At 36.0% G+C, this 63,993-nt stretch overlaps 2 protein-coding genes across 2 annotated transcripts; one reads left to right on the forward strand and one right to left on the reverse strand.

Annotated features, from left to right (window-relative positions):
* Nucleotides 1-12: 12 nt before the first annotated feature.
* On the reverse strand, nucleotides 13-2,251 carry LOC128552123 (zinc finger protein Xfin-like; the record flags this gene model as incomplete). The annotated part of the gene is made up of 1 exon (XM_053533143.1): nucleotides 13-2,251. A coding segment is annotated over exon 1 (2,239 nt), but the record flags the coding sequence as incomplete, so codon positions are not given.
* Nucleotides 2,252-17,057: 14,806 nt separating this feature from the next.
* Nucleotides 17,058-32,932, forward strand: LOC128552124 (mdm2-binding protein-like). The gene is made up of 16 exons (XM_053533144.1): nucleotides 17,058-17,131; nucleotides 17,921-18,125; nucleotides 18,856-18,948; nucleotides 19,828-19,911; nucleotides 21,177-21,300; nucleotides 22,859-23,152; nucleotides 24,093-24,266; nucleotides 25,086-25,217; nucleotides 26,357-26,448; nucleotides 28,514-28,614; nucleotides 28,923-29,159; nucleotides 29,844-29,970; nucleotides 30,618-30,779; nucleotides 31,328-31,441; nucleotides 32,370-32,435; nucleotides 32,873-32,932. The coding sequence occupies exons 1-16, from the start codon at nucleotides 17,058-17,060 to the stop codon at nucleotides 32,930-32,932; spliced, it is 2,139 nt and encodes a 712-aa protein (XP_053389119.1).
* The last annotated feature ends 31,061 nt before the right edge of the window (nucleotides 32,933-63,993 follow it).

Here is a 63,993-nt window from a genome sequence, read left to right on the forward strand (position 1 = left end):
CATTATCAATACTTTCTTGTAAGCTTTCATTTGCATCATTCTTAACAGGTGTGCTAGTTTGAGGAACTGAGACTATTTTATTTGTTGTGTTAGAGTCTTTAGTGTAATCAGCTCTTATCATGTATTCTCTGGCTTCTTCTGGTGAAAATTTGTGAGTTCTCTTTAAATGACGTCGAACACTCGATTTTTCGACAAATCGTGTTCCGCACATACTGCAACTGTATGGTTTAAATTGAGAATCATTTTTTGCGCCAGCTGGGGTGCCGACTGGTACTTCAGGCATTACTTTAATAACTTTCTGCACCCCTTCTTTATCCTTTTCAACAGTCACACTCAAAGGAGTGTCAAAAATGGTTGAACGCATTTCATTTTTCTCACTTATACCACTTCTAGTATCTGTCAGACTAGACTCATTAAGCTGTCCATGTTCTCCAGTTTCCAACTGTATACAAGTTACTGCTTCCTCATTACTTAACCCATGGAGATCACAAAGATGTTTTTTCCACTCTGTTTTTTCTAGAAATATTTGCTGACATAAACTGCAGGTATAATGATCTGGTCTGTCTGCCTTATTTTCATTATCATTAATTCTCAAACCTGAGCTTACTAGAGCCTCTTCCTCACTTAGTTTATGAACAGTTAGCAAATGCATTGTCAACTTCGCATTCTCCAAAAAGATCTGTTCACAAACACTACACGTAAAATGTTCAAATTCTTCTACTTCATTCACTTCCTTTTTATCATCAACAACTGTTTTTGGTTTCGCAATCTCTGGTTTTATTTCAGTATCCGGTTTTATTTCTTCATCTATCGAGTCTTCATGGCCTGTTTCCGATTCCGACTTTACAGTTTCAGATACATCAAGGGAGGCTAGATGCTGGTTCAATAAATCTCTAGCTGCCTGATTTGAATATTTGTGTGTTTTTCTAATATGACGTAAAACGCTTGATCTTCGAGCAATTTTTGCACCACACAACGGACAAATGTAAGTTTTTGTGGAAGAGTGCAATGTAAAATGAATCTGAAAATCTTCTTCATTCACGCAGACCTTTTTGCAAATATAACAAGTTACAAACTTGGAAGAATCGTGTTTTTTCATGTGTTTGTTAAGAGAACTTGAGTGATGGTATGATTTGTCACATAACTTACAGTTATACACTTTGAAGTAGTCTCCCTGATGTGTACTATTATCTAAATCCTCCTCATCACTTTCAACAACATCATTTTCATAAGCCCCATACATGTCACCTTCCACTTTCACTTTATCATTACACTCCCCTGAATTCTTTATGCTTTCTTCAACCTTTTTACCAAGAATACTTTCAGATTCTAACATTTTCACCATAGGCTGTTCAAGAAGAGATTTCAATGATGGTGAAGAGCTCTTCACATCTTTTGCTGGTTTTTCTGAATTGTTCAGCAGGCTTTGAGAGAAATCATTTCTTGTTCCCCCGAGTAACTTTACATTAATTTTGTTCGCTAACTCTACTGGGTTAGCAGGCTGTAAGGTATTTTCTATATATGAATTGTAGTTAATTTCTGTATGTTGTTTCTTAACATGACGAATAGCAGTGGACTTTTCTGTAAAAGTTGTGTGACAGGCATTACATTTGTAAGGCTTAGTCACATCATGAGTCCTCATGTGAAATTCAAGACTACTTTTCAATCCAAATGATTTTGAACACAAATGACAGGAAAAGTTACCCGAATTTGAATGCAGTCGTAAATGCCTGTTTAAAATCTTTTTGGTACTCATGATCTTATGGCAAATATGGCACTCAAGTCCTGACGATTCTTTTTTGCGCCCACATTCAAGCTGAAGATGAGCTTCTAAGCTGGATGGCAAACTAAATCGCCGCCCACAGTGGGTACAGACAGACGGATGATGAGCCAGCCTGTGGTTACTGAATGAACTTGACTTCAGGTAACATTGTCCACAATCTTCACATCTGTACACCTTCTGTTTAGAACTAGATTGCTGACTTTTATCAAAAGAAACATCATTTTCCTCCTTTTTGACTTCAGTAACAGACTCACTAAAATTTAAATTTCTAAAGTCAGTGCGGGGGCTTGACTCCATTGCTGTATCTTCATCTTCTGCATTTTCTAATTTTATCTCATAATTACCAGTGTCAGAACTTTCACCATTATATGCCTTCAAATCCGACTCCATCAATGACTGGCCAAACTGTACAGCCAGTGAGTCAAGGTCCTTCACGACTGCTACCTCACTCTCACCCGCAGCAGCCATTCTTGTGAGCAGCTAAGTCATCTAGCCAGGTAATTCAGGTATCTATAGATAGTAGTGAAGAGGTTGCGTCACATTCTCCTTGCTACATGTACATGACCTGAAAATAAACAGGTATGGTTATGATTTTTGACAAAATACGCAAACTCAAATGAATTTTCATATAATTGTTAATTCAAAATAATGCACAATACAGGCATGTTATGAAAATGCAGAGTGATAATAATCTGAACCTTGAGATGCAGTGGGGGTTTTTCTAGGTAAAATTTAGAGTCAAACTTCTGCCAAAATTCCAACGGCAAATGGTATGTATTTTTTCCAAATTTCAAAGATGAAATTCAAAAAGTGCAAAAATATTTTCTAACTGTTTCAGTCAAGGCTGTACCTGATAAACCTTAAATTTGAAACACAAGGCAATACGCTACCATAATGCATTTATAACCATTTTTTCTGAAAAGGTAGAATTTTAACAACAAATATCACTTTTTTAAAGATTCCCAATTTAGACATTTTATTACATTTATCACAAATTGTAAAGCCCATTTCCCAGATCAGTAGAAAAAGCACTGAGATGCTGAGATCTTATCCAGGCTAATGTTTAAACAAGCAATTCAGTGTTTCAGTGAATGATGTCTACTACCATTATTCAATAGTATTTAAGTTATGTACAGTACTGGCAGTCAGTTAACATAAGTATTCCTGGATTACTGTCTTGTTTTCTGAATGAAACTGTCAGCTTCTCTATATGAATCAGAGGTTTAAGATGAATGGCTTCAAGTAAATGCCTTATGCTAAATAGACAACCAAAACATACACTGTGCTTCATGGCTGAACTTGCCACTTCTCAGTTCATCGTTACATGCTCAACCTATGGAGCTACCTATGCAGCCCATCAACTAGCAAATATGGTGAATTTATGTACCATATAGTTCAGGCCCTTATACAAAAATAATACAACCAATAAAGGTTACCCAAGAGTCTTATTTATTACTAAATGTCTTATTAAGTCATTACAATGTGTAAATCCACGGCTCAACAAATCTACTCTTCCACTAGTATATATGTGTAGAGATCTGCTAGTGAGTTTAACATGCTGTACTACTTGTCCTGCAGGACAAGTAAGATTTTTGACCAAAAATATAATAAATCCAATTTTAAAAACAGAGTTGTGCGGAAGCCAGATGGCCAAAAGATCTAAAATGGAAGTACAGCGTAGATCTGTTGTCTGCCACTCTGAAATTTGTCGCACACAATTACAGTACCGCACTATGATTGCATTAATTAGATCTGATGGGTAGGACAAGTACAAGTTGTGGCAAAATGAGTGAAAATTCTAGGAAGTTCATCCTGCAGGACGAGTTTTTTTCAAAATGAATTTGTTGAGCTCTGAAATCTGTTATCATTTTCAATGGTTATCAGTTTTTAATTAACGATTTGGACTAGTTTGTCTAAAACTGAAACATTAAGACTCTTAGACCAAAGAAAGTCAGTTTACCCCCAGCATCTTCAACATGAGCTTAGTTGGAAAGATATACTTCATGAATGACTTTAAAACATGATTGTGGTTGTTCTACAGTGGCACAATGACTCCTCTATTTTTTGGTATAATCCACCTCAAATGATTAAACTGAGCTGCAAAAACTGTATCATAGACAAGAATAAAACAAGAGATGTGTAACAGACAATACGAGACCTGACATTGAACTGAGTAGTTGCACTAAATATACACTTATAAAACACATGGCATAGTTTTGACAAATGAAGTATCCATAGTTTTAAATTAATTCCACTTCAAAACCTCCTTTCTGCTAACTTACAAAAATTAGCTTGGACGCAGTGGTCCAGGCCTGAGGGGTAACACTGTTTGACTATGAAACCAGGGGTTCTGAGTTTGAGCCTCTGCTTCTCCAACTAAAAGTTACTAACATTGGGATAAAAGTCCTGTGTATGGGTGCTTTACACCTGGCACGTTAAAAACCAGGGAAGCTTCTGGAATTGCAGTGTCTTCTGTATCTTGCACTATCCTCTTACTAAGACTACTAACAGTCTTCTGCAGGAGTCGCCCATATGGGTTACCGATGGCGACTATAAATAAACTTATATACAAACAAACTTCTAAATATTTGTCTACAAAACTGGAAAAAACCCTCTAAGGTAGGTGTGTTTTTGTTTGTCAGGACCGGCAGGTTAAGAACAGCTTTATTAGGCCTATAATCCATACATCATTACATGTGATAAGTTCAGAATCCCAAAACTGGAGGTTTGCCATTTTTCAGCTGGAGTTGGGGTCTTAAAACTGGAGGGTTTTTATCAACATAAATTAAGCGCGCAGACACAAAACTAAATATAGAGACAAAACCCAACATTTTAGGCCACACAATAATGCAGAAGTCTACACCAGAAGAAACAATCCTCAACTCTTGATTTGAATTTTGACAGAGTTATGCAACTTTTTAACATACATGTTTTGGTTAAAGTTTATATAATGTCCAGTATCTCTGTTACATTCAAAGCTATTGACTATTATGCCCCTTTTACTGGCAAAGCTTTAATTGCCCCTTTTACTGGCAAAGCTTTAATTCAGAGTCAATCACTGAGAAAAGTCGAGCATGCTGTCTTACAGAAGCTCCCTCTTGTTCTAACTTTAAACTTTCTTAACAGATTAAATTTGTTGAAACAAAGTCTCAATTTAGGTCTGAAATGGTGGTGAACATGCATAACATTATTCTACTTGAGGACTGAAAAAAAAAACGAAGCTCTAAATTGGTCTGAACACAACTCATAAATCATGTAAATTCCCATTTGCATTTACCCTTACTAAAATAATGTAGACTGATGTTATCAAATAAATGAGTGTGTGTTTTCATCCAATTTTCAATGAAATAAGTCCAATTTTAGTAGCAAATTAATTTGGTAAACATTGGAAGAAAATGGCGTAACTGCATAAGGGGAAATAACATTCATGTTCTAGAAATAGTAATGGGTTGGTTTATCCAACAATTATTTATGTGATTTTATTACCAAACAAAACTTTTCTTTGAATAATCAAAAATTCATTTCAGCTGGGAATTATTTTTTATGACTGGGAGTTTTTTGCTTCAAATTGGTAAAAAATGGAGCCTAATTGGCATTGAGAAATTATGGGCCGATATTCGGCCCTGTGAGACAGGTGGAAAAGGCCCTGCTTGTCTAATCCCTTATCAAAACAAACAATTAATCATGTTATCAAAATTCACCTGTGAAAAACAACTCTTTCCTCCAGCTACATGTGTGTCAAACATGTATAATACACAACAGTCGGTGACACTTTGGTTTACTGTATAAACATGTTTGGCACTCCTTGGCAATTATCATAATACTGATTTTTTTTTTTTGAAAAGCAGGAGAATTATGGCTTTGGTCGGGAGGCGGGAGTCAAGGTGAAAAAATCAGGATTTTGACCCTCCCGCACGGGAGATCACATGTATGTATAATCTTCCCCTAAGCCTCTTTCCCATCTTCATAAGAAAAATTCCTGCTAAGATGTACCACCATTTCACATGACTTTTTTTAAATTTCATTCTTAAAAAATATTCAGATGTCGGATAAAGACTGAATAAATTAAAGGCAAAATGCAAATTTCACTTTTAAAAGTGAATCTAGCATATTTTTTTTTTACTTTCTTGTGCCTCACACTAATTGTCAAGCAAACTTTAAAATATATCTAATGAAACCTAAAGGAACCCTGTCCTGTATCAAAATAAGTGTTTTTTTCTGGATTTTTTTTTTTTAATTATTAAAAACTAACAAGGTGAATGAGACATTTTTTTCTTTCACATTAAGGAAAATAATGCTAATTTTAAATAAAAACATTTCACCCCTAGCTTTCAATTACTATCAAAAACAAAAATATGTCACAGCTAAGCTGATATGTTAATTAGTTATGACTGCCAGGTCTGAACTTACAAGTACCAGCAATGACCTACTTTTTCCTGCAGTGAACCTTCAGGCACAGCTCTCCCTGATATTCAAACACAGGTCACTTTATCTTAATTTTCATTGAAAAACAACCCAAACCAACATAAAATGTCTCAAAGTAATAAGCAAAGTTATCCTAAAATCAAATCGAGCCAGTGAAGTATTGAACAAAGGAGTGTGCGGCGCAGTTAGCGTCCTGCAGCGACCGGTCAGTACACTGGCAATGATGCGTGACAGGTCTCGGTCTCGCAACACAAAAGTCTGCATATATTAGCATCAAATATGATAATTTTAAGCCCAAACCGACAAATAAATATACGTCTGTCAAACCTAAATACATTCCTCTATCTATGTAGATACTCACTATTTAAATGGAATGTTTACTTTTTTAGATATTTGTATTTATTGGATTCAATTTACACTTCTCTGTTGAATTCCCCTTTCAGATCCTCCTTCGTGAAGAGTACGTCCTAATTGGACGATGAGAGTTGTCGCCCTTCGAAGCGGAAAATACAAAATTTGTAAAAAACAAAAACTTGATTAAGCATAAAATGATGGTGCTGCCATACTCTGTGTTTATAAGTACTGAAAGTGAGTTTCTTCAGAATAAATTACTTCTTTAATTGACGTGTTTTGTTTCAAAGCATTTGACATCAGAATGCTTTTGTCATCAGATTTCGCGATGTCTGTATTCACTTGATATCTTGATTGTCATTGATACATTGATCTTCGGGCCGTAATGTAAGCTGCGCTATCCTGGCCCCTCTTGTGAAGTATCTTCTGAGTAAGTCCCAAAACTAGTTATTACTAAAGTCTCTATTATGAACTGCTTGAGTGCACACTTATTAAAAAACTTGGCACAAATTTCTTGGTATTCCAATTTTTATTGTTCAGCAGCGATTTAAACTTATTTACTGACTGCATTTACAGTTCATGCACTTAAAGCATTCCAGTAAAGAATGGATCTTTGGCAGAATGAGTTTAGCCTGATGTTATGGCAGCACTTTTTCTTTGTGAATTTTAAATGATGTCCTCGAAGAGCACCCAGAGATAAATTGAACATTTTGTCCCATTTCAGATCATCAGATTTATGAACTGATTTGAATATCTGTATAACGTCAGCTTGATCTCTTCTGTAGTCTAATGTTACAAGTCCCAGATTCCTCAACCTTTGTTCGTACAACAAAATAAATTTATTTGTGAAATATCATAAACCAACTTCGTTGCTCTTCATTGTACATCTTCAATTTTTCTAATATCCTTCTTCAAAAATGGTGACCACACACTAGATCCATATTCTAAAACTGGTCTGACTATTTCTTATGACAGTTTCACATAGTTTACAAACTACGCAAGTCAGACTAACTGGTTGATAATTTGAAGGGTCCTTTTTCAGGGTTTTTTTTTATTCTATAGCAGCAGCCGAATATCGGCCTCGTCCCCCAGTTGAGGGTTTCCCCCACAGCCAAGGATTTCCCCTACCGCAGTCCGAAATTCCCCTACGTCCGAAATTCCCCCCTCCGAAATCGTAAACAAAGCAAGGGAGATTACTCCGTTAGTTCATATTGACGCTTTACGATACTGTTTTACAACATCATCGGTTCCGATACCAAGTGTAAAAAAAAACTAAAATATCAGAGTCATTGTTAAAAAAAACCTTCTTTTTTCATCGGCTAAGTGACAGTGTGTATAGTTGCTAAAAGTTGCAGGAATATGTAATAAAAACATAGTTTAAAGTGTTTATTATGCATAATTGTAAATTCCCCCCTGAGTGAAAAATATCCCCCAAAATTGCTCGTCGCGCGCTATTTTTTCCCCTAATGACAGGCTGGGGCCCCTTCCCCCAGTAGTAAAAAAAACCCCAGTTTTTACTACCTTTCTTGAAGATGGGCACAACTATAGACTTTTTCCAGTCATCAGGAATAGTTCCTTCATTTAAAGATTTATTAAATATCCTGTATAGCGCATAATAAATCACTTCTTTAGTTTCATACAAAACTTTTGGTTGAATACCGTCAGGTTCAGATTTTTTTGGGTTTAATAATTTCAAAGCTTTACATGTATACAGCCTGTGGAGTAATGGTAAACTCACTGATTATTATCAATAGGCAAATCCATGACCAATGGCTCAGTTCTAACAAAGACACTCACAAACTGTTTTCCTGTTGGTACTTTATTGGTTTTCTTGTATTTTCTTTAGTTCTGATAGCTCGACTTCTACGTCAGTTTATGATTTCTTCTCTTTTAGGTTACCTTTCCAGTATAGGTAACTAAAGATAAATGGTATTTCAAATTATAGGAATTATGTACTGTACTGTAGTGCAGGTGTTTAAGAATCTGATCCCAGTACATGTATATTCATTTGGAGTTCCTCGGTTATTTATGTTTCAGAAGAAAATGTAGACAATTTGGTGAAAGCTGATATTTGTAAACCAAGTTTTAGGTGAATATTGATTAAGTCTTATTTGATATTTCATTTGTCAGAGGCTATTCGCATGATGGTCATGCATTGATAATTTTCTTTGGAAGTGGCTAGGGGTCCAGTAACTGGACCTCTAGACTCCGGGTCTAGAGATAAACAAGAAAAATAATAAAAACTTCCCATTACAGCGCACAAATTGCTATTAATTATTTGTTGAATTTGCAATCGCATTTCCCCCAGGATTAAAGAATTCTAAATACTTCTGTTTCCTGTGACTTACCATGTATTTAAAACGACAAGAAACTTTAAAAACCATCTCTGTTTTTAAAGGTAAAATGTAGTCTAATACAATTCTCAGTATTCATATTGATTACCTGACCTCTAGCCTGCCCTACGGGTCTAGAGGTCCAGTTACTGGACCCCTAGCCACTGCCATTTTCTTTATCTGCATGACTGTCTTGCCGATTATTTTCATTATTCGCATGATGGTCGTGTCAATTATTTTCATTAATAATGCCCTCGACGATCATTCCAGGGAACTTCCGATTATTTTTGATAACCATATGACTAAACATACAGAAAAATTATTGAATTAAAACATTATATGAAAAGTAAGAAACGCAACATTTAAGCATAGTAATTAACTCATGCAGGTATAAGTTTTCTGTGCATATTTTTATGCCCCCAAAGATGGGCATATTAAAATCACACTGTCCGTCCATCCGTGTGTGTGTGTGTCCATGTAAATTCTTGTCCGGGCTGTAACTGTTATCCATAAAGGGGTTTTGAAATAACTTGGCATAAATGTTCACCATAATGAGACGGCATGTCAAGCGCAAGACCCAGACCCCTAGCTCCAAGGTCAAGGTCACACTTAGAGGTCAAAGGTTAACAGGGTCTGTTTCATGTCCAGTCCATAACTCTGCCATCCATGAAGGGATTTTGAAATAACTTGGCATAAATCTTGGCATAAATGTTCACCATAATGAAATGACGTGTCATGCGCAAGACCCAGACCACTAGCTCCAAGGTCAAGGTCACACTTAAAGGTCAAAAGTTAACAGGGTCTGTTTCGTGTCCGGTCCATAACTCTGCCATCCATGAAGGGATTTTGAAATAACTCAGCATAAATGTTAACCATAATGAGACGACCTGTCGTGCACAAGACCCAGACGTCTAGCTCCAAGGTCAAGGTCACACTTAGAAGTCAAAGGTTATCAGGATCTGTTTTGTGTCCGGTCCATAACATAACATAACATTTTTGCCACAGTGAGACGACGTGTCATGCGTAAGATCCAGACCCCTAAGGTCAAGGTCACACTTAGAGGTTAAAGGTTAATATGGTCTGTTTCTTGTCCGGTCCATAACTCTGCCATTGATGAAGGGATTTTAAAATTACTTGGCATAAATGTTCCCTATATTGAAATGATGTGTCATGCGCAAGACCCAGACTCCCTGGCTCCAAGGTCAAGGTCACACTTAGAAGTCAAAGGTGTCTCTTGTCTGGTCAATAACTCTGCCATTTATCAAGGGATTTGAAAATAATTGGACACAAATGTTAACCATATTGAGAAGGTGTGTCATGCTTTTGACCCGGGTCTCTTGGATCGAGGTCAAGGTCACAAAATGATGTGTGCTTTTTTGCGCAGACAAATGTGGCATTCTTGGGCATGCTTTGGGGGCATTTATCACCAATAGTGACAGCTCTTGTTTATTTATTTGTTTTGCAATTGATGAATTAATTAATCAATTTAAGTAATAAAAAGGTATGTGATACTATCATTTGTTTGGAACTTTGTTTTAATATCTTACTAATTTCTACTGATTTAATACCTTAAATAACATGATATAATAGTCTTTTAACTATGATATAGATATCTACCTTGCACTAAAAATAGAAACACTGCCAAAACACCCCTCGTGTGGATAAGGATACTAATCGACATGACCGTCATACCGATAGACACTTTGATTTCATTTTCAACAAAATTTAAGACGTAAATAACCCTAACTATCAGGGAAAATGAATTCTATATCCCTAAACAACCCCTAATCAGATGTGCAAGCTGATCTTGGTCTTCACTGGTCGCAAAGGCAGAATCACCTGCCGACAGCAAGCTAAAGGTATATGAAACCTACAAGCCTATTTGCACGACTGGCAGCAATGCTAAAGTCTATTTTAAATTTCAGCGCATTTTCAAGATAGATTCCCAAGTCATTTTCACAATCAGCAACAGTTAAGTTTCTAACATGGCCATCTTTGTCTGACATTTCATAATCAAACATGGCTTGCTTTATTTCAGTGACAGCAGAATTGGTAACTGTGGCTGAGAACCTTAAACAGCGCAATCAGCAATTAGCAATAAAGTGTTTATGGATATGCTACAGTCAAAAGGTATTTCTAAACAATAGTTTTAGTCTGTTAAAATGTGTTATATATTTTAGTGAAATATTCTCTGAAAATTGCCTTGTAGTCCATTAAAAATGCAGTGCTGTTTTGGATTCCAAGAGCAATGCACAAAAGAGGAGTAACTGGTATACTGGTAGAATATAACTATTTTATAAGAATATGCAATGTTAATACAGTTGTAACCTACAATGTTAAGGCTGAAGCTTCAGCTGGTATTGCTGACACATCAAAGTTTTTCACTTTTTTACATTTAAAAAAATGGTTACTGTACTACAAAACTTAGTATAGGTTTGATATGCATCATTTAATGACATAATGAAATTAAGTTTTGCAGTAACAGAGTGCAGTGAAGGGAAACAATAACTATTCATTAGAAGGTCAGTAAGTGATCTATAACCTATTTATAGTTTCACAAGTGAAACTGTAGGTTACCATTAGCAACCCCCCATATTTACAACTAAAATGATCTACTTAATCGATTCACTTAACCCTTGTGCTGCTAAATTTCTATAATGAACTTGTCCATCTTTCAATTTGGACAGTACCATTAACTGTTAAAAGGGGTACTTACTAAGAAGTTACTGACTGAATGACGAACAGTGCAGATCAGTGCACAGCCGTGCAGTCTGATCATGATTTACACTGGTCACAAAGGCAGAATCAATGTGTCCAGCATGATAAGGGTTAATAGGTATTGTGTAACCTAGCATAGTAAGCCAATAAGTGAGTCAACATTTGAATTTCTCTTGTTGCTGATTGGAAGTTTAGGCTAGTTAAACTGTAAATTTCATTAGGAGGTTAATAAATGAACCTATGCTTATTCATTTTCAGTTTGAAACATGTGAATAGTGAGTGAAATTGGATAATCTAAAAACCTGGAGATAACTATTATGTAGATAATGGAACCCTTTTCAGCTCGACTTTTCGAACAAAGTTTTTGATCAAGTCAGATATCTTTGTTACTATCAAAACTGTTGACTTAAAACTTAAAAGGTTATTTACTATCAAAATCTACACCAGGAGAGACAATCCCCATAACTGTGGTTGAATTTTGACAGGGTTATGTCCCTTTTTAACTTGGAATTTTTTGGTTAAAGTTTTTTGACAAAGTCAAATATTTCTGTTACTATCAAAGCTTTTGACTTGAAACTTAAAGTAGTTATTTACTATCAAAGTCTACACCAGGAGAACAATTCCCATAACTCTGATTTGAATTTTGACAGAGTTATGCCCCTTTTTAACTTAGAATTTCTTGGTTAAAGTTTTATAAATTTTTTCCTGGCAAAGCTCTAATTCAGAGTCAAGCACTGAGAAAAGTCGAACGTGCTGTCTTACGGACAGCTCTTGTTAAGTGTTGTAGTAAACTTTGCTCAATAAAATCAGAGCTGAAACTACATTCATTCTTTATTCTGTCTATATATAACAGTACTGAACATTGACTTTGAAATGTTTTCTTCCGCAGCAAAATTTTGAAGATGCCAAAAATGTGAACTGGATAGCTTTTGATCAATTCCTGAAAGGAACAGACATCCAGCAAAGAAAAGAAAGGTTTTTTGAATTTTTAGACCAAATCTGTCTGGCCGTCGGTCTTTAAAAATGAAAAGACTGCATCTTTTCATATGTGTGCAAGTTGTATGCTTTTGTTTTACTGTGCATATTTTTTTAAAAAAAATATAATTTTGTACCTTTTTAGTCAGCATTGCTAGTTTATATTTTTAACACAAAAGTTGAAGCAGATCAAAATATATAATCAAAAAGTTTTGTTACAATAAATTAGCAGCTTTTAAAGTTGAATCCAGTGCTTTCTTACTGGCAAATGCTCGGTAGAACCCAGTAAGTAGTTGTTTAGGATGAAAAATTGTAAAGAAATTATCAACAGTTATTGTAAATAATGTATGTTAAGATTTAGGCCCTATGTATAATCCTGTAGGAAAAATAATATCTTTGAATAAAAGTCAGATACTGTTTCAGTTGGGATGGTTGTGACTTGAGACTAACGGCAGAAGGTCTTCATGTGGTTGCTGATAGTTTGCCTTCTTCAGGTAACACTGCATATTTGTGTATTTAAAGTAGTTGTTTTTGATTGTTTTGGGTAAAGCACTGTTTTTGTGCCCCCCCCCTCCCATGAGTGGTGGGGGGCATATAGATTTGGTCTTGTCCGTGCATCCGTCCATCCGTCTGAAGTTCATGACGCGCCTAGCTTGAAAAGTATTTGATATAAATTGATGAAACCTTGCAGGAGTCTTTATCATGATATGAACTTGCGCACCTCCTATTTTTCGTCTGGCTCCGCCCCCTATTTTCAGAGTTATGGCCCCTGAAATAGTCAAAAATGCACATTTTTACCTTGTGACATGCCTAGCTCAAAAAGTATTTGATACAGATTCATGAAACCATGCATGAGTCTTAATCATGATATGAACTTGCGCACCTCCTATTTTTCATCTGGCTCCGCCCCCTATTTTCAGAGTTATGGCCCCTGAAATAGTCAAAAATGCACATTTTCACCTTGTGACATGCCTGGCTCAAAATGTATTTGATATAGATTCATGAAACCTTACATGAGTCTTAATCATGATATGAACTTGCGCACCTCCTATTTTTCGTTTGGCTCTGCCCCCTATTTTCAGAGTTATGGCCCCTGAAATACATGTAGTCAAAAATGCACATTTTCACCTTGTGACATGCCTAGCTCAAAAAGTGTTTGATATAGATTCATGAAACCTTGCATGAGTCTTAATCATGATATGAACCTGTGCACCTCCTATTTTTCATTTGGGTCCGCCCCCTATTTTTAGAGTTATGGCCCCTGAAATAGTCAAAAATGTACATTGTCACCTTGTGACGCACCTAGCTCATAAAGTATTTAATATAAATGGTTGAAAACTTGCATAAGTCTTTATCATGGTATAAACTTGCACACCTCAAATTTTTTGGCTGGCTCCACCCCCTATTTTTAAAGTTATGGCCCCTGAAATAGTAAAAAATGTACTTTTTCACCTAATTATGTGCCTAGCTGAAAAAGTATTAGATGTAAATTCAGGAAACCTTGCTGGAGTCTTTAACATGATGTGACCTGGCACACTTGGCATTCTTCTTGAGAATCTAAGCTCTTATTACAGAGTTATGGCCCTTGAAATAGCCAAAATAGTGGATTTTTTTTGTGATGCTCATAGCTCAAAAAGTATAGGGCCTAGAATAATGAATCCTTTTCATAAAATGTTTGTTGAGGCTATACCCCATTAAGATTGCAAACATTTGAATTATTGCCCCTTATTTGTGACACATGTACTAGTGGGGGGCACACCCTGTGTCCTACAGACACATTCTAGTTCAACTGTATTTCAGTTATGTAGTGGAAGGCCGTTAAAATAAAACTATTGTTCCTGGATTCTGTACCAGTCCAGACCTGTTCTTCATGAGTTATAAACTGCCAACTTCTTCACATGAATCAGTGACAAGGGACGAAAGATTTCAGACACTGTCCTATATCAAATTGTCAGGAAGAACATTACACCTCGCCCAGGGATGAAACTCAGAATATCATGATCTACAGATTAGCCATTTATAGTTTGTCTTGCATGTAGTAAAATTTTGTTCAGGTAGTCACTTACTAGAATAGTAAGTAAACAGTTTTTTAGCTCAACTTTTCAAAGAAAAAGTAGAGCTATTGCACTCGCCCCGGTGTTGGGGTCGCCGTTGGTTAAAGTTTTTGATAAAGTCAAATATATCTGTTACTATCAAACCTATTGACTTGAAACTTAAAATAATTATTTACTATCAAAGTCTACACCAGGAGAAACAATCCCCATAACTCTGATTGAATTTTGACAGAATTATTCCCCCTTTTAACTTAGAATTTTTGGTTAAAGTTTTTGATAAAGTCAAATATCTCTGTTGCCATCAAAGCTATTGACTTGAAACTTAAAGTACTTATTTGCCATCAAAGTCTACACCAGGAGAAACAGTCCCCATAACTCTGATTTGAATTTTGACAGAATTATGCCCCTTTTTAAATTAGAATTTTTAGCTCACCTGAGCACAAAGTGCTCAAGTCAGAATGTTACCCTCATAAAAATCTTGGACGAGTTCGATATTGGGTCATCTGGGGTCAAAAACTAGGTCACCAGGTCAAATCAAAGGAAAAGCTTGTTAACACTCTAGAGGTCACAATTTTGGCCCAATTTTAATTAAACTTGGTCAGAATGTTACCCTTAATAAAATCTTGGACGAGTTTGATATTGGGTCATCTGGGGTCAAAAACTAGGTCACCAGGTCGAATCAAAGGAAAAGCTTGTTAACACTCTAAGAGGTCACAATTTTGACCCAATCTTATTGAAACTTGGTCAGAATGTTACCCTCAATAAAATCTTGGACGAGTTCGATATTGGGTCATCTGGGGTTAAAAACTAGGTCACCAGGTCAAATCAAAAGAAAAGCTTGTTAACACTCTAGAGGTTACAATTTTGGCCTAATCTTAATGATACTTGGTCAGAATGTTACCCTCAATAAAATCTTGAATGATTTCGATATTGGGTCATCTAGGGTCAAAAACTAGGTCACCAGGTCAAATCAAAGGAAAAGCTTGTTAACACTGTAGAGGCCACATTTATGACTGTATCTTCATGAAACTTGGTCAGAATGTTACTCATGATGATCTCAAAGTCCAGTTAGAATCTGGTTCATGTAGGGTCAAAAATTAGGTCACTAGGTCAAATCAAAGGAAAAGCTAGTTAACACTGTAGAGGCCACATTTATGACCATATCTTAATGAAACTTGGTCAGAATGTTAATCTTGATGATCTATAGGTCATGTTCAAATCTGGGTAAGGTTGGGTCAAAAACTAGGTCACTGGGTCAAATCAAAGGAAAAGCTTGTTAACACTCTAGAGGCCACATTTTTTACTGTATCTTCATGAAACTTAGTCAGAATGTTGATCTTGATGATCTTTAGATCAAGTTTGAATCTGGGTCATGTGGGATCAAAAACTAGGTCACCGGGTCAAATCAAAGGAAAAGCTTGTTAACACTCTAGAGGCCACATTTATGACTGTATCTTCATGAAACTTAGTCAGAATGTTAATCTTGATGATCTTTAGGTCAAGTTCGAATCTGAGTCATATGGTTTAAAAAAACTAGGTCACCAGGTCAAATCAAAGGAAAAGTTAGTTAACACTTTAGAGGCCACATTTATGGCCATATCTTATTGAAACTATCTTGATGATCTTTAGGTCAATAGGTCAGGTGAGCGAGACAGGGCCTTCATGGCCCTCTTGTTTGTTAAAATATTTGATAAAGTCAAATATGTCTGTTACTATTAAAGCTTTTGGCTTGAAATTCAAAATGGTTATTTACTATCAAAGTCTACACCAGGAGACACAATTCCCATAACTCTGATTTGAATTTTGACAGAATTATGCCCCTTTTTAACTTAGAATTTTTTGTTAAAATGTTTGATAAAGACAAATATCTCTAATACTATCAAAGCTTTTGACTTGAAACTTAAAATACTTATTTACCATCAAAGTCTACACCAAGAGAAACAGTCCCCATAACTCTGGTTTGAATTTTGACAGAATTTTGTCTCTTTTTAACTTAGAATTTTTTGTTAAAATTTTTGATAAAGTCAGATATCTGTTACTATTAAAGCTTTTGACTTGAAACTCAAAATGGTTATTTACTATCAAAGTCTGCACCAGGAGACACAATTTCCATAACTCTGATTTGAATTTTGACAGAGTTATGTTCCTTTTTAAATTGGAATTTTTTTTACTGGCAAAGCTGTAATTCAGAGTCAAGCACTGAGAAAAGTCGAGCGAGCTGTCTTACGGAGAGCTCTTGTTTCACATCCAGTTACTATTTCCAAGGAAGAACTATAGAAGCATGTGTCAAGAAAATGGATAAAAAATAACAGATAACTTAAAGAAGGTTAGGTAGATTAACATATTTCTTGTGAAAGTGTTTGAAAAGTAAACTACTGGGTATTTAGATCTGTTACTTACTTGATAGAATTTGAATTTATGACATTTTTGTCAACATTTTCAGGGATTGTTGTGGATGTATATCTTTGGCCACCAAAAGTCTCCGACAAAAGGTATGTATCTTTCATTGGAAGAGTGGATAAGGCATTGCTACATAATAAGACATGCTGCTTAAATTAAAGAAAACAGTAATTTCTACTGATGTAGGCTGAAAAAGACATTAGGTTTGAGACAGTTGTTTATTCTATTTATTCATTATTAACAACAAAAGGCTCTTAGTTTCTACGCAATATTTTTAGCTCATTCTGATTTTTAGCTCTGGTTTGCATCTACGGGGTGTTGTCACTTGATCGTCGGCGTCGGCATTGGTTAAAATTTTTGTTCAGGTCCACCTTTTCTCAAAAACTGTAAGAGGTACAGCTTTGAAAATTTACAAACTTGTTTATCATCATTAGGGGACTATGTAGGCCAAGAACCGTAACTCTGATATGCATTTTCTTAGAATTATGGCCTTTTTTGTACTTAGAAAATTTTAGTTTCTTGTTTAAAATTTTTGTGTAGGTCCACCTTTTCTCAAAAACTATAAGAGCTACAGCTTTGAAGCTTTGCACAATTGTTTATCATCATTAAGGGACTATGTAGGCCAAGAACAATAACTGTTGCTGTAACTGTTGTGTAACATCATCATCCTCATCACAGGTATTAATCAGTGTGCCCTAATTTACTATCAGGCATCAAAATAGTGGAGCGCTCCATCTCATTTGACGGCACTTTTGTTGATTGACACAACTTATAAATTCATCAAAAGCAGTCCTGACGTATAGTAGTGATGTATAGTAATGACTTTACAGTATATATCAGACAGATAATGAACTTAAGGATACATATATTTTTTATTTCAGCGACTATATACTCTTCCTTGGTGCTCTTAGAAGATTGAAAGATTGGCACAATGCTCATGTTGTCGTCTTTGAACCTGATCCTAGCCCTGATACAGAGTTCCTACAAAAGTTTCTTTCAGCTGATGTGTATGTGGATATTGAGGGCTTTCATGTCAAGGGAGACAACTTAATGTGGCGAGGGAAAGTTTCAGTCTGTGATAAAATAGTAAGTAGTGTCCTTACTGTGACTTGTAGTTTCGCTTGTTTCAGATTATTTGTCTCTCAGTGCTGTGATTCGGAAATCCTGGTTTTATAGAATTCACACATTAAGAATCTATCCACCTGGCTTACAAAAAGTTGACCCTTGACTGAAATACTGTGTGATGGGCCACATGCAGTCCGCCTCCACTACTGTTGACGGAAATTCACCTTCTAGCCCGAACTGTATTAGTATTAATGAAGAATAAGAAAAGAAATCTGATGTTTGTTCATGCTTTCATTTGTATCAGAATAGTAATGATATTGTTACAAGTTAAAATACCGTATCCTGTGTTTATAGCTGATATGAAACATGTTTTCTTAGAGCCAGGTAATCACTGTCCACATCTAGTCTTTAGAACAGGTTTATCTGTACTTCAGACCGAGTAAAATGATAACAAATTATATACATTTACCGGAAGTATATATATCTGAAAGTGTGGTAAATGCAAAAAGCAAAAGCTGAAATTCTTAAAATATACAGTTAAATCTGTATAAAACCTTGTTTTGGATAGACAGAAATGGGATGTAGTTAAAAAGTACTTCTCATTCACAGGTAAATAGATTTCAAAATGTTAAAATTGAGAATGAAATTCTTGATCTTTAAAATTGGATGGTTTTATTTCATAGATGGTCTTTCTTTGCCCAATGTTTTACAGTATGTTGGTATATATATATTTGTTTTGTGTGTATTTAAGGAGAACAAAGGACTAACAGTGCCAGGTGTTAGCATGCATAAGATAAGAGAAGAGACACCGGATTTACAGTTTCCTATCATAGAACAAAACAGGGTAATTATGTTTACCTGTAAGCTTGCTATATTGGGAAAAGTGATGATTGGAAAAAATAATGATGTGTTGCTCATACCCTACTTCTGATTCACGTAGAGAATTTGATAGCAATACTGTATATTCCCAAATTCTTGCCCTTCCCCTAGTTAACTTCTCCTCCATGGCCGAGTGGTTAAGGTAGCAGACTTTGAATCACTTGCTCCTCACTGATGTGGGTTCAAGCCTCACTCAGGGCATAGAATTCTACATGTTCGGAAGCCATCGAGCTGGCTTATGAAAGGTTGTTGGTTCTACCCAGGTGCCCGCCCATGATGAAATAATGCACAGAGGGGCACCAGAGTTCAAATTTAGACAAGCATACAAGCTAAATGCTAGTGGAATTTTAAAATAGCTAGTGGGTTTGAAATGTACTAGCTAATTTCAGCTAGTCAATAATATAACAAGCAAATGTCTTAAGAGCTTTAATAAAGTTTAATTGTTTTGAAGGTACACATTTTTTCTTCATGAAAGGAATGTTATCATTTATGTTTATGATATTTTATTGTTCAACAAAAATGGCACAAGCTATTTTAAGCTAATAGAAAATATTTTTGTTTGTGACTGGCTACTAACAGAGATCAATCAGTAAGTTTTGGCCAGTAAAATATTAATAGAGTAATTAAATATTATTAACTTTAGCCGGTAGCTTTTCATTTTAGCTAGTGATCAAAAAGGGCACTAGCTAATTTCAGCTAGTACAAACTATTGTTAAATTTGACCCCTGGGCACATGGGATATTCCTCCACCATCAAAGCTGGAACTTCGACATATGACCTAAATCGTGTCTGTGCGATGTTAAACCCAACAAAACATGTTTTGAAAATCTTTTATACATTTCAGGATGGATGTTGCATGGGACGTATGTTGGAAGTTCTTGATGAAGTCGCTCTAAGTTCAGTACCATCATTAATGAAAACCCCACATGTATACAAACTGTATCCTTACTGTGATAATTATTATATATATATTGGTGACAGATCACACTTCACTTATCTGTGGTCTGTAGATGACACATTATGTTTTTGGGAGTCAAGGTCAAGGTCAGGGTCACCGTGACCTTGAGATTGAAAATAGTTTCCAGTCAACTGGAGAACTCTTGGGCATACTGTATTCAAATTTCATGTCTTGATTTATATGACCCCTATTACTTTTGAGATTAATAGGTCAAAGGTACTAGTCACAGTGGCTTTAAGATGGAAAATGATTTTCAACCAATAACTTGTGAATACTTTTGTCTAGGAATGTCAAATTTCATATCCAGTAGATAATGACCCTTTTATTTTGGGTGTCAGTAGGTCAGAAGTCAAGTTCACCGATTCCTTAAGACTGGAAACAGTTTTCCTCAGTACTTTACACAGCATCAAGTGTTTTTTCCTTCCTCTGTTTAGTCTACAAACTTAGCTCAATATGGAGAGTTCAGATCAGCAGATCATAAGGTCAGGAGTTTGATCCAAGGTGTATGTTCTCCATAACAGTTTGATAAAAGACATTTGTCTGAAGGAGTTAGCAGTTAGTTTAGAAGGACAGGTACTGGTACGAAATATAGGAACACTAAATGTTAGGTTAACTGTCCAATGTTACGTTACTGAAATACTGCTGAAAAACTGTGCTTAATCCAAAACAAAACAACTTTCTCTATAATTCTGTTGTCAGTGTTGTGACTTATACCTGTTCAGATATGACATATTAAAGTTTAACCTATATTTTGTACACAAAAAAAGATGAAATAGTTTTCCTTCACCAGAAATTAGTTGTCTGTACCAAAAGCATCCCTACTCACAGGTACTGATGAACTACATACAGGAGAATTGTCAGGTAATTTACATACTTTCCAAGTTGTTTATAGATTTGATAAGTTGTATGCTTGGCAAGTTGTATCATGAAAACTAAAACAAAGTTGATTTGGTCTGTATCAAATGTTGTTGTTTCGTTCAAAGGGCTATTACCTGTGGACATGAGTTTGTGTTTTTTTTTTGAAGGTATGAATTTATATTTGCATGAAACATTTGAAAAATTTGTGCCCAACAAACACAATGATTTTACAACACTATCTTATTACCAAACTTTTACTTGGCAGTAAGCATTATTTTAGTGATTCTATAATTCCTGATAAAGAAAATTACTAATAAAATTACTTGTTTCATATTTTTAATTTGATAGGAAATATAGATTGTGTAAATATTTTACAGACTGGTATGCTGGCAAGGTTAGCGGTGTATCCAGAACAGGAAGAGCAGCCATCTTGTGGAGAAGTTGGACTGTCTACTGAAGCATGGAAGGAAAATATCATGGCTGATATACAGTTTGTACAAGGTACAGCGAAAAGCTTTTTGTACCCCCCGACGACAAAGTTGTAGGTGGGGGATTACTGGTTTCAGGTTTGTCTGTCTGTCTGTCTGTCTGTCCGCCTGTCCGTCCGTAGACACAATCTTGTGCGCACCATCTCTCCTCATCCCCTTGAGACAATTTAATGAAACTTCACACAAGTGATCAGTAACAACAGTAGTAGTGTATGGACATGTTAGGTTCTTTCAGAAAAAAAAATTGCAGAGTTATGGGACTGTTTTTTGTTACTATACTATATACATAGACACAATCTTGTGCGCACCATCTCTCCTCATCCCCTTGAGACAATTTAATGGAACTTCACACAAGTGATCAGTAACAACAGTAGTTGTGCATGGGGCATGTTAGGCTCTTTCAGAAAAAAAAATTGCAGAGTTACGGGACTTTGTTTTTTGTTACTATACTATATACATAGACACAATATTGTGCGCACCATCTCTCCTCATCCCCTTGAGACAATTTAATGAAACTTCACACAAGTGATCAGTAACAACAGTAGTTGTGCATGGGGCATGTTAGATTCTTTCAACAACAAAAATTGCAGAGTTATGGGACTTTGTTTCTTGTTAACATACTATGTACATACAGTCTGCATATGCAATCTTGTGCGTGCCTAATCTTCCGAACCCTTGCACACAATTTAATGAAACTTCACACAAGTGATCAGTACCAACCCTAGTTGTGCATGGTGCATGTTACGTTCTTTTAGATAAATATTCTGCATAGTTATGGGACTTCGTTTTTTGTTACTATACTGTATACATACAGTCTATATACATACAGTCCACATAATTATGCAATCTTGTGTGTGTCAAATTACAATGTAATGTGTCAGTGCATGCGGGGGGTACATTCATCACCTTTAGTGATAGCTCTAGTTAATTTTGTGAATTATTACATGATTATTATAATACTTGTCACTCCTGCCCACTTAGCTCAGTGGGGAGAGTGCAGACCCAAGGATCATAGGGCACGAGTTCGATCCCCAGGAGAGGCATATGTTTTATTTATCCTCCATCTCTGATTCATGTGGAGAAGTTGGCAGTTACTTGCTGAGAACTGCTTAGTACATATCCAGAATCCAGGAACAATTGTTGGGTCAACTACTTGCTGTTACATAACTTAGAGACTGTTGAAAATAGGTGCTATCCCCCCAGGTAGCTTAGTAAGACAGAAAGGTTTGAGGGTTGTTTTTTGTGGTCATTATGGTCAAGGTCACTGTTAAGGTTAGTGGTACTAAAAATAGAAAACTTCTGAAAAACCTACTTTTCAGGGAATTTCAAGGTCTTCTGAATAATTGTAATACTTTCAGTAATTCTTATTTCTGGCATAAAATAGATATAGCTTTCCCTAGTATCTAATACTGACATGTGTAGATTATTTTGTGTGATGGCACAAGTTTGATTTTGATAAGCTGTTGAGACTATTATTTCCTGTTTATAAGTGGGTTGATATTGTTACTTATTGAAAGAGAAAAAGAAGTTATTGTATTATCAACCAGAAGTATCTTTTTATAAATTTACAGAACCCGAGGAGGACCTTCAAGACAACTATGAATTTTTATACTTCATAATTACCTCCCCTGATGAACATCAAACTCTGGAGAGTTTTGTGGCATTTGCCTATCTTCTGCAGCACCCTTACCATCTAAATGGTGAATTAGTCAACACCATGTATAGCAGTTCAACTAATCCAGTAAAGGGAGATAATAATACAGAAGTTGATTTGAGTGATCTGCCCTTGATGAGTTGGGAAACCTTGAGAAACGTTGAGGCTGATATTGTATCATTACAACGAACTATGCTACACAAATGGGCAGGTAAAATTTATAGAGATTATTAGGTTGTTTCAGTGTAAGATGGAAATATTTTTAACTGATTGAACATGAGATACAATATTTTCACTTGTGGCTTAACTGTATTGTGTTAAAAACAAATAGTTCAAGTTGTCTGCTGTTCCAAGACAATATGCAAGTCTGCCTGGTCAACTGAGTAGATATAGCGCAAGATTATATACAGAGAATTTGGAAGTTTGATCCTCAAATGAGCTATACTACAGCATTAATTTGACAGAAGCCTGTGTGTCTGAAGTCACTCTTTGTCCACCTCTGACTTACATAATCTGAAGAATAACCAGGAGATTTTGATTAAAAATCCAAGAGATCTTAAGAATATCTGGGAAATTTTGTTTAAAAATCTATGAGATGTAAAGAATATCCAGGAGATCTTAAGAATGTCCAGGAGATTTCACAGATTAATATTTTATGGCTTTTATATTCTGAAACAAGTTAATACTATTACACAGTGTTGGCTTTGCTCGATAATTTGTATAACATACTTAGCATGTGTAACTTTATTTTGATGGCACAGCCAAATTTTTAAATGTTCTTTTAAAAAACTAAAATTTGGCATGGTCTGCCTTCTTAGCTCAGTAGGAAGAGAACAGATTAACATATCTTGAGGTGGTAATGTTGGTCTTTGGGCAAGGCATGTTTTCTGTGATGATTGATAAAAGACCATTTTTATCTGAAATCATTCTTTCTCACCTCTTGTTAATGTGGGGAAGTTGGCAGTTAAAATTATGAAGAACAAGTTAGTTCTGGTACAAGAGCTAAGAACACTGGCTAGGCTAATCTCCTGACATTACATGACTGAAATACTGTTGAAAAACAGCACTAAACCCAAATCTTACATACAATCAAAAGTTTGGACAGATATCTGCTACATGTATCTTTCAAAATAATATTATTATTATCACAGAAACAAAACAAGGTAGAAATGAAGGAACAGAAGTACAGTCAGAAGTGCTGGCTGCTATGCTGGCTGAAATACGATTGAAATATTTCAATAAATTGAAGGAAAAACTGAAAGATTGTGAAACTTTTAAGGATATTCCAGCAAAATGGAGAATAAATGTGAAGAAAGAAATCTATGGTATGTATAAATTTTGATAATTGTTTTAGAAGTTATTAGATAACAGTATTTTTGAATATGTAGAATTCTGGAAGATGTGTGTTTAAATACTTGCATCTGTGAGGCCTTCTTTGCTGGGTGGTTTAAATAACTGACTGAATCATGTGCCCCTAACTGCTGTGGGTTCAGTACCATCTGAGGCTCACATGAAAGAGTGGGAAACCAAATGTGTAGCCTCATTAAATAAAGTCTTTACTTAATTACTTACTTACCTTACTTGGTAAGTAGAATTCTTTATTTGTGAGGATGCTGTACAGCTCCCCATCTGTCTGGCTTGCAAAAGTTCTGGATTGTATCTAAATGCCCTTTCTTGCCAGAAAATAATTGTTCCAGCTTCTTCAGTTGACATATATATTTATGTATATATACAATATTATATTCTATATAACCAGAATTTGTTATAACAGTTTTCGTTGTGAGTGAAGTTTACTGTAGATAAATGCACAGGAGGGAAAATACCTGCCTTAATGGAGGCTCCTATTTATTGTTAAACCAACAGCTTGGTATCATTAGTGCAGCAAGTAGCCTCCATGACAGAATTCTTACAGTTGCTGGCAAAGGAAACTCTCCTGTTGACTTACAGAATCTTGCTGATACTTCTCTGGTGGGGAGGTAAAATCTAAGCACCTGTAGTCTTTCTCCAAAGCTGAAAATTTGTCTTATTATCTAGCAAAACAGTGGACAAAATTTTATAACAGCATAAAACTATGATAATTATGTACATGTCAGTTGAAATTACTTGCCTTTATGCAGTAGTATGATAGTATATTGATATTTCAGATGGCACAGAGAATACGGCTGAGTGGCCAGAGAGACTTGGATTGCAGTATATGGAATCACAGAAACGTTCGTTATCCAGGGTGCAGTCATCGGAGAGTATGCCAATGTCATCTCCTATACAACCATCAGAAGGTATTTGTTAGTAACATCTCTAAAGTATACAAATTCCTTGTGTTGTTAATGTATGGATATACCTCTGACAGTAACCAGGGTTTTAAAAAAGATCTGATTTTTGAAATGGGGAATACCATTTTGTGTGAGATGATAGAAGGGTGGCACCAAACAGATTATTCCTGCTCTGTAATTTCAGTTTGGATTGAAATCTCATGGCAATGGATTCCATCAGGAATGAGGTGTCGAGAGTGATTAATATAAGTTGTAAAACTTGCTTCACTGTCGACCTAAAATAAATTATGTATAAACAAATCTTGAAACGATCATTGCGATCCTTTGGATACAACTTAATAAAGAGCCATTTCAGTTCTGTAGGGTCAAGACCACAGTTTTAAAAGGTTACTTGGATCATCAAAAAGATGGTTTTCTAGTAAAAACTTTAGTTAGGAGTGATATACTACCATCAAACTTGGTATATAGTAAATGAAGAACTGGCCTTTTATTGTATTAATATGGCCCATACCATTGTTAATTACATCCTATTGCTGTATATCCAGCATTGCAGATTTCATTCTAGTGTACTGTAAAATCATTTAATTTTGTGGTCACATAAATTTTGTGGTTTTGGCCCAAACAGCTAGAGTATGAGTCAATGAATTTCAACTTTTTCACATAAAGTGGATCAGAATTTTACTTGTTTGTTGGATTTTATTTAGTGGATTGATCCAACAATGAAATCCATGCAATTTAGTCCCTTATGAATATTAATCTCTTACCCTGCCAAATTTCTATAATGAACTTGTCCGTCTTTTAATTTGGACAGTACCATTAACTGTTAAAAAGGCTGCATACCAAAACAATACTGTCTGAATGGTGAACAGTGCAGATCATGATCAGACTGCATGGATGTGCAGGTTGATCGTTATCTACCCTGGTTGCAAGGGCAGAATCAATCGTGTCCAGCATGACAAGGGTTAATGATTTCACCGTATCACAGATCTACCTTTTTACCTGATGTTGATTTTTTTAGATTTATTTACATTACAGGTTAGATTTTTTAGCCAATCAGTGGCTCTTCACAGCACTTTTTCCAAAAAATGCATTAGCCAATCAAAATTTTTCTCTTACTATTGGGATGGTACACTGTTCTCTTACAGTAACTACAAGTATAGACATACAGAGCTTCCTGAAATTCTTCCAGCCAGATGGTTCAGCTTCTAATACCAATATGTCTCCTGTACACAGAAGGGTAGGTTTTATATATTGAAGATATTAAATGTATTTAGTTACAGCACTTGGCTTGAATTTGATTTTATGTTAGTGCTGAAACTACAATTGTTTGGTTTTCTATTTATCATATGCTCAATAAAAAAAGACTATTTGGACTCCAAAGTGATGCGGTGGTCTAGTGGTAACGTGCTTGACTGTCAACACTGAGGTCCATGATTTGAATCCTTGTCCAGGCACTGAAAATTGCTGAGATCTCCTGCCTAACTAAGAGGCCAGTACTGGGCTTGGCATGTATGGGTGCTGTTCATTGGGCTCATTAAGAACCAGGCAGTCAATACAAATATACTTGTATCTAAAAGATTTCTCTCTCTCTCTTCCTCCCTGTTCTAGTGCTTTCTCTGTGTCCCTCTGGTAATATTCCTCTCTGTCTGTACTGGTAGAGGATAGATTTGGCACCTTTGAACATGTTTATCATAAAAAGGATGCTATATAAATCTGGTATGATATAATTTGACACTTTAAGCAAAAAGACACTAAAGAGTAATTTGACTACTGAATCTTGTGCTTAAAAGAGTCTTTGAACCTGAGGGAAAAAAAAGAAATCTTGAAAACTGAAAGAAATTTTACATCGTATAATCCTGTTAAACACATATTTATGCCCCCAAAGGTGGGCATAAATTATTAAAATCGCACTGTCTGTGTGTGCGTCTGTCCATGTCAGAGTATTCTTGTCAGGGCTGTAACTCTGCCATCCATAAGGGGATTTTAAAATAACTTGGCATAAATGTTCCCCATAATGAGACGACATGTCTTGCGCTATACCAAGACCCCTAGCTCCAAGGTCAAGGTCACACTTAGAGGTCAGATGTTAACAGGGTCTGTTTCATGTCCGGTTCATAACTCTGCCATCCATGAAGGGATTTTGAAATAATATGGCATAAATTGTTTATCGTAATGAGACGATGTGTCGTGCGTAAGACCCAGACCCCTAGCTCCATGGTCAAGGTCACACTAAGATGTCAAAGGTTAACATGGTCTGTTTCTTGTCCAGTCCATATCTCTGCCATTCATCAAGGGATTTTGAAATGACTGTGACTCAATGCAGACTTGGAGCGCCGGTATAAATTACAGTCTCCGGTACATACCGGATTAACTAAATTTGAACGAAAATATCTTAAATTTATATATTTTGTAACCATGGTGATACTAACCCTAACCTTTAGTCAGTATTTTATGCATATTGTACACCAAATGCATGCGGACATGCAAAAATACGCATATTTTTGCCGTGCGCTACAACTGATAATCACTTTCGGGCATGCGCAGAAGACCGCTCCAAGTCTGCAATGAGTTACATCGTTTTGAAATTACTTGGCATAAATTTTCCCTATAATGAGGTGGCATGTCATGCGCAAGACCCAGACCCTAGCTTCAAGGTCTAGGTCACACTTAGATGTCAAAGGTTAACATGGTCTATTTCTTGTCTTGTCCATAACTCTGCCATTCATCAAGGGATTTTGAAATTACTTGGCATAAATTTCCCCATAATGAGTTGATTTATCATGCGCAGACAACTGTAGCATTTTTGGCCACTTCGGGGGCATTTGTCACTGATAGTGACAGCTGTTGTTTTCCCTTACAATGAAAGCTTTGTGTTGGATTTAACATCTCTCAGTAATTGATATTTTTCCTTTGTTGGGTAGTGAGAGTGCCATTTGCTGCTGTGGGTTCAAAACTTGCTGCTCATGATGTAAAATTTATTCATATGAGGATGCTTCCTAATTGGCTGTCTGGTTTGCGTTTGTGCCTGAATTATAACTTAAAGGAACACATTTGGTTGCCATATGACCTAAATTGTGTTGGTGCCACTTCAAATTTATAAAAGGAAATTGCAAGCAAATGAAGTTAGACTGTTTATCGCTTCTTGAGACTGAAAAAGTTCTTACCTAGTTCCATCATGTGTGTTTTACAAAGTGTTCTTGTTATTAGTAATACTACAAACTTTAGTTGGTAATAATTCTTTTACATAAAATGGAAGATGTATAGAAAAGGTTCTATGAAAAATGTTTCATGATGAATTACAGCATCCCTGTAGAACAAAAAGTAAACTGTCAACCCCTGACACAGCAAGTCCTCATCAACCATCCTGGCCTGAGAGTAAAGATATCACATCTCATGATGTGTAGTAAGTACACTTACACCTAACTGCTACTGGTTCAGCCATTTTGTTTTATATAAAAGCTGTAATGCTCTTCTTTGGTTTCAGAAAAAGATTTGTCACTTTCCTTGAAAAATAAAATAGCAGCTATATTTCAGTTCTGTTAGTTAATGACATACTTTTTTATTTCCCATCATTTGAATAAATCTCTTTTGTTAGATGTATCAGTCAGGTTGAAATTTTTTGCCAGACCAGTATTGCAAATATTATTTAAATTAAATTCTAATTGTTTTGGGGCATGTAAACATTATAACTTTTTCCAAATGTTATTACAGTTACAACGTAGACAAAAAGGCGGAGAAGGTGAACAAACACCTTAACAAGCTACAGGAAAAATATGTGAAGGAAGAAACGTACAGTTCCTGTCTGTCACCTGTTTGTCTTTTTCCAAGGGCAACGAAGAAACAGCATGTCAAACAAGAAATGGAACTGAGGCGGTCACCAAGGAAAAAGAATCCAAGATCAGTGTTTGATGAGAATTTACCTGGATTTAATTCAAGTTTGAAGAACAGGTAAATCCTATTTCATCTTGAGTCCGCTTATTTATTTACCTGGATGTTATGACACTTGTGTCCAAAAGGGTACTCAGTTTATAAATAACTACACTTATATGACTGTACAAACTCGCTATCCAGGTCCAGGGTCAAGGTAACATTTGGATTTCGAAGGTCAAATACCTTTATTTGTATCTTGAGGTCATTGTTGTGGCTAAGTGATAAATGTCACTAACTTAGAATCACTTGTCTTCACCGTTTTGGATTTGAAACCGCTGAAATATTTCATGTGAGGAAGCGCATCCATCTGGGTTGAGGAACTTGGGTGGTTCTACATAGCTCCTGCCTGAAATAATGCTCAAGGTGCCCCTGGGGTCTTCTTTCACCAAGATAAGGTGGAAAGTTGCTATAAGACATATAATTGTGACACCATGAGGTTAATCCCAACAAAGAAAAACACATTGTGTCTGCTACATACCTTCTAAACTACTCGCAGGATTTTCATAAAACAAGCATCAATTATTTATGGTAAGTTACCAAGTGGGCATGCAAAGTGCATAGCCCCGGTCACTAGGTCCAAGGTCAAGGTCACACTTGGAGGTCTAAGTCAATTTATCCATCAATTAGTCCTTGCTTATATTAAAGTGCCATCTGTGTATTAGTCATTTTCTAGCTCTAGTAGTCTTATTTTGTGTTTTACAGTGGAAGGTTGTCAGATTCTCATACACCATTAGGAACTCTACACGACAATGAGTCACGACGTAGATTTTCAACTCCTCAGGGACTTCCACTGCAAAATGTCCGCAGATTGAGCAGTTCATTGTCTAAGGTTATAGTTTCCTTTAATAAATTACAAATGTTCCCATTTCATACTGTTATTCATGAGTCCATTGAATTAAAGTACTATTTTTAAGAAGAGATTTATTTTTACATTAAATGTCATTTTATATTTTGACTTGAATCTATTGATAGAAATTTCACCAAATTTTTCATGTATCTTTCATGTACATGATTTTAATAGTGTCGTTTGTCCTCCAACTCTGTTTAATAAAAAAAAATGAGGTAGTATAGTGTGAACTGAAATTAAAAGAGTACATAAATGAAAGGTTGATTAAATTCTGATTTTCAGTGCAAGCAGTTTAGTTGTTTCATTTACATTTTTGGTCATATGAACCAATGAGTTTGCTTTCTGAAAGATGAACAAATTTGAAGCCAAACTGTGTTTATACTGGTGCTTTGTTTATACAGAATGCTAAGAAAGATTGAGCAAAATGATGTTTAATGCAAAGTATGGCAAAATGGGAACTTGCTGGCCTTTTGGGAAAAGGGAATCTGATTTATCTAGTACAATTACACTCTAAGATTGAACATGAGGCACACTTGAAATTATGCTTAAGGCTTCAGATTTTCTAGTACGAGACCATATTAAATATGTTAACAATGTTACTCAACTTTTACAATTTTTTTATCATTCAGGAGTTTAGCTCACAGCGTAGAAGTTCAGATGTAGGTTTAAGCCAGGTACCAGTGCCCAAACAGTTAGATAAGTTACGTAGACAGTCAGATGCTGGTTCCTCCTTCACCACACCTCAGGGAGAGGGAATGAAGAAAGAATCGAGATCAGAGAGGCATAAAAGGGTCAGATACCTTTGAAAATTATTTATTAAAGGGGCATGACTCTAGATATTTGTCCCAGGGGATCCGGACATTTGACCCCTCCCCCAGGACATTAGTTGCCAAATGAAAAGTGGACCCCCACTTCCCCAATTGAAATGGTAGATAGGATATTTGCCCCCAATGCTTATTTCTGAAATGAACATTTGCCCCACAATATTTCTTTGTCCCCCAGTGATTGTTTAGGAACTTAGTAAATTTCAGTTGACAATGTGTGTGTTTGTTTCTTACAATTTTGTAGTAGATAATTGCCAAATTAACAAGTTTTGTCATCATTTTAAAACTTTTTTCCTTTGAGCTATTTAGAAAGATTAATTTAGTTTTATTTAAAATTGTACAAGTATAGAATATTTGTAAAATCATTCATTATCACTCAGTCATTGTCATTTATGAGTTTTAAGCATTACAATAAAACATCTGAAAAATGCAGAAAACATATTCACTACAGTGTCCACATAATCAGTAACTAGTGTACAGCTTTCACCACAGTTGGTATTGTACATCAATTTCAGAGACTGCAGGAGATAGTTGATCGTGTTCTTGTGGACAATGGTGTGTGTAAAACAGATCCTATCTATAAATCGTGTTCATCGAGACTGTTCAAAGTCACCAAACTCTTTGTTATGGTAAGTCAGTACTGCATATAGCAAATATTGTTGCATTCTCTAAATAAGCTCTTGAGCCATTTTCAGAATATTATTTCAAAAGCTATTTCCAATGTTGTATGTTGGTGATATGTTGGCATAAACTTCTGATTGTTTTTAGCTCATTGATAAGTAATTATGATCGGTCACTGTCTGGTGTCCTTTTGGTATCCGTCCTCAATCCTTTGAAATTCTTTACCAGAAGGCAGAAACTGTTGAAGGCAGTGGATGACACTCTGCATGGTTACTCCTCTGATGATTTTCATCCAGTGTTTTTCAAAAGGTTCTGCAAAGCTGCACATGTAGATCTTCAAAGACTATTTACATTCATCATATGTTTTATGTATAAAGAAAGATGCCTTTATTTTTGAAGTCAAAACTTCAAGAAAAATATGAAAATTTATTTTTCTTGTCATGTAATAAAACATTATTGAATGGCTTGCTGGTCAATAGTCAAAACTGTTGACTTTTTGTCAAAAGGACCTTGGACAGTAGTTTCAACTATTGACCAGCAAGCCATTCAACAAGTGTGTAATATATTTGTAGATACAAGGAATTAATGTATTTTTCTGTAAAAAATGAGTAATTTCTTTGTCAGCAGAGCACTTCAAGCATGACCTCAAGCTTTAGTTTCTGATTTGTGTCAACAGTACCATAGATATCATTAGTATGTCATTTTTTGTACCATCAGCAAAAATTTTAACAGCGTCACAAAAAGTTCTTTTTTAAGCAGTCATAAATTTCATGAGCAGCCTTTTTAGTTTAGAGCTGTATGATACGTAATTGTTTATACATGTGCTGATTGCATCAGGTTGAATCTGTGCCAATATATTGAAAAAAAAAAAGGAGAAAAAAACCTGATTACTTGCAAATTCAATCATTGCTGCAGCAAATGTTTATTTTCTTTTAGGATTTACCAAATTCTAGAAATCTTAAAGATGAAATGCAGAAAATTGCCGAGAGTCAAGTTAAACAGGTAGGAAGTTTTCCGTAGTTTGTTTTTATAATACAATATAGAATTTACATACCAGTGCTCACTTTGATATTTCAAAAAGGAATCCAAATTTAATTTTAAGAAATTTTCAAATTATCATAGTTACATCATCTGGATTCAAATTTGTTTTGAAATGGAATTTTGAGACCAATCATAGAATGCAGCCATTCCATTGGTAAATTTTAAACTTGTCTCCAAACTGGACACCACAGTAGATGCAGAATTTTGTTCATGTGAGGAAGCCATTTAGCTGGCTTACAAGAAAGTCAGTAGCTCTACCAAAGTGCAATGCCAAGAGTGGTATCTGAGGTCTTTCTCTGCCATTTAAATTGAGAAAGTCGCAATGTTGGTGTAACTTAAAACCTCGAAGATACAAACAGTAAATTGTAAATCATTCTATGCTTTCCTTCCTTTTCCAGGTTATTGAGGTGGACCGCAGTCGTCAAGAATCTACCCATAAAGGAAAGCATAAAAAATAGGTGTAACAGGAAATGAATAGAAACACGTCAAATGTTACATTTTAGTAATGAAATAATTGCAGTACTTGTTGGAAGATCAAGTACAGGCTAGAATTTATCTTGCAGTTAAATGGAATAAAATTCTGCAGAAAAACACATGGAGGTCATTGAATGTTAAATATAGGTGTACTATATTTCAAACTGGGACTGGGAGGTAGTTGTAATACAAGTATAATTATGTATGTCTATTTCTTAAGCATTGAGAACAATTGTATGATGTTTGTAGTATGATGTCAGATTGCTGCAATATTTATATGTGTAAATAAAGATATTTACTTAAAAATAATTGGGTTGTCTTATTGGTGGCTCGGTGGTCAAGTGGTTACAAGCTTGATAGTCAATCCAGAGGTCCGGTGTTGAAATGGTGGTCCAGCCACTGGAAATTTCTTAGACACTCTCAAGTGTCTTCCACTTAACCAGAGGAAAGATAGCTTCAGGTGTATCGGTCCTTCATTCCAGGCTTGTTAAAGAACCAGACAATCTATTTGCCAAGAGCTAGGCTAAGCTAGCCAGACATGTATCTAAAAAGATTTTTCTCTTTCTGTTATGAGGGCTTTCTCTCATTCTTTCCTTTGGGTGAGATTGCAATGCATCTGTACTGGTAGAAAATGAGTTGGTGCCCTGAGTGGCTGTATGTATGTAAAGCGCCTTTGAATGTGTTTGTCATGAAAAATGTATAAATCTGGCCTGAAGGAAAGATCAAGTGCTGGTGTGTACCTCCATCTATCAGCAATTTAGTTTGTGCTTTTTAGCTCACCTGTCACATAGTGACAAGGTGAGCTTTTGTGATCACCCTTCGTCCGTCGTCCGTCGTCTGTGCGTCCGTCCGTCCGTGCGTGCGTGCGTCAACAATTTCGTGTCTGCACGATAGTGGTTTCGTTTATGATTTTATTTTAACCAAACTTGCACACAACTTGTATCACCATAAGATCTCGGTTCCTTTCTTGAACTGGCCAGATCCCATTATGGGTTCCAGAGTTATGGCCCCTGAAAGGGCCAAAATTAGCTATTTTGACCTTGTCTGCACAATAGCAACTTTATTTATGATTTGATTTTTACCAAACTGGCACACAACTTGTATCACCATAAGATCTCGGTTCCTTTCTTGAACTGGCCAGATTCCGTTATGGGTTCCAGAGTTATGGCCCCTGAAAGGGCCAAAATTAGCTATTTTGACCTTGTCTGCACAGTAGCAGCTTTATTTATGATTTGATTTTTACCAAACTGGCACACAACTTGTATCACCATAAGATCTTGGTTCCTTTCTTGAACTGGCGAGATTTCGTTATGGGTTCCAGAGTTATGGCCCCTGAAAGGGCCAAAATTAGCTATTTTGACCTTGTCTGCACAGTAGCAGCTTTATTTATGATTTGATTTTTACCAAACTGGCACACAACTTGTATCACCATAAGATCTCGGTTCCTTTCTTGAACTGGCCAGATCCCATTATGGGTTCCAGAGTTACGGCCCCTGAAAGGGCCAAAATTAGCTATTTTGACCTTGTCTGCACAATAGCAGCTTCATTTATGATTCGATTTTAACCAAACTTGCACACAACTTGTATCACCACAAGATCTTGGTTCCTTTCTTGAACTGGCCAGATTTCTTCATGGGTTCCAGAGTTATGGCCCCTTAAAGGTCCAAAATTGGCTATTTTGGCTTTTGCAGCCATATAGAGACTTCATTTATGGTTTTATTTGATACAAAGATCCAAAATAACTTCAACAACAAAAATTCTTGGATTCCATGACAAATCAGATGCAAGCGTAGGTTCAGAGTTATTTTATATCTGATTACCTCCCCTGATTGTAATCAAAATGGATTTATATCAGTAAGTACTTATAGTACTTATTTGAAATTTCATTATTGTCATTAGTTGGACTGAGCCAATCAGGGTAGATAACTATGGACTGATTTTATGTCAAATTACCTCCCTTTATTTCAAATTAAAATGGGTATATCTCCGTAACTAATGAAGATACTGATCTGAAATTTCATTTATGTCAACAGATTTATTTGGCAGATCCTTCTTTTGTTCACTTACAATAATTAATTTTTTTTAATTACTTCCCTTTTACGTTACTATAAATAGCTTATTTTTAGTAACTTTTATTATTGGCCGTAGGGAAAAACCGAGACCACTTTTCTGTGGTACAACATGGATGGTACCTCCAATTTGTAGGTGTATTTTGACATATCTGTACCTTGTAAGAATTTTTTGTTTCTTTTTGGTTAAATTTCTTCCCTTTGTTGTTACTGTCATTTGGAGTTAGATATTTTTTCTGAGGACCTTCTTGTCCTCAAGTGCAATGATAACAGGTGAGCGATATAGGGCCATCATGGCCCTCTTGTTATCTTAAGAATGCCTTGAACTATGATCCTCAAACTTGATAGGCATAATGCTCATAGATAGTGGATGACCCCTATTGACTTTGAGGTCAAAGATACAGTGACTGTATGAAAAATGTTCCTGCTTCGTATCTTGGGAATGCCTTTACCTGGCACATTGCCAGTTGGCAGTGAATGATACCTATTAATTTTGAGGTCACTATGTCAAATGTCAAGGTCACAGTGACTGTGGACATTTGTTTGAACATGTTTGTAAAACACATACCCCCACCCCCACCCCCACCTTGATGGCTTGTCCCATTTTCAGTTCTGTGGTCATTATGACTTTGACCTGCTAACCCCAAAAACAATAGGGATCATCAGCTTCATAAGACCAATCATGCTTTCAAGTTTGAAGATTGCAGGTCAAGTGATTCTCAAGTTCTTATATGGAAATTGTTTTCAAGGTTCAGGCAGGCACCTGTGATCTTGACTTTTGACATACCGACCTCAAAAACAATAGGGGTCATCTGCTTTATATGCTTAATCATGCTTTCAAGTTTGAAGTTCAAAGTCAAGTGGTTCATAAGATATTGAGTGGAAACCTTTTTGCAGGTTCAGGCTCGTCTGCATTTACTTTTGACTAACTTGCCCCCAAAACAATGGGTATCATTTCCTCAAGCCCAATTATGCTGTCAAGTTTTAAAGTTCTGGGTTCTAAAGATATTGGGTGGAAAACGTTTTCAAGTGTTAGGCCCCAGTGACCTTTGACCTACTTATCCCAAACACAATAGGGGTCATCTACCTCATAAGCCCAATCATGCTATAAAGTTTCAGAGTTCTGGGTCAAGTGGTTCTCATGTTGTTGGGTAAAAACTGTTTTCAAGGTTCCAGCCCCTGTGACTGACCTATTGACACCCAAAAATATAAAGGCCATCTATCTGATAAACTCAATCGTGCTACAATGTTTGAAGGCTCTGGGTCAAAAGGTTCTCAAGTTATTGGGAGAAAAACTGTTTTCAGGGTTCAGGTCTCTGTAACCTTGACCTTTAACCTATTGACCCAAAAGCTACAGGGTCATCTACTTGATAAGTCCTATAATGCCACCAAGTTTGAAGGTTCTAGGTCAAGTGGTTCTCCAGTTATTGGACGGAAACCTTTTTCAAGGTTCAGGCCCCGGTGACTTTAACCTTTGGCCAACTGACTCCCAAAACTGTAGGGGTCAACTGCTTCATAAGCCCAATCTGCTACCAAGCTTGAAGGTTCTTGGTCAAGTGGTTCTCAAGTTATTCGGCACAAACTGTTGGCTTTACAAACTAACCAAGCAACACAACCGCCGACAGGTGCAAAGCAACATACCCTCACTTCTTCAAAGGGGAGCATAAAAATTTAATTCACAATGGACCACTTTTGGTTATGAGATTTCTTAGTCAAAGGTCCTGGTCACTCTTGGATAGACAATCATTCACTCCATATCTGCTGTCTAATCCCACAAGGATCTCATTTGATATCCTTGTCTCCGTAACTGTCTTTTGGCTTATATTGCTCAACCCTTGTTTTAGGATAAATAGTTAGGAAGTTACAGGACATAACACCATTTTGTTTTGATGAAGTGATTTTTTCATTATCATACAGAATTGTCTCAAAGTGTCATTGGTGAGCAACGATCAAGTTCAGATGTGTCATAATTTGTGGTGCTACTGTAGTTTGTTGATTTGAATCAACTTCTATCTTGCTTTAGCTTGTGTACTGTAATCTATGTATGAAAAGAATTGGAACCACTGCCTTACTCTTGCATGATCGTAAGAGGCCACTAATAGGGTTTTAACACTTGGTTTTGCTGTAACTCTGTGATTCCAGCAGGTATGCAAATTTTGATTCCATACCTCATGTTTTTATTTCGATTTAAATAAGATGTGGAACCAAAATTTTTAGTCCTGTTTGGCACCATATAACCTATACTGTGTTGGTGCGCCGTAAAACCCAAATAAATAAATAAATAAATGTAAAAGCACATATTTTTGCTGGGTCAGAATTTCCCGAATTTGAAATTTTGAGTATGTTCGCGAGGTTTAATATTCACGAAATTGTAAAAATGTGCCATACTTGAATTTGAAAAATACTAATGGTGAATATTTACATGAGGATTAATTTTCGTGAGATGTAGGGCCTCGCGAATATAGCGAAACTTAAACCCTCGCTAAAATTTCTGCTTTTACAATATCTCATGATCCTGCCTAAAAATTTCCAATTGAGACAAATACATCATCCCAGATCAAGCTACTGTCATAAAAGCCATAGTTTACTATGCTGGTGTGAGATCAAAATGTGTTCTGCATGCAGTATTTTTACAAGGGTTTTAGTGCAAGATCTGATGTTTAAATGTGGAAGATCTTTTATTCTAACTTCTTTTTATATTATCCTAGATAGCCTTCAGTTTCCAACTGTGACAAAAAAATGATTAAAAGGTTGAAATCGTTGGGTCAAGTTCACACTGGAAGCTTGCTTAAACTATGATAATAAGAATCCATTGGGGCCTCGGAGGGTGAGTGGCTAAAGCCATTGACTTTGAATCCTTGCACATGAGAAAGCCATCCAGTTGGCTAACTGAAAGTTGGCTCCCTATCCAGGTGCCTTTTCTCTGATGAAACAAGCAAATTCAATGAATTGATATCCCTCACTGACTGGTATAAAGGTTTCACCCTTGAAGAAGCATTCTCTGCCTACAAAAATCACTTACAGTAAATGCAACTGAATTTCAGTCTTTCTGAAAAATACTTATTCTCCATTATTGATCTAAAACCATTTTTAGCTCGACTATTCGAAGAATAAGTAGAGCTATCCTACTGAGATAAAGCTTTGAAACTTTCAACACTTGTGTACCACCACCATGTCCAGTTTTAGGCAAGAGTACATAACTCCATAAAGGATTTTGGCTCCTTTCAACTTAATCTTGGTTAAGTTTTTCGTACCAGTTCACATTTTGTGTAAAGTGTTTGACATATGGCTTTGAAACTTTAATCACTTGTTTATTACAACAGTCTCTATCTGTAGGCAAGAGTACATAACTCTGTTTTGGGTGAATTATGGCCCTTTTTGGACTTGGAAATTGGTACAATTTTTGTACAAGTCCAGGTTTTGTCAAAACTATTTGACATGTGGCTTTGAAAGTTTGAACAATTATCTGTCATCATGATTTCTATCTGTAGGCAAGAGTACATAACTCTGTCAACTATTTTGGCTGAGTTATGGCCCTTTTTTGACTTGGAACTTGGTTCAGTTTTCATACAAGTTATGTTTTGTCAAAACTATTTGACATGTGGCTTTGAAACTTTTAACACTTGTTTATTGTCATGATTCCCATCTGTAGGCAAGAGTACATAACTCTGTCAACTATTTTGGCTGAATTATGGCCCTTTTTGGACTTGGAAATCTGTTAAGTTTTTTATACAAGTCCACAAATGCAGGTACATTATATTATCTATTCTTTTTCTTTTGTCGGAAAATCTCTGGTAATATTTTTACCCTATACTTCTATCAATGCTTCGAATAGTCGAGCGTGCTGTCAACAGACAGCTCTTGTTCTATATTTAGTAAACCAAACTAAACTGAAGCAAAAAAATTGGTCTCTATAAATCTACCTATTTACCAGGTTTTCACTATTTACATAATAGGGAAAGTGACCACGCCCCTTGGTTGCCATGTTTTTTTTTACAAATCTTAAAAATTTAAACAATCTTGGTTGATTGTCACACAAGGACCATTTTAAAATCTGGCAAGCAGTTTCATACAAGAAGATTATTAGTATCCACTACATTCATATAGGGAAAAGTGACCATGCCCTCTGGCAGCCATGCTTTTTGACGAATCATAGTAATTTGAACACTTGGCAATGAGTTACATAAGGACCATTTTTGTGAAATTATTTTGAAATCAGACAAGTGGTTTAAAAGGAGATATTGTTTGAAGATTTTTTCTATTTTTAACTCTTGACAACCAAGCGGAACCGTTTAAAGAATATTGAAAGAGGAACATCCAGGCCAAGTTTCATCAACTTTTGCCCAATGGTTTCAGAGGAGATTTTGTTTGAAGAAAAGTGTGGATGGACTGACGGCCGCCAGACGGTGAGTGATCACAATAGCTCACCCCGAGCACTGTACTCTGGTGAGCTAAAATAAAATTAAGCAATCAAAAACAAACAAACAAGCATATTTTCATATTTTATTTTGTTCCCTTACTTTGTAAAGGTTACATATAACAATATTCTCATAAGATTCAATAAAATATGCTGTAATACATATTGTACATTTACTCGGAACTTTTATTGCAAAGTTCACAAATTAAACCATGTACACTAGTCAGATGTTCATAAAATCTACAGGATTTATCAGCGGTGAGAAACAATTTCTTCAAACACAAAAAGATAATTAACTACACTTAATACTATCATACGTCACTTTAATGTTTAATACAAAACTCAAAATTCAACAAAATTTGTGTCAGACTTTCTTATTTCTTGTTGTCTTTATATTAACAGGTTTTACTGATATTGATGCTGTGAGTTTTTCATGATTTACAATGTACATGTCTTTAATATACTGCATGGAACTATATAAAATGTGAGCAATAAAAATGTCCGATATTTTTTTTTTTTGGTTACTTAATAAAACAAATATCACAAAGCTTTTCAAGGGACTTAAATATTACATGTATTGACACCTGGAGAAATAATATCAAGCTCAAATGACTATAATATTATATACTCATAATGACAATATTCACTGTTCCACTCAAAGCAATGTGATATTCATTTACTTGGTGCAGAACATTATTAAAAGGACTTCTATGAAAAAGCCCTGAATCTAAAATTATTTCAGACATTGCACCAATCTATATGAAATTTAACAGCGCACACAAGACCAGCTAGGGATGTCAGAGCACCACAGAAGTAACAAGAGCTGTCACTAATGGTGACAAATGCCCCTCGCAGCACCTTGACCTTTGACCTGGTGACCCCAAAGTCAGTAGGGGTGGTGTACTCAATAAGTACTATCAGCATGTGAAGTTTGAAGGTCTTGGGTGAAGTGGTTCGCGAGTAAAGTGCCTTCATGCAAAAAGTTAACGTTGGCCCCTGTGACCTTGACCTTTGACCTGGTGACCCCAAAGTCAGTAGGGGTGGTGTACTCAATAAGTACTATCAGGTGAAGATTGAAGGTCCTGGGTGCAGTGGTTCGTGAGTAAAGTGCCTTCATGCAAAAAGTTAACGTTGGCCCCTGTGACCTTGACCTTTGACCTGGTGACCCCAAAGTCAGTAGGGGTGGCGTACTCAATAAGTACTATCAGCATGTGAAGTTTGAAGGTCATGGGTGCAGTGGTTCGCGAGTAATGTGCCTTCATGCAAAAAGTTAACGTTGTGACTAACGAACGAACGAACGAACGAACGAACGAACGGACGGACAGTTGAAAACTAATATGCCTCCCTTCGGGGGCATAAAAATATAAAAGCCCTACCAATAAATAGTTATCAATCAGTCCTATACAGATATCTGAAGGTGATATAAAGGCATTACAATACTTCGTCAAATTGAATTTGTTCTGGTAGTTTTATTTCTTCCATGGGCATCATTTGCGATAATTTGTATACATGATTAAATTTTTACATGAAAATTGATATTTTGCACAGATATGCTGATAATATAGCAAGAATCCATCAACCAAAGGAATCAAATGTTGCCCAAAATGCCTTTTAATTTTCATGAATGATGCCTATACAGTCGGCAGTTGATATCACAATTTTATACCAACATTTTAACAACAATTTTAATATAAAGGTTTTCATTGTATTAAGAAATATGCACAAAATATTGGGCAACTTAGCCAAATGTAATATAAAGGAATGCTTATTTCTCGATGCAGAACTAATAAATTATCTTTTTATTATATACACATGTACAGTTACTTACAGCATATCTGAATTTTGAAGTTTTCAACAAGACAACACACAGTAGAATGACCCAATATGAAATGTATTCATCAATGCAGGAAAAACACTGGCATTAAAGATTCCATTGTAACTTAAAATACTAAACAAATGAGTATGTTATAATGAACATTACTAACACTAAAATCATTGTTTAACTTTCTAAATTAAATGCTAATCTAGTAAGGTTTATATACAATGATTGTCTAAAAAATTCTAATGAATTTTGCTAACAAAAATACTTTATTCATACTCCTTCATGCTTAACATAAAACCCTGATCAAAGACTAGACCTGTCTTAAAACTACCAATCTATGCTGTGAGTTGTGTCATTACAGACCTGCAGAAAGTTCACCAGAAATAGTTTGGAGTTGCAAAATGTTCCTAATGTGCACATACAATAACAAGTGTGAATTCAAATTCTTACCACAATGCTTTAACCCTTAGCCTTCTGGCAGCAAGTGATTTTGCCTTTGCAACCAGTGCAGACCAAGATCATGGTCTGCACTGTTTGCCATTCAGTCAGTATCTTTTTTGGTAAGCACCCCTTTTAACAGTTAATGGTACTGACCAAATTAGAAGATAGACAAGCTCATTATAGAAATTTAGCAGGGTAAGGGTTAAAGATATAAAGTTTTTGAATCCTCACCATAGTGTATAATGACAAGAATAATGACTTTGAATCCTTGCCAAAGAGATCTTACCAAAATAGTTCTGAATTTAAATTCTTACCACAGTAAGTTATACTGAATGATGCTGGTCATGAAATCTTACCACATTAACACATACGACAATTGGTTTGGAAAATATGCATAAATTCTGTATTTTTAACCACTGGCCACTGTGGTCCTGAACTGAAAATGTTGAGTCTATATCCTGATAAGAATCCTTAACACAACGAACGATACCAAAAGAATATGAATTTGTATCCTAACCACAGTAAATCATACCACATTTTTTGTTAATTTGAATCTTTCCCACATGAACGATACCAAAAGATTTTGAATTTGTATCCTTACCACAGTAAATCATACCACATTTTTTGTTAATTTGAATCTTTCCCACATGAATGATATCAAAAGATTTTGAATTTGTATCCTTACCACAGTAAATCATACCACATTTTTTGTTAATTTGAATCTTTCCCACATGAATGATACCAAAAGATTTTGAATTTGTATCCTTACCACAGTAAATCATACCACATTTTTGTTAATCTGAATCGTTACCACATGAATGATACCAAAAGATTTTGAATTTGTATCCTTACCACAGTAAATCATACCACATTTTTGTTAATTTGAATCTTTACCACATTGAATCGTACCAAAAGATTTTGAATTTGTATACTTATTACTGACTCCTACCATTAATTCATGTTAATTAACTTGTCATGAATTCTTACTACAGGCAATCATACCATAATGGTTTTGGAAGAATCTTTACCACAGTAACTGTGAATCATACCAATTTGAATCCTTACCACAATTATTATACTAAAAGTGTTTGAACTTGAACATTTACCACTATAAAATCATGCAGTAACAGTAAAAGTTCTAGTGTTTTAACACACTTAACTTTACTTTTTGCTTCATTTTTCCCCTGAAATTTTGCTTTTTTTATTTCTTTCAAATTATTTATCAATTTATCAAATCTTATTGTTTTATAACCACCATCTTTATATTTTTTAAATCTTACCACTTTATATAATTTGAATGAGCATTTTTAATTGGATATTAATATACCTTGGAAATAGTTACTAGTTAGATACAGTAAGACCATCTTTGTACCAAATAATTCTACACTTTACAAGGACAAAAAAAAAATAGCAAGTAAAACTGGGATGTTTATATATTTATTGAATTAAATTTTCGTTTATCATTAAAATTACTTAAAAATACTATTTCATACATTTTACTTTTAACTTGCATTTAAAGTGCCCCTGTGGATTAAGCACTGGGAGCAAAATCCAGGCAGCATTTCAGCTGCCAAGGGCAGCGACCGAGTTTATTGCTTGTCCAGGAAGTCAAAAGAGAGTGACAAATATTTTTGGATGTGTTTTCAGATATGACTGAAAAGTATGAAGACGGTCTTGGGAAGGTGGCGAAGCAACCAAGCAGGGCAATTTAGGGAACCCTAAGGAACTTGCCAAAACGATCATCTTGAGTAGGCGACCAAACAGATTTTAAATCCTGTTGGACCTGGTCCATATGGCCAAACACAGGCATAATTATGTACCAGTGGATAAAGGATCTGGCCAGGGAGCTTGATATTCTTCAGTCTCATTAGAGAGTGGATTTCTCAGAATGTGAGCAGTTTAGGGCCCATTCACAAATCCACTTGGCGGGATGCCCCATGTGGCCAGATCTGAGACATCCATCTTGGGACAGACTGGTGATTTATTTATTTACTTGGGTTTTATGGTGCACCAACACAGTATAGGTTATATGGTGCCAAATAGGACTACAAATTTTGGTTCCACATCTCATTTACATCGAAATAAAAACATGAGGTATGGAATCAAAATTTGCATACCTGCTGGAAGCACAGAGTTACAGCAAAACCAAGTGTTAAGACCCTATTAGACGCCTCTTACGATCATGCAAAGGTAAAGCAGTGGTTCCAATTCTTTTCATACACAGATCGTCCCAGAACCACATGGTGAACATCCTTTAGCAGACCAACAGTTGCTTGCTGGGGGGGAGGGGGGTGGTGGGGGAGGCCAAAGTGAGGCAGGAAAGTAAGGCCCAAAGCAGTGCTACTGGAACAGGGAAGGTTCACCAAGGGCCCGTTGCAGATGAATCTAGGACACTTAGCAAGGCCTGGCTCAGACAGTACTAAGCTACTGTGTTGAGTATAGGTAAGCAGCCACTTAGGCCAGGGAGAGGATCCCAAGGTAAAGGTTGGGCTGCTCGGTGTTCACCGAGTAGGGACAGCTTGGTTAAAAAGCCCAGGTAGTCCATAGAGGAACCGGAACACAGTCATAGGTGCCCAGCTGGAGGGTGTGGGGCAGATGTAATCCACAAACATGAGCTTCTCTGTCACATGCCCCGTGTGTTTAATCTTGCTCTTTCGGGAGAAGATATCTCTCAAAGGAAATTAAATGCCTTGAAGCTGGGCTCCAGGTGGCTTTTGGAAGCACCACAGGAGCTCAGTGATTTGGTAGTTTATCTTGAATCACTGAGCCCACAGACCATCATGAGCCCACAGACCTCTGTTGAGCAGCCAGATGCCTGCAGGCTATGGAGGATTTGTGTTTGGCATTGGGGGTGCCAGTGCCTAAAGACATGATGCTAAAGCTTGATGGTAATGGTGTTGCTGCTTTGGTGCACTGGCGGTTCCTTTTGTCAATGGTGTCGATGCTGGAACGACAATGGTGTCGATACTGGAGCGACACAAAGTTGAGAAACTCAGACACTTGTTCCGGCTGTCTGAGCAGAATCAACAAAATCTCCCTAGACTGTAATTTAGGTAATGGGACTCCATCCTGGTAGGCGCTTACTAAGGAAAAAGGTATTGATCGATCCGAGACAGCTGAGGCCTGGGATGAACAGCTCAATAAGTTGGAGCAAGTCCTGACTTTATAATATATAATATATTTTTCCCTTCTCTTTCCACTTATATTACTCTTTTTTGAGAATTTCTTAAGCAACAAAAACAAACTAAAGATATTATTAATAAGTCTGCAGAAGCCAAGCCAAGCAAAATAATAACATCTGGATCAACTGGAACTGTGTCATGCTTGGTAAAACAACAAATGTAAATGACTCTGAATAATCTAAATTTTGGTTAATGTATTGCCTAACAAAAAAAACTCTCAGGGCCATGCAAAGCTAGAAAATGTCAATCAGACACAGATGCCCTTGCTGTGTGATGTTAGGACACTAGACATGTGAGTCCTGTGAGTAACTGTACTACGACAATTTAACTTGTATACTGATGGTATAGACTGGGAAAAAAAGACTGTATACATTTATTTCACGTTTAAAGACCCACAACGGAACAACTGTGTTTCTATGCTTGTAATTAAATGGATCTGCACTGAAAAACTGAGACATACAAGTATCTTCTTTGTTGTTACATTACACACTGACAGAGATATACATGAGACCAGGACACTGACTGTTTAAATGTAACAAAGCTTTTCTTTTCAACTAAACATCAACTTTTTCATGAAGCAAAAAGGGGAAGACAAGGTTATATTTCGATGTCAATCGAGTCAACCGTCGGAGAAAAAAGAATTTATTATGATGCCATTCACTGTTACCTAGAGCACTTAGAATGACTTATGTTTACCAGGTAACTGCGAGTGAAGTGAGTGACGCAATCAGAAGAGGAGAAGACTAATAACTGAATGAACTCTTACTGTAAAACTAGATACTACAGTTGTTTATGCATTTTATTTAAGAACAGATTTTATCAAAATCTTATAAAATTTCCCTAGACTGTAATTCTAATAGTGGGACTCCATCCTAGGAAGGCGCTTACTCAGAAAGCGTTCAATAAGCTGGGACAAGTTCTCAGAATTTCAGAAGTCACTGCCATGGACAGGGGGAAATGGGTATTGATCGATCCTAGCCAACTGAGGCATGGGGTGAACAGCTCAGGAAGGTGCAGCAAGCCCTGACTTTATAATATATTATATATTTTTTCCTTCTCTTTCCATTTATATCCTTTTTTTTGAGAATTTCTTATGCAACAAAAACAAACTAAAGATATAAGTCTGCAGAAGACCAGCCCAGCAAAACAGTAACATTTGGATCAACTGGAACTGTGTCATGCTTGCTACGATACAGAACTGGTAAAACAACAAATGTAAATGAGGTGACATTATTGTAACAATGCCAATCTCTTAAATAACTCTGAATAATTTAAATTTTGATTAATGTATTGCCTAACAAACTGAGGGAGAACTCAAAACTCGAAGGGCCATGCAAAGCTAAAAAATGTGTCTTTTGGACACATATGCCCTTGCTGTGTGATGTTAGGACACTAGACATGTGAGTCCTGTAAGTAACTGTACTACTACAATTGAACTTGTATACTGAAGGTATAGACTGGGAAAAAATGACTGTATACATTTATTTCACGTTTAAAGACCCACAACAGAACAACTGTGTTTCTATGCTTGTAATTAAATGGATCTGCACCATTCTCATTCATCAGATGTTCGACATGGTACCCGAGACGAACCTCTGATTTATTTCTCGTATTTTCTTGGTGGGCATGCGTATTGGTCGCTAAAACCGGAAGTAAAATAAGCCAATCAAATTTCTCCTTACAAAAACAGCTGACTGACCTGCCATATTGGAAAACCCCGATACGGATGAACAAAAATAGCTTTAAAACAAGAGGGCCATGATGGCCCTGTATTGCTCACCTGACCTATTGACCTAAAGATCATCAAGATTAACATTCTGACCAAGTTTCATGAAGATAAAGTCAAAAATGTGGCCTCTAGAGTGTTAACAAGCTTTTCCTTTGATTTGCCCCCATGACCTAATTCTTGACCCAACATGACCCAGATTCGAACTTGACCTAAAGATCATCAAGTTTAATATTCTGACTAAGTTTCATGAAGATATAGTCATAAATGTGGCCTCTAGAGTGTTAACAAGCTTTTCCTTTGATTTAACCTAGTGACCTAGTTTTTGACCCCAGCTGACCCAGATTTAAACTTGACCTAAAGAGCATCAAGATAAACATTCTGACCAAGTTTCATTAAGATATGGTCATAAATGTGGCCTCTACAGTGTTAACTAGCTTTTCCTTTGATTTGACCAGTTGACCTAGTTTTTAATCCTACATGACCCAGATTCAAACTGGATCTTAAGATCATCAATATTAACATTCTGACCAAGTTTCATGAAGATACAGTCATAAATGCGGCCTCTACAGTGTTAACAAGCTTTTCCTTTGATTTGACCTGTTGACCTAGTTTTTGACCCCAGGTGACCCAATATCGAACTCGTCCAAGAATTTATTAAGGGTAACATTCTGACTAAGTTTCATTAAGATTGGGCCAAAGATGTGACCTCTACAGTGTTAACAAGCTTTTCCTTTGATTTGACCTGGTGACCTAGTTTTTGACCCCAGATGACCCAATATCGAACTCATCCAAGACTTTATGAAGGGTAACATTCTGACCAAGTTTCATTAAGATTGGGTCAAAATTGTGACCTCTAGAGTGTTAACAAGCTTTTCCTTTGATTTGACCTGGTGACCTAGTTTTTGATCCCAGATGACCCAATATCGAACTCGTCCAAGATTTTATGGAGGGTAACATTCTGACCAAGTTTCATTAAGATTGGGCCAAAAATGTGACCTCTAGAGTGTTAACAGTCAAATTGTTGACGACGGACGGACGCCGGACGCCGGACACAGGGTGATCACTAAAGCTCACCTTTGAGCACTTTGTGCTCAGGTGAGCTAAAAAATGAATAATGACATCAGAAAAAGACTGTGGTTTGTGTAAAGCTGCAATAAATGTGAAATCCTCTTACCGGAAGTATAAAAAATTATCTCAGGAAACAAAAACATTCCTAATTAACTGTGGATATATAAACGTTGAGTATGTATGCTCCCGGTGCTTTTATCGCCTGACTCGCATATGATCTTTAATTTGAAATCGTACATTGGTCTGCATCTGTTCTGTTTATTTTATTCATTTTGCACATTTATGCTGCATTTTCACATTTTAGCGAACACGTGTAGTAAAATGACGATTGACATACATTTTCACATTAGCCAATCAGAATGGTTTTGTAATCTAGAACAGAACTTCACCAGGGAAGTTCAAGCAAGTTTTTTGTGTAACGTTGAAATAACTATAAACTACGCGTTGTTTTTCTAAGATAAGATGCATTGAAGAAATGTGACCGGTACACAACAGAAGATAAATTACCACTTGTTTGATATCCATAGTACACATTCACCGAACTGCGTGTTTTAGGTATGAAATGCGCGATTGAAACGGGTTAGTATTTTTTTCCCTTCATGACCATGGTTTTTATAGAATACCTAGGGGCAGGGTATAACATGTACAGAGGCATTTTCTTTCTGGTCTGGCGCCAGTGGTTTGAAACATTGATAACTTAACAGAGAAGCCTTATTCATCTGTCTTATCAGGATTTTCTGTTTATTTTTGTCATCCGTCTAAAATGGAGGACAGCAACCATCCAAAAATAATACTAAACTGATTGACACATTCAGATTGACGCGTTCAGCTCAGGTGCCGGCTAACAGATCTATGTATGGTTCTTTCTCGACCATGCATTATCTAAGTTTGTGTAAGTGTGAATAACAAGATCAAATATTCTGAACAGAAAGTGGTTGGAAATGCTGCGTTTAACACTCATTCTTGAACTATACTGGCATTTTTAACTTGGTCGAGGGTAGAAATAAATAAATTGTTATTAATTTGTTTATTATTTCTGAAAAACTGTATGACTCTCTGTGATACTGTTCTGAGCAACAGTATTATGTCAGCAAGCCATTTAATTTAAATTACACATAATATGCATTACATTTCTATAAAGACGAGCAATATGGCCATATTAAGAACTCCCGTGTGGTAAACAAAAGCTTGCAGACAGTATGTTCAGCCACAGCGAATAAAAGAAGTGTGCAACAAATTTGTAAGACAATATTTAAAGAAGGAGAACTACGGAACATACTACAGAAATTATTTCTTGACCGTTTAGCGCTCGAGTGTCGTGAAATAGTTAAAAAGAGTTCTAAAAGTGATCTGCAGTCAAAACAACCAATAGACTTAGTGAATATAAACTTAGAAAAGGTAGAAGAGTCTTGGCTGCTCAGTGGTTCCCTTCTAGTACCAACTTTGGCTGCTGTTGCGGGCAAAGCAGACAGTCAGAAACTAACTCCCGATGTGATATTCAGTGGAGCAAGTCTCTTACGGAGCTGCAATCAAGGATAAAGTTTACTTCATCATGCAGTTGGTTTGCTATTAGATCATGGAGGTGCTACAGATGAGGTAATTTTGATGTGACATATCATGCAATTTCAGATTTGTCAAATATACAATGGAAGCATGGGTTTGTCAGTTAAAACATTTGATATGATTCTAATGAAGTTTTTAGAGCTTTTTAATTGACTTTACTTCCCCGTGGAGGACGAATGAATTCAGACACAATGTCTTAAAATTTATCAATTGTCATTATGGAGAAAATACACTTTGCCCAGGAACTGAACTCACGACCCTGTGATCTGTACATCTGCGCACTCCCAGGAGAAGTAGGACTGTCAAAACCAATGCTAACAAAATTAATGGTTTCAGAGCTTTAAACCGGTGTTCTGCTCTTTTTCTTTGAGAAAAATGTTTGTAGTCATGGCACTTTTCTTTACCTTATCTGTGAATGACTGTGTCCAGTTTTATTGAATGATTTGCATCATGTATTGTTGTGTTGTTTTTTTGCAGACTATCGAAATTGGTCAGAAACTTGGGATATGTGTAGCCCCTAACACAGTTTACGCAAAGAAGAGAGAACTGGCTTCCTTTTTATAGTGCTGAGTTGGAAGATTCTATGCAAGTTCCAGTTAAGAAGGTATGGTAAAATTTTCAGCAATATAGAGGATTGTCAGCTGAAAACACCGTGTATAGATATAAACACGAGATAAAATGGTTACACAGGCATATATATATATATATATACTAGGACATCAAGTAGAATTGCATGACTTCTTACATAAATCACAGGTCCATAGTTCATACTATTGACCAGTCCATTCAACACTGAAGTAAAAAATTTAAGAACAAGAGCTGTCGGAGGACAGCAACGCTCGACTATTCAACAGCCTTGTCGACTGAATGAATAAGAAAGTCGAAAAAGGGGCATAATTTAGTAAAAAAAAGCAAGATAGGGTTATGGAACCTGCATAGTGCTTATCAGCTCATGACAGTGGACAAGTGTGTGAAGTTTCAATCCATTCCCATAAGTAGGTACTGAGATACCAGCTTACATACAAGAATTTAACCAAAAACTCCTAAGTTGAAAAAGGGGCGTATAAAATGTGAAGTTGAGTTATTGACCCTTTGCACTGCATGTCATCATCATGACAGTGAACAAGTGTGTGAAGTTTCAATCCTTTCCCATTAGTGGATATTGAGATACCAGCTTACATACAAAAACTTAACCAAAAATTTCTATGTTGCAAAAGGGGCATAATTTTGTAAAAAAGCAAATAGAGTAATGGGACCTACTTTGTGCATGTTAGATCATGACAGTGAACAAGTGTGTGAAGTTTCAATCCATTCCCATTAGTGAGTACTGAGATACCAGCTTACATACAAAACCTTAACCAAAAATTTCTAAGTCGAAAAAGGGGCATAATTTTGTAAAAAAGCAAAATAGAGTTATGGAACCTGTGCAATGTAAGTCAATTTATCACAGTTAATAAGTGTGTGAAGTTTCAATCCATTCCCACAAGTGGTAACTGAGATACCAGCTTACATACAAAACCTTAACCAAAAATTTCTAAGTTGAAAAAAGGGGCATAATTTTGTAAAAAAGCAAAATAGAGTTATGGAATCTGTGCAGTGTAAGTCAGTTTATCACAGTGAATAAGTAAAGTGTGTGAAGTTTTAATCCATTCCCACAAGTGGTTGCTGAGATACCAGCTTACATACAAAAACTAAACCAAATCGGGACGCGGACGCAGACGCCAACGCCGACACATAGGCGAGTCCAATAGCTCTACTATTCTATGAATAGTCAAGCTAAAAATGCAGATTTATTTCTTATGCTCTGTAATAAAACAGTTTCTGAAAGGTTTGCTGGTCAATAGTAAAATGTTGACTCAATAGTATTTGCCGTGATGCCTTGGACAACAGTATTCATTTATTCAATGGCTTGCTAGTCAGTAGTCAAAACAACTGCTCCAAACTTTTGACTGGCAAGCTATTCATTGTGTTTTATTACATATTACAAAAGAAATGAGTTTTCATAGTTCTACTGGAGTACCATGGTAGACATCTGGTTTGCGAGAATGTGAAAAACAGAAATACAAGTATCTTCTTTGTTGTCACATTACACACTGACAGGGATATACATGAGACAAGGACACTGACTGTTTAAATGTCTAAACATTTACTTGAATTAATGTGTCAGATCTTAGTGATAAATCATACAGGAACAAAGCTTTTCTTTTCAACTAAACATCAACTTTTTCATGAAGCAAAAAGGGGAAGACAAGGTTATATTTCGATGTGAGTTGAGTCAACCATCGGAGAAAAAAGAATTTGTTATTACGATGTCATTCACTGTTACCTAGAGCACTTAGAATGACGTATGTTTACCAGGTAATCGCGAGTGAAGTGAGTGACGCAATCAGAAGAGAAAACTAATAACTGAATGAACTCTTACTGTAAAACTAGATGCTACAATACTGTGAAATCATTTTTATTCGCGTAGGACGAATTTTCGCGTATTTTGCGCTAGGACAGATGCGCGAATTTAAGACCGCGCTATTATTATTATTTTATTCTATTTTTCATTTCTAAAATTGAAAATGTGCGAATTAAAACCTGCGCGAAACAGTCCTTTTTCACGTTTGCGCGAAATTTCATGCCAGCGAATATAAATGATTTCACAGTAGTAGTGTGATGCTGTTTATGCATTTCTTTAAGAACAGATTTTATCAAAATCTTTGAAGCTACAGAGCTTGACACAGGAAAAATTTGATACGAATGACGCTATGGATCATATTGTAAGATCCTATAGTGTAAAATAATCTATTCTCAACAAGTGTAAATCAGCTACCTATATCTAAGAACAGATTTTACCAAAATCTTTGAAGATGAAGAGTTTGACACAGGAAAGCCTTGTTATGAATGATGGCTATGGATCAGAAACCCTGTAGATTATATAACTTATACCTTTGTTATGTTTATTTTGAACCCTGAAGAAGGCTAATGTAGCTGAAATGTTGGTGAAAAATGAAAAGTTTTTGTAGTTTTGACTACTTTTAATACTTATATAACTTATACAACAAAAATATTTACATACACTAACAACACTAATAACTTTTAAGAATTGATGCAAGTATTATGTTTGGTCAGGCCACAGAAGACGACTACAAGACAACTGATGCCGAGCTGCAGCAAACGGAGAGTAAAAACCGCACCACAGCCAAGTAAAAGCCGCACCACAGCCATTCAGCTTATAATGAATTGTAAGTGGATAACATGATTAAAAACTGGCAAAAACCACCTTAAGTTTATGTTTTGCTGTATATTTAAGTTAGTTCCTCATTAAAATGCAAAAAGAATAATGCTTTAAATCATACACATATGCTGTGATTCATTTCGTTTGATTCAATTTGGTCTCATGAATTACAATTCTGAGAACGGATCTTACATTACAGTAAGGACAAAGAAAGGAGGTGGGTCAGAAAAGTGAAGGTCAACAATCATGCCAGAATACTGGAGTTGGTTAAAACAGCCACTGCATTATTTTTCCATGACAGTCAAGCAGTATAAGGGCCCGACTATGATCTTGATATTAATGACTTTAAACAAATTCCATTGCATGAGGACGTCACAATGCAAAACGTGATAGAACACACAAAATTACAAAAAAATTCTCGGAAACAACATTAAATTTTACAAATTCTTCGATGTCTGTCTATTCTATGGTGATTTTGTTTATTAACTTTAATATATATATAAACTAAACGTAAAGATACATGTATTTATATGACTAACTCTGAGGGATATATCTTCCATTCAAGATTAAGAAATAGTTGTAAGCTAAACAAAAATCTCTTTTAAAGTAGGGAAATGCATGTGCAATGTATACATCATTTTACCCTACACATGTAATACTGGTACACATGTAATGAGATATTGCTTAGACTGTGTCATGATACCCCAGATTTGCTCTAAGTATAGCAAAAATAGTATCACTGCAGTGACAGTACATTTAGAGATATTAAAACTACAACTGAATTTAAATTATGACGTAAGTATATTTATGAAGCAACAGTCGGTATATTAAGCACATACACTTTCAACTAGTCAGGAACCAGGCTGTTCGAGATGACCGGACAATGATGATCACATTTTTACAAACTGTTTAGTTCAAACAGAAGTTGAGGGAGATTGTTTATGGTATAGTTTACGAAATAAATAGCTATATTTGCATATCATTCCTGAAAATCTATGAAAATTGCATTCTATATGAAGTTTCAACATGGATGACAGAACTGATTTATAAATTATTAAATTGGAATCAACTGCAACTTTATCAGGTAGCCAAGATATGCTAATCCAATTCCTGCAAGAATTATTGTCTTCGATGTCACGAGATATTCATTAAATATCTACTGAATAATACAAATCATGATGCGGCAATGTATACATACCTACCACAGGAATAGCACACAAAACAAAAGGCAGATATTATGATAGCGTGTTCTGGCATTTACAAACAATACATTGGTTTTACTTGAAAAAAACGTGATCCATGTAGCTTGAAATTTTACAAAGATTCTGGGATTGTCCAGAGCCGGACTTTAGCAGCGTATGGGAAGGAGTCCCCCTTTCAATCCTCAAGAAGGAAGAACTAATCGACGTATGTGGGAAAAAGAACATAGATGTGCTAAACCTATGTCGCATCGATCCCACGAGAGAAAACCTCGTCCTCATACAACATGTCATTAACACGGCAACTAGCAAGCATACGGCCGATGACAATACAAACAAGAGGGCCATGATGGCCCTATATCGCTCACCTGTTATCATTGCACTTAAGGACAAGTCTTCAAGGTCAAAAGATCATAATAGAAATCAATCAAAAGAATTATGAGAAAATATAGTTGAAATTTTCTTTAAGTAACTTTAGAAACAAGATTTGAAAACTTTTTGTAGAGGTCCACTAGGCAATGCTACATGTCAAATATCTAAGCTCTTCTGGTTTATTTTTAGAAAATTTTGAAGATTTTTCTATGTACAATCAAGTAACCCCATGGGGCAGGGTCAATTTGACCCCAGGGGTCATGATTTGAATAAACTTTGTAAAAGTCTAATAGGCAATGCTACATGTCAAATATGTAAGATCTAGGCCTTCTGGTTTATTTTTAGAATTTTTTTTTAAGATTTTCCTATGTAAAATCAAGTGACCCCTAGGGGCGGAGTCAATTTTGACCCCGGGGGACAAGGTTTGAACAAATTTTGTAGAGGTCCACTAGGCAATGCTACATGTCAAATATCTAGTCTCTAGGCCTTCTGGTTTATTTTTAGAAAATGTTTGAAGATTTTCCTATGTAAAATCAAGTGACCCCTGGGGCGGGGTCAATTTTGACCCAGGGGGTCATGATATGAACAAATTTTGTAGAGGTCCACTAGGTAATGCTACATGTGAAATATCTAAGCTCCAGGCCTTCTGGATTATTTTTAGAAAACTTTTGAAAATTTTCCTATGTAAAGTCAAGTGACCCCTAGGGCGGGGTCAATTTTGACCCCGGGTCATAATTTGAACAATTTTAGTAGAGCTCCACTAGGCAATGCTACATGTCAAATATCTAAGCTCTAGGGCTTCTGGTTTTTGAGAAGAAGATTTTTTAAATATTTTCCTATGTAAAATCAAGTGACCCCTGGGGCGGGGTCAATTCTGACCCGGGGGCCATGATTTGAACAAATTTTGTAGAGGTCCACTAGGCAATGCTACATGTGAAATATCTAAGCTCTAGGCCTTCTGGTTTATTTTTAGGAATTTTTTGAAGATTTTCCTATGTAAAATCAAGTGACCCCTGGGGCGGGGTCAATTTTGACCCCGGGGTCATGATTTGAACAATTTTACTAGAGGTCCACTAGGCAATGCTACATGTCAAATATCTAAGCTCTAAGGCTTCTGGTTTTTGAGAAGAAGATTTTTTAAGATTTTCTTATGTAAAATCAAGTGACCCCTGGGGCGGGGTCAATTTTGACCCCGGGGTCATGATTTGAACAAATTTGGTAGAGGTCCACTAGGCAATGCTTCACACCAAATATCTAAGCTCTAGGGCTTCTGGTTTTTGAGAAGAAGATTTTTAAAGTTTTTCCTTTCGGTTGCCATGGCAACCAGTGTTCTGCATGGAATTCAATTCTTTGAACAATTTTGAAAGGGGGCCATCCAAGGAACATCCTTGTGAAGTTTCATCAAAATTGGCCTGTTGGTTTAGGAGGAGATGTTGTTTAAAGGAAAGTGTGGACGGACGACGGACGGACGTACAACGGACGGACGGACGGACAGACAGACGGATGGACGGACGGACGCCGGACGGTGAGCGATCACAATACCTCACCCTGAGCACTTTGTGCTCAGGTGAGCTAATAAAAGGTCAAAAAAGGCACACATGTTTTTTGTATAGTTGCAGAAAGTAGTTTGCTGATCCTAAAGGCTGCAAAGTTTTAGGTTAATAATTATCAATTTCACGCATAGTGCAATTACACGTGATGCCAAATCATGAAGCAGACAAGTATAAAAGTTTATAAATAAATAAATAAATAAAGACTTTATTTAATGAGGCAGCATACTTGCTGAAGCAATCTTCTGTATGGGCCTCGTTTGGCAATCAAGTTTTAGACTTTCCATCACCTTTCCAAGAAAGAGTAAAATTGTTTTCAGCTTGAATTATTTATTCCCAACTTATCATTCTTACCAGTTCTACCTCTACTGATATGATATACATTTTGGCATCAGTTTATTAACATGTTTCCACATGCATTGAGGCAATAATGTTAATTCAAAATGAAGCTTGTAGTATTAATCAACTGAATAAAATATAAACTACAGCTGTCGGAGGACAGCAATGCTCGACTATTCAACAGTCTTGTCAATTGAATGAATATTAAAGTCAAACAAGAAGCTGCGTTCAATAAACGCTTGATGCCCCCAGTGGCATCCTTGTCGGAACAAAGCAACCTAAGTTTAAAACGAGGTTAAGGTCAAGGTCAAAGTGAGGTCAGATGATGTTTGAAGATGAGGAATGGTCACAGGTTACATCTGCATTAGTATCAAGTCATTCTAGTAAAGGGTATTGATGCCAGATGAAACGGTCCCATTTGGTTAACCAAGAGATGGCCCATACAAAGCAACCTAAGTCCAAACCAAGGTCAAGGTCAAACTGAGGTCAGGTGATGTTTGAAGATGGGGAATGGTCACAGGTTACATCTGCATTAGTATCAAGTCATTCTAGTAAGGGGTATTGATGCTAGACGAAACGGTACCATTTGGTTAACCTCGTACGAACTTAACCAAAAACATTCAAGTTGAAAAAGGGCCAAAATTTTGTAAAAATGCAAAGCAGAGTTATGGAACCTGTGCACTGCATGTCAGATCATAACAGTGAACAAGTGTGTGAAGTTTCAATCCATTCCCATTAGTGGGTTCTGAGACACCAGCTTACATACAAAACCTTAACCAAAAATTTCTAAATCGAAAAAGGGGCATAATTTTGTAAAATAGCAAAACGAGTTATATTTGGAACCTGTGCATTTTAAGTCAGTTTATCACAGTGAATAAGTGTGTGAAGTTTCAATCCATTCTCACAAGTGGTTACTGTTATACCAGCTTACATACAAAAACTTAACCAAATCGGGACGCGGATGCCAACGTGGACACCAACGCATGGGTGAAGTCCAATAGCTCTGCCTATTAGTCGAGCTAAAAATTCAAATCAACTTTTTATTACATTGCAGCTGAGACGTTATAATAAACAAGCGATAAAAGTTTCAAAGCCATATATCAAACAGTGTACACAAAATATGAAATGGAACGTTAGATTTGTAAGTTAAAAGGGACCATAATTCAGCCAAAATCCTTGATGGAGTCATGTTCTCTTGCCTATAACTGGACATGGTGATTGTAGTTATATGGTACATCATGTGGTTATATACTAGCGGGAATCTTATGTATTAATAGGTATGCATGCTTGATGCTATTAGTTATATTTGTCATCTATGAGTATGGTTGTGTATTAAAAGTATTTAACCCACAACGTGTTGTCTATATAACACTACAATTTGGCGAGGAAAATGGGATGTTTTTGAAAAATTTAGATGGCAAAATTTGTGGACTTGACTGGCATCAAGGCTTTTAATGTTTATTATGAGCAGTCAGAACAAGCTACATTATGGAAGCGTTGGCTCAGATCGTTCCAATTGTTTGTGGAGGGACGCGGGATTATAAAATTTGATAAAAAAACGTTCAGTATTGTTGCACTGCGCAGACATGGACATACAAGACAGTTACTTTACGTTACAAGAAGAAGAAGGCACTAACACATACTTAAAGGCAGTGAACACATTAAACAAGTACTTTATCACAAAAGTCAACACACCATATGAAAGATATCAATTTAAAGCCACTTCAGCAAGAAAATTCGGAAACAGTAGAACAATATGTGTCTAGATTGAGGCAATAAGCAATTCACTGTAAATTTGAAAATACCATAATGAACAAATTAGGAACCAGGTTATCGAAAAGTGCAAGTAAACAAAATTAAGAACGAAATTATTAGAACAAGATGGCCATGATGGCCCTATATCGCTCACCTGAGTACCACTGCTCTTAATGATAAGATCAAGTTTTGACATAGATCACATGGGCATACACATTAAATATCATCAGGATAAAAAATTTCTTGTAACTGTCCCTTTTGACCTATGGGTCACATACTAGTCGGGGCCAATCTCCATATCAAGTTTGAGGGTCCTAGGCTCAAATGCTGCATTTTTGTACTAGCATGACTATTTCTTACCCTGGAAGACTTAAATAACATTTAAAACCAATCTCATTAGATGCTGCTGATGTATATTCATTTACATAAATAAAGGGAGGTAATTTGTCATAAATTCAGTCAAAAGTTATCTACCCTGATTGTCTGAGTCCATCTGATGGCATAAATGACATTTCAAATCAGTATCTTCATTGGTGATTGAGATACACCCATTTTAATTTGAAACAAAGGGAGGTAATTTGGCATAAAATTAGTCAATATTATCTACACTGATTGTCTCAGTCCAACTAATGACAATAATGAAATTTCAAATGAGTCCTATAAATACTTACTGAGATAAATCTATTTAAATTTTTTATAAAAATCAGGGGAGGTAATCATGCATTGGTATATGCATGTAGAAGATACAGAGTACAGAGTACAAGCTTTTACAACAATATATCAGAAAAGTATTCATATTGATAAACATTCAATCAAGAGTTAATTTTTTACCATGGAAGACATAAATAACCTTTCAAACCAATCTCATTAGAAGCTGCTAGGTATATTCATTTACATCAAACAATAAAGGGAGGTAATTTGTCATAAATTCAGTCAATATGTATCTTCACTGATTGTCCAAGTCAATCTGATGGCATAAATGAAATTTCAGATCAGTATCTTCATTGCAACTAGGAATGATGATCTCTTCTTCTGGATTGTCAATTTCATAGTAATAATCCATGAACACAGAAGAACAACTAACTTTTTTTACCGTATATTTTGGCAGTATCTCACTGCCTTCATCAGCGATGGTGTACTAATTTGCATCATAAAAAAAGTTAGTTTTTCTTCTGTGTTCATGGATTATTACTATAAAAAAGTATCTTCGTTAGTTACGCAGATATACCCATTTTAATTTGAAATAAAGGGAGGTAATTTGACATAAAATCAGTCCATAGTTATCTACCCTGATTGTTTCAGTCCATCTAATGACAATAATGAAATTTCAAATGATATAAATCCATTCTGATTAAAATCAGGGGAGGTAATCAGATATAAAATAACTCCGGAACCTATGACTGGATCTGACGGATTCATCATGGAATCCAAAATCTATTGTTGTTAAAGATATTCTGCACGTTTGTATCAAATCAAACCATAAATGAAGTCCCTATATGACTGCAAAAGCCAAAATAGCAAAGTTTGGCCCTTTAAGGGGCCATAACTCTGGAACCCATGATGGGATCTGGCCAGTTTTCAAAAGGAACTAAGGTATTATGCCAATACAAGTTGTGTGCAAGTTTGATTAAAACTGATTACAAAATGTGGTCTCTATCGTGTTCACAAGCCAAAAATAGTAAATTTTGGCCCTTTAAGGGGCATAACTCTGGAACCCATGATGGGATTCGGCCAGTTTTCGAAAGGAACCAAGATATTATGCCAATACAAGCTGTGTTCAAGTTTGATTAAAACTCATTGCAAAATGTGGTCTCTATTGTGTCCACAAGCTAAAAATAGCATATTTTCAAGAAGTTGTAGATCTAATCATGATAATTGTAAAATTTAGGGACAAAATTCAAAACAGATTATACATTTTTACAGGTTGAGGACACCTGGCAGAATGTGGCACAAGAACACAGAAGCCAAGCAGATGGGAGCTTTTGGGTCATAGCTCAAAAAATAGGTGACAGGATGGCATTTATTTTGTTTAATAAAGGAGAAGTGCTGCTGTAGTGCTCCTCAGCAACTGAGGCCATTCTGTCTCTTACGGGGGCGTATTATTTAGCAGAGGTTCCATATCCAAGTAACCTGAATGGATCTCTGCCGTTCATTCAGCAGAAAGTGTTTCAAGACCCGATACATGACAAGGACCTTGCAACACTTAACAAGGCAATGAAATCTTATCAATCATTTATAGACATTGTGCCGGAAGAAAACATTTTGTACAAAATGATAAAAATCAAAAGACTGAAGACAGTTAACATAATTTTGAAAAATGAGTAATTATGATTTATAGTACAGTCCAACTTCGTTAGCTGGAACTCAACATGCTGTCGCGTCAAAATCCCTACATTTTACATATATTGTTCTACCTCAGATCACACAAACAAGGATTGCTATAACTTTCGAACCATATCTGCTGTCCTGACGATTATATTATAGTGTAAATAACATCTTTTCACCCTACCAACAAAAGGTGGTAATTTAGGGAAGGTTGAATTATCTATAATTAGGTGATATTGTTTGAGGCTTTGCAATTTAAAATAATTTCATAACCGTCTTAATATATTTTAATTTTTCATTTGCCTTTGACTTCTTTAGATAAATGTAAATGTGTTCTGATATGACCTGATATATCTATATTTGAAATACATTTTAAAGCTCTAGAAGAAAGATCTGTTAATGTCTAGAATGACTGTATGAAAAACCAGAAACTTATCAGTCATGGAAACAAACTTTTAAGTCAGTGATGACAGAAATAGATGCAAACCTAAGTGAGGAAACAGATTTGCTTATCAAGTGGTTAGGAATGAGTTCCAAGAATCAAGCAACTTCTTTGAAGGCCGCCTTTATATCTGATCCAACTGAAGGTCTGCGTAAAATTTGGGAAAGACTTGATGAAAGATTTGGAACTCCTGAAAATGTTTATCACGCCACTATGACAAAATTGTCATCCTTTCCCAAAATATCTGCAAAAACCTTTTTACAGTTGTATGATCTTTCTGACATATTATCAGAAATTGAAGGTCTTAAATGTGATCCCAATTATTCATCGATTCTGGCGTACTTTGATGCTGCTATCGGGGTAAATCCAATTGTGAGCAAGCTTCCGCATTTCTTGCAAGAGAAATGGACGACTACAGCCACAAGATACAAACAATTATACAATGTAGCTTTTCCTCCGTTTAGCGAATTTGCAAAGTTTGTTCGAGAGCAAAGTAGAATCAGAAATGACCCAAGCTTCAACTTTGATGCTCATATATCGGGTCCAGCTGCAACTGCAACTCCAAGATCCACACGTAGTTAGAACGACAGACCAGTTACTGTTAGGAAAACAACGGTTACAGATGATAAATGTCCAATTCACTGAACTCCACACAGTTGGAAAAGTGCCGAGTTTATAAAGAAATGAAAAGAAAAGGTTTCTCAGTGATAAACATTTGTGCTTTAGGTGTGGTTTAGATCTACATGTTTGTCTGGTAAGTTTGACCTTTATGGCATTATTAAATGTAAAGTGGGTTAACTCGAACTACCTATGGCTTGGAACAAATTTTGACTGGCGTAGTGAGTTCATATGAACAATTTAGTTGGACTGTAATATTCAATAACGTAGAATGTATTAAAGTAAACGTGTCAAAAAATTTCATTAGTATATTAGTATAAATGCATATACTGTGATTTTTATGTTCATTCAACAGTAATTATCATATGGACTGAAAAATTAAAGTTTACAGTTATACATGCATATTGTTTTAAAACATGCAAAAAGACATTTATTTCCAAATTATAGTCTTCTTAGAAATTTTCTGAATTTAGAAATATGCCAACTAACAGTGAGAGGATAATTCTTTGAATTTTTTCTGAATGTTTTCTGGTTTATATTTCTTTTTGAAACTTTATCAATGTAATTAGCAACCCCGGCTGATAAGCCCTCACTGTTAAGAATTTAACAAAAAATCAATACCAGGTTCAGAAAACTCAAAATAAATCAACTTATTTCATAACTGACATTAAAAAAAACTTATATGTAATAAATCAGTGATAAATTGTCTTTTTCATGGTATAACAATGTCCTAATTGAAATAAATGAAGAGATTACCAATAAATGTGACAAAGTGAAAAACAAACGAAAAGCCAAAAATGACCTAAATTCAAAATGTGGTAAGACAAGAAAATGTAACGAAAATTTCACAGATGAACTTATTGAACTTCTACCAAGCTTTGATGAGATAAATCAAAATGAATACATAGCAGTTGCTTATCAGGACAGATGGTATCCAGGTGTTGTGTTAACTATACAAAATGAAAAGAGAATTCTTGTAAAATTTATGGCACCAACAAGGAAACACACACACCCTCCACCACCTGGTCAAGATGTTGGATGAAGGGAAGTACCTTAATGAGCTACAGTACCCTTAAGAGGTGTTTGTCAAGATAAAGAAAAAGCCATGACGAATTCAAGAATTCAAGGCCTCAGATAACAGGTTCAAGTACGTGTTGGAAAGGCCCAATACAGTCCACACTTTGGAGAAGATACCCTACTTCCGTTTTCTGCAGCCACCAGACTATCAGGGTTGTCTCCCAACTGGATATAGCCCTCATGATGAACAACTCTATTTGGGGCTGGCAGAGAAGTACCTCCGCTCCAAGGATAAAGAGCATGACAGAAGCCTGACGTTTCCCCCCTGGTTGTATTATGTTATACTAAATGGCCATAAGCGTGTCTGCTCCCTGTTACAAGTAGTCAACAAGGGGATGGTGAGAGTAAATGTGAATGGGGAAACAGCACCCAGGAATGTCAGGACCCTCTATTATGCAAGGTCTGCTGGTAGATACAAGAAAGGTGCCAAAGTGAGGTTGCCATACAGAGAAGGTGGCTGTAATGATTATGAAAGTCTGTGTGAAGAAGGAGCATCCAGGTCGAACAGCCCCGATCACCTGAGTGACACAGAGATAGACACTCCAGAATCTGTGACAGTTCAACAGTACGAAGAAAAGAGGATGCAAGCAAATCACATTTTAAAAACATTGCTGGACATCCACGATCATGTACGCTTCTGGACACACAGGCAGATATTCGGAGCCCAATCTCCCATCTTCGGTTACGATGGTATCCACCTTGGCCTGTTTGGACAACAGCGCTTCTACAGATCGCTAAGGCATGCTATAATGACAGCGGTTAGACAGGGGCATTAGGGGAGTATATTTTGATTAATGATACAAATTTCATATAGATCTACATCTATACATGTAGAAGTTTATACAATAAAGTAATACATGTATGCACGTTCGGTGTGTTATAATAAAGCAATACATGTATGCACATTTCGGTGTGTTGGTGAATGCTTCATGTACATGCAATTAATTTGAAATATATACATGTAAGGAATAATTTCCTCATATTTAGACTTATTCATGAAGTATACAAGAACATAAAATAATGATTATTCCAGCTGATAAATATTGGTAGGATTACTCTTTGGTATTAGCCACACAATATTATTGTGTGTGGAAAGGTCAAGGTCGGTTATTTTGCATTCTAACGGAATGGCCTCTAAATACATGTGTTTTTAAGTTTAATTTTGTAAAAATAAATAAATAATTAAAAAATAATAAATGAATAATAATAATAAATTTACAGAAGACACTGTAACTTGAACACAGCTATAGTTTGTCGAGTGTTAACTATATATTTATGTCATTTTCATTTACCAAGTTATTGCGAATATTTGTAAATACCACTTTCTGCAAGCACTGGTGTTATATCGCAGCCACATTTATGGTTTGTGGAGAGGTTTAAATTTCTATTTACTAAGTTATTAGGAACATTTTGCAATGACCACTTTCTGCGAGCCTTCTGGCTTTATCGCAGCCGCATTTATGGTTTGTGGAGTGGCTTTGATTTCTATTTGCCAAGTTATTGCGAATATTTGTGCTTACCACTTTCTGCAAGCCTTAGGGCTTTATCGCAGCCACTGATGATGGTGAAGTGTCATTATTTATTGCTCTGTTTATGAGAATTCTTAAACTAACCACTGTCTGCGAGCCTTAGGCTTTATCAGAGCCACTTAAACTGTAAGTGGAGTGGATTAATACCTATATTTATTATTATGTTTCGGCACTACCACTTGAATGTTTAGTCATCCAGAATATGTAGCTGCACGTTACACTGTCTTATGACTTTAATGCAAATGTTATTATGGTTTATAGCACCTACAATCAATGATCACTAGATTAGCTTATTTTATTAGTGTGCAGAACAATATAATGGAAT

The sequence above is a fragment of the Mercenaria mercenaria genome, unplaced genomic scaffold (assembly GCF_021730395.1).
Source record: "Mercenaria mercenaria strain notata unplaced genomic scaffold, MADL_Memer_1 contig_2065, whole genome shotgun sequence".
Taxonomy (NCBI): domain Eukaryota; kingdom Metazoa; phylum Mollusca; class Bivalvia; order Venerida; family Veneridae; genus Mercenaria; species Mercenaria mercenaria.

Bases quoted from the DNA above. Each gene is read 5' to 3' on its own strand.
- LOC128552124 (XM_053533144.1), top strand. From the start codon at position 17,058: ATGACATTTTTGTCAACATTTTCAGGGATTGTTGTGGATGTATATCTT. The intron at 23,153-24,092 runs GTAAAATTTATA...TTATTATCACAG, and splicing joins TATGCTACACAAATGGGCAG to AAACAAAACAAGGTAGAAAT. The intron at 26,449-28,513 runs GTAGGTTTTATA...GATGAATTACAG, and splicing joins TGTCTCCTGTACACAGAAGG to CATCCCTGTAGAACAAAAAG.